Source organism: Hyla sarda, chromosome 8 (assembly GCF_029499605.1).
Source record: "Hyla sarda isolate aHylSar1 chromosome 8, aHylSar1.hap1, whole genome shotgun sequence".
Taxonomy (NCBI): domain Eukaryota; kingdom Metazoa; phylum Chordata; class Amphibia; order Anura; family Hylidae; genus Hyla; species Hyla sarda.
This window is the reverse complement of record NC_079196.1, coordinates 224650226-224711173: the sequence shown is the minus strand read 5'-3', so window position 1 is coordinate 224711173 and position 60948 is coordinate 224650226. Positions and strand designations below refer to the sequence as shown.

Genomic DNA, 60948 nt, shown 5'->3' with positions numbered 1-60948 from the left:
TGATGATCTCTATGCAAAGTAATATAAATGATGTCTGATCTAACCTACTTCTGTGACTAAGCCGGCGCCGGGAGCTCGTGACATCATAGCCCCGCACCCTCATGACATCACACACCGCCCCCTCAATGCAAGTCTATGGGAGGGGGCGTGACTGCCGTCACGCCCCCTCCCATAGACTTGCATTGAGGGGGCGGGGTGTGACGCCATGAGGGGGGGGGGGGGTGAGCTATGACGTCACGAGCTCCCGTTGCCGGCTCCAGCGCTCGGAACAGTTTGTTCCAAACGTTGAGAGCAGTGGAGTACCCCTTTAATATTATTAAATAACATACTAATACATCATTGATTGATATCTGACATTATGTCATTGATATTCTTTATATCATTTCATTCATATTACGTTTTTATTACTCTTTAATGTAATCAATTGTAACCAATAAATGCACACATCATTTTTATAATAACTGCATTATCATTTTATTATATTGCAAAGTTTACTTCTACCACTACTTTATAGAACTCATATCTGGGCCCAGATATGGTGAATTGCATTGTTTGTATATTTTTGGCAATTCATAACGATCATAATATTTTTTATATTTTTTTTAACCATAATTAATCATTCGTAATTCATAAATGAGTGATTACCCCGACAGAGGGGATGGCCGTGACATCACAAGGGGCCGTGGACGTGACGTCATGACCCCCGCCAGCCAGTTCTAGCAATGGAACTATTCCAATGGGGAATGAGTGGAGGCAAAGGGAAGAAGATTTTGGCACGACGTGAGACTGAATAGATTTGGGTCTTCATGAAAATATTATACTTTTTTTTTTACTTTTCATTGACCCCGGTAGGAGATTACATCCTATTTGTTCTTGTGTCATTTCCTCCCATTGGTTTTATTACTTTTTTGCATTTTATCTGTTGTTTTCATCTTTTGTCTTGAAGGAACCACTTGTTATCAAGTCATCAGATTTCTGCATCAGTATCCTGGAGACATCATCTTCTTCTCGTAGACTCTTTCTTGACAATTTTTTTTTACGCTTTTAATTTATTTCACCTATATCTTTTTATGCGATTTTTCCCTATGTATCCCTCCCTGTGTGTGATCTTATCACCTATATATTTTTCACATATTTTTCTAACACCATTATTCAACACATATATCATCACACAGAAGGAAGGAGCCTAAAAAATGACTTTTTGTGGAACCCATTCCAGTCATCCACTAGATTCCCCATAGAGAAGTCTAGTTTTCCTCATAGCTCAGTGCGGAAGTTTAGGCCGCTCCCCTCCATCTTCTTCTTGTATTCTTCATCAAATACAATATTTTGGGCCACCGTGAAATGGTTCTTCCAGTCACCAACTTTACCTAAATGGAAAACAGACACGATGAGGGGTTAGTCACCGGCAGTTAAAGGAACAGACCTATAAGAATGAAAACATTTCCAAAATCTGTGTGGGGTTAATATACTCATGGACCCGATTGTTTAGGATGAGCAGGAGAGGACATGGAAAACCAGTAAATGGGAATACATGAAGTCATGCTAGAAGCTCACCTTTCCTCATGTAGGGCGAGATGGACTGATCAAATACAAATGACGGCACAGTACTGAAGTTGGTCATTGGGTTCTCCTTCATGGCGTTGAATGATGTGTGGTGCTGAATGGTGTCCAGAACTTCCTCTGTCAGGTCTTTGCCCAGAAATTTTGATATTTTTCTTATTTCTCTCCTTGGGTCCTGAGGACAGAATTCAGAGGATAATAGGTTAAGCTAAGCTGAGCTGAGCTAAGTGTAAGTGAATGTTATATGTAAATCACTGTCCTCACCTCGATCATGTCCTCGTAGAAGACATAGAGAATCTGGTGTTTGTCTTTTTCATTCCACCATCCGATGACATTGTCAAACCAGCTCCCCCAAGGAGCTAAAAGAAGGGAATATTATTAGGAACAGGGGAATAGGGAACATGATGGAGAAAAAGCAAGGGACATGGTGAGGAAATGCTGAGGAACCTGGGGAGGAAATGCTGAGGGACATGGGGAGGAAATGCTGAGGAACATGGGGAGGAAAAGGCTGAGGAACATAAAGAAGAAATGCTGGTGGACATCAAGCAAAACAACAATAAACGTGGTGAGGAAACGCTGAGGGACACAATGAGAACACAAATGAACATGGCGAGGAACTGCTAAGGAACATGGTAAAAAATGTTGAGGAACGTGGAAAAGCAATGAAAAATGTGGAGAGGAGAAAATACTTAATAATACTTAATACTTAATACTTTCCTTGGTGAGGAAATACTGAGAAAGATGGTGAGGAATCAGTGGGGAAAACGAAGAAACATGGAGGAACATGAGGAAATGCTAAAAAAAAACCATGGTGAGGACATACTGAGGAACATGGTGAGAAAAGGCTGAGGAACATGGTGAGGAACATGGTGAGGACAATACTGGGGAACATGGTGAGGAACATGGTGAGGAACATGGTGAGGAACATGGTGAGGAACATGGTGAGGACAATACTGGGGAACATGATGAGGACATACTGAGGAACATGGTGAGGAACATGGTGAGGACATACTGAGGAACATGGTGAGGACATACTGAGGAACATGGTGAGGTTATACTGAGGAACATGATGAGGACATACTGAGGAACATGGTGAGGACAATACTGGGGAACATGGTGAGGACATACTGAGGAACATGGTGAGGACATACTGAGGAACATGATGAGGACGTACTGAGGAACATGATGAGGACATACTGAGGAACATGATGAGAACACAAATAAACATGTTGAGGAAATACTAAGGGACATGGTAAGAAATGCTGAGGAACACGGAAAAAAATGAAAAATGTGGGGAGGAGAAAATACTTAAGGAACTTGATGAGGAAATACTGAGAAAGATGGTGAGGAATCAGTGGGGAAAACGATGAAGAAACATAGAGGAACATGATGAGGAAATGGTAAGGAACTTGATGAGGAATCAGTGGGGAAAATGATGAAGAAACATGGAGGAACATAGTGAGGAAATGGTGAGGGACTCTTTGAGGAAACAAGAGGAATATGGTAAAGAAATAGTAAGGAACACAATAACGATGCAGTAAAGCACATTGGGAGGAAAGACAGCTTCTTCTCACTTTTTCCATCCAAGAATGTAGAGAAGTATTCATTCCAGGTCCCAGGATCCGGCAGAGTCTTATTTATCTTCTGGAAGTAGAAGTAGGAGACCATGCAGTCTTTGGCATTCCGGGCAACATAAACGACCTGTAGAAAGGAAGGAAAAAACAGAAGGTTAAGACCCGAATAAATAAATTGTCCAGACAAGACATCTTCAGGTCTATCCTAAGAGCTTCATCCTAGAGCTAAAAGATGGGTAATCTGAACCCTGGGCCTCCACAACCGCCATCATTAGCAGTGAAGGCATCTACAGTAGGTTTCTACAAATCCGGATCTAAAGATTTCCTCCTGTTCCAGGATAAAATCCTCGGAGACCCTGTTAGATGTGTAGAAAGTTACTGTAAACTCCCTCCCCACCATTCCTGCTGTTAGATGGTGACGATGGCTCAGGGCACCACAGACTACATGGACAAGGAAGAAATAGGATTTATACACTTTATCGGGGGTCTCAAACTTTGGCCCTCCAAGCCAACGGTTGTCTGGGCATGCTGGGAGTTGAAGTTTTGCAGCATCTAGCGGCAGGGCCAGTTCTGCCTATAGGCAGAATAGGTAGCTGCCAAGAGTGCCCTCTTGATGGGGGCGCCACTCTGCCCGCTGCAAGAAAGTGAGTGGCCAGCATCCAAAGCACCCACGACTCATCCGAAGCACCCACCAAGCCAGCACCACCGTCACAAACTCCCCCCGGTACCATAATAATCTGCATTCTTCAGCCTGCTTGAGGAGTGAAGTGCCATCTCCAAGGCCAGACAGACAGGTCCTGACATCGCGCGCGCCTCCATACATCCACCCCATGAGGAGGAGGTTTGCTACAGTGTGTCACCCCAGTAGTGAGGTGGGGCGTGTCAAAGGGCGGGGTCAAGGGGCGGCAAAATTAGCTTTTGCCTAGGGTGGCATGAATCCTTGCACCAGCCCTGCCTGGAGGGCCACAGTTTGAGACCACTACTCTACATGGTGGGGCCTCTAACCAGATTTATCCTCTTGTTCTGACTGCATTGGCCTACATGGGCCATGTATGACATTAACAAGGGCCTTAGCTCTTTAACTTCAACCCAGGTGACCATCATACATATATTGTAGGAGTACCCCTTTAAGAGCTCTTCCTGTTATATCATCACACATGAGAGATAGAACCTGAGGAGTTCTGCTTTATGTCTTAATTCTCATTGTTTTCCTCAGTTCTTCATGTTCACCTTGACGTTCTTCTCCCAAAAAGATGGCGGCATCAGCTGTATGGGAAGATGAGTTTTCAGGATGCGGGGTGACTCCATGGCGTCCGCGGCCTCCACTCCTGTATGAAGATCAGAGAACAGTCATGTCTTTGTTCTAGTGTCATGTGGTGTTCACAGCTTCTTATAGTCCTAGACCTGATGTGGTGTCCCAGCACAAATAGCTGTCCTGTGGCTTCGGGCAGTATTGGAGCACAAGTGTTGGGCCCACTGGACGACTTCTTATTATATTAGTTATGTTTGCACTTTGTTGGGAGATTAATATATTTTTATAAATTATTTTGTTATTATTATACTGATGTATGATAAATCTGTACCCTTAAGAGTATTGCTGTGTAAACCCTATGTGACCCTGCCTGCCAATGGGAACCCCATAATTCTTCCTCTTATAGTGTAGTGGGTGAGGAGTGGCCCCAGTGTAAGCGGATCCACAGTGCGGTAAAGATGTGTTGTGTGTGGAAGCCTCAAGGGAAGGCCCAGATGAAATGTATTCTATCCGGTCATTCTGTTACCCGCACGGTGGAAGTTCAGGCCCCGGCAGAGAAGACTACAATACCTTGACAGAACCCAACCTATCCGGATTCATCTGCCCGTCTTACAAGTCAGAATCAATCCATTTGGTGAAAGCACCACAAGTCCCAGCAAGGTAACAGGGCTCCCAAAGGGTTACGCTGCTTCCTCTCACTCTGCATCAGACTGTCCATGTAATACCATCTGCACCCCGCTCAGTGAAGACAATTATCTGTAACCTGACGTCGCTGTGTTCCTGTGTCTGGCCCAGGAGAAGTTGTCTCCAACCTCGGACCGTGTGTAGGATAACAGTGCCCTGGCGTCACGAAGTGATAAGGAATTTCCCTACACCACCCATGATACCACACTGATGTCTCTGTTACCTGACGGCATGGGCTTTGGATGTAGGTCTATGAAGGGCACCTTGATGAAGCACGGGGCCCGCATGCTCCTCTTCACGTCCCCGTTTAGCATGATCAGGTCCACGATCTCCTGCACCCATGTGGTTCCTGCAATACAGACAAATTATGCGATGAGGATCACAGGAGGAACCTTCCCATCCTACTGTAAATTGTCTATTAGGGTGCGTTCACACGCTATTTGTTCTTGCAGGTTTTCTGCTGCGTATTTGAAAGGGGCGGGCTCTTCTCGGCTGTCCATAGCTCATTTTCCGCAGCGTAATTTATGCTGTGGAAAATCCGCCACAGTCCCTACTAACTTCAATGGGGCTTGCGGAGGATTTTCCGCTGCGTAAATTCCTCCGTGGAAAATCAGCTGCGGATAGCCGAGAAGAGCCCGCCCCTTTCAAATATACAGCGGAAAACCCGCAAAAACAAAGAGCGTGTGAACGCACCCTTAAAGTGCATTTCCCCTTAAATTCTTAAAGGGACCTGCAGCTATAATTCCCCAATATTTAGCCATGTTAGATATCATGTGGTCTCTACTTGGCCATTAAATTGTCAACTAGTTATATTATGTTTATATACTGTACAGTGATCCCTCAACTTACAATGGCCTCAGGTTACTATTTTGGGTGGTCTTTTCTGGACAATTGTAACTTGACACCATATAATATACACAACATACAGCATACATTACACAACATACAGCATACATTACACAACATACACAACATACAGCATACATTACACAACTTACAGCATACATTACACAACATACACAACATACAGCATACATTGCACAACATACATAATATACAACTTACACAATATACACTACACAACATACAGTATACATTACACAATATACACTACACAACATGTAATATACACAACATACTATATACAATGCTATGAACAGTCCGGATCTGCGAAAAGTGCACTGACTGGTGTCTGGTAGCGCCCCCTACAGTACAGGGAGGTATTACATGTTCTGTACTCTTTACCTGTATCACTGAAGCGTATGCACTGACTGGTGTCTGGTAGCGCACCCTACAGTACAGGGGGGTATTACATGTTCTGTACTCTTTACCTGTATTACTGAAGTGTATGCACTGACTGGTGTCTGGTAGCGCCCCCTACAGTACAGGGAGGTATTACATGTTCTGTATTACTCTTTACCTGTATTACTGAAGTGTATGCACTGACTGGTGTCTGGTAGCGCCCCCTACAGTACAGGGAAGTATTACATGTTCTGTACTCTTTACCTGTATTACTGAAGTGTATGCACTGACTGGTGTCTGGTAGCGCCCCCTACAGTACAGGGAGGTATTACATGTTCTGTACTCTTTACCTGTATTACTGAAGTGTATGCACTGACTGGTGTCTGGTAGCGCCCCCTACAGTACAGGGAGGTATTACATGTTCTGTACTCTTTACCTGTATTACTGAAGTGTATGCACTGACTGGTGTCTGGTAGCGCCCCCTACAGTACAGGGAGGTATTACATGTTCTGTACTCTTTACCTGTATTACTGAAGTGTATGCACTGACTGGTGTCTGGTAGCGCCCCCTACAGTACAGGGAGGTATTACATGTTCTGTACTCTTTACCTGTATTACTGAAGTGTATGCACTGACTGGTGTCTGATAGTGCCCCCTACAGTACAGGGAGGTATTACATGTTCTGTACTCTTTACCTGTATTACTGAAGTATATGCACTGACTGGTGTTTGGTAGCGCCCCCTACAGTACAGGGAGGTATTACATGTTCTATACTCTTTACCTGTATTATTGAAGTGCATGTACTGACCGGTGTCTGGTAGCGCCCCCTACAGTACAGGGAGGTATTACATGATCTGTACTCTTTCCCTGTATTACTGAAGTGTATGCACTGACTGGTGTCTGGTAGCGCCCCCTACAGTACAGGGAGGTATTACATGTTCTGTACTCTTGTACCCTGTCCTCTATACAATGATTTGCAGCTTCCATGGTAGCACGTTCAGGTCACACCGGCTGCTCATGGTAGCTCGAGCACCATGTGGCCTGACATTATCGTGTGGAAAAAATAGTTCCTGATTTCTGAGACACTTTGCAGAAATGTTCGCACCGCTGGTTCTTTGGCCAAATCGATGTAATACGGAGCTGTTAGTGCACCTGGAATGAAGAGTAGAGGGGTCCGGCTACAGTACATTATGCCCCCCGCACCATAATCCCAGGAGTAGGACCGGAGGGATGTTCTCTCATAAAGACCTCTTCATGGTGTTGCCCAAGTCTCCAGACTGATCTCCGGCTATCATTGTGTTCGACACAAAAGTGTGACTCCTCCCTTAAAGGGGTACTCCGGTGAAAAACTTTTTAAATCAACTGGTGCCAGAAAGTTAAACAGATTTACAAATTACTTCTATTAAAAAATCTTAATCCTTCCTGTACTTATTAGCTGCTGAATACTACAGCGGAAATTCTTTTCTTTTTGGAACACAGTGCTCTCTGCTGACCTCTCTGTCCATTTTAAGAACTGTCCAGAACAGCATATGTTTGCTATGGGGATTTCCTTTTACCCTGGACAGTTCCTAAAAATGGACAGAGATGTCAGCAGAGAGCACTGTGCTCGTGATGTCACTAGAGAGCTCTGTGTTTCAAACGGAAAAGAATTTCCTCTGTAGTATTCAGCAGCTAATAAGTACAGGAAGGATTAAGATTTTTTAATAGAAGTAATTTACAAATCTGTTTAACTTTCTGGCACCAGTTGATTTAAATAAAAAAAAAAAAAAAGTTTTTCACCGGAGTACCCCTTTAATCATTTGCAGATCTTTGGCCGGTACAGCAGCATTTCCCTAGCAGGTGCCTTCAGCTGCCTGGGCATGCTGGGAATTGTAGTTTTGCAACAGCTGGAGGCTCCCTGCTTGGGAAACATTGCCTTACAGGATACCGTTTGGTTCTTTAACCCCCTATATATCTGTTACCTCTACCATACGGTAACATTCACAGCTCTGCTACATCTGACACAAACTCCACGCCAAATTACAGCCATAAATCTGACTGCTAGGGTCGCCACATTTCCTGCAAAAAAACATACCGGCCATGCTAATTTGCATAATTAGTTATATATATATATACACACATACACACACAGTGACCCCCCCCGACATACGATCATTTCAGCATACGATCACTCTCAGAGACCATCACATGTTGAAGGCAGCATCCCCATACGATGCTTTTGTATGTCGGCGCCATCGCATAAACGGATATCCTGCAGCGCACACTGCTTCAGCTGCCACCGGATAGCCGTTTACGGTGCCCCGTGTGCTCCGGTGACGATCACTTACCTGTCCTCGGGGCTCCGGCGCGTCCTCTTCGGGATCCCCTGCATCGTCGGCGCTCTTCATCGTCGTCATCAGGTCGCTGCGCACGCCGTCCCGTCATCCAATAGGAGCGGCGTGTGTAGTGACGTGATGGCGGCGACGGAGAGCGCGGATGCCGGGGGAAGCAGAGGCCTTACCGGAGTGTCGGGGACACCTCGGGGACGCGGCGACAGCGATGGAAGGCGACATCCAGGGCAGCGGTGACGAGCGGTGACGGTCCGGAGCGGCGGGGACAGGTGAGTACAACTTCCTCTAACAGTGGTCTTCAACCTGCGGACCTCCAGATGTTGCAAAACTACAACACCCAGCATGCCCGGACAGCCAACGGCTGTCCGGGCATGCTGGGTGTTGTAGTTTTGCAACATCTGGAGGTCCGCGGGTTGTAGACCACTGTCCTATACTTTACATTGCACGGATCCCTCAACATACGATGGTTTCAACAAACGATGGTCCATTTGGAACGGATTACCATCATATGTTGAGGGACCACTGTACATAGTTATATGCGTGTGTGGTGTCCCGGTACAGGACATGTCCTGTCCCTTTAGTCTGGAGTCCCCTCAGCCAGAGTCCCTCCATGATAATGGACTCTCCTGAAGGGCTAACCCCTAGTCGCCTCTTACTATGATGATATCTAATGTATATATTTATATATTTAATTAATCTAGGAATACCTCTGTATAGGACCTTCGAGGTCACGTGCCTTTAATTTATGTTATGCTATGGTTTAAGGACCTTTGGGTCATGTGATATACCCAGAGTTCCAGAGATCAGGACTGACAGGTTCTGCTGACCAATGAGCTTTTTACCCGCCCTCTTGATATACAGTATAAGAGGCTGCTGCCACTAGGCGCTCTTGGTCCCTGGCACTTCAAAGCAAGCACATCAATCTATATCTCTACATCAATTCAAGCTAGGCCTGAAGCCTTTTCTTCCGCAGCCACTAAACCGTGAGTTATCCAGCTCAAAACTACTAAAATCCTGTGTGACTACTGCAACTAAATTATATTCAAATCAGTAGCACAGTGGCTACCAAACCAAAGCTCATTACACTCAGAAGTCCCAGCAAAACCTGTGAGGAACCTGAACTACGGTCCTCTATACAAAGACTGTTCTGTTACCTGCAGTTGCATAAAATATGCAGTAAAGTTTATTCCGATTTCATCAAATATCTCCTGTGGACATTCAATTATTTCTCGCTACCATTTCTGGGACGGTTGGCGGTAGGACCATTTGTTTAAGGAAACCTTATCCTGGCGTCACGACAATTAAGGGTTAAATACCAACATACCCTACACTATTACCTGCACCACCTACTGTAGTCATCACACGTGACATCACAGGATACACATATGCGGGGGGGGGGGGGAAATTTTGTCCTATTCTGACCCCTATAACTTTTTTATTTCTCCTTATACGGGGCCTGTATGAGGGTCAGTTTTTTGCGCCCCGATCTGTAGTTTTTAACAGAACCATTTTTGTTTTGATGGGACTTTTTGATGCCTTTTTTTAATTAAAGGAAAACTGTCAGCTTGCTCCCCCCCCCCCACACTAACCAGCAGTACCGGGGGACGCTGATCAGTTTGATACCTACTGTGCTCCGATCCGCCCTGGCACTCTGACGTCACCGCCGCCGGACGCAGCCCCGCCCAGCTAATCAATATTCCTCCCCTCCCTCCGCCTCTCCCTCTTCTCCCCACTCTGTAATGAAGAGGGAGGGGAGGAATATTGATGAGCTGGGCGGGGCTGCGGCGGTGATGCAGAGTGCCAGAAACCCCGCCTGTGCCAGTTAGCACCTAATTAGCATATAGGGAAAAACGAAGATATCAGGCGAACGGCGCGGCAGATCCGGCAGAGTAGGTATCAAACCATCAGCGTTCCCCGCACCATCAGCCAGTACCGCTGGTTAGTGCGGGGGGGGGGGGGGGGGGGGGGGGGAGAAAGCTGACAGTTTTCTTTTAAATTCAGGAGTTGCAGTTAAAGGGGTACTCCCGTGAATTTTATTTTTATGTTTTTAAATCAACTTGTGCCAGAAAGTTAAACAGATTTGTAAATTACTTCTATTAAAAAAAAAAAAAAAAAAAAAAAAAAAAAAAAAACATCTTAATCCTTCCAGTACTTTAGTGTTGGTATTAGTGGCTGTATACTACAAAGGAAATGCTTTTCTTTTTGGAAGTTCTCTTCTGTCATGACCACAGTGCTCTCTGCTGACCTCTGTTGTCCATTTTAGGAACTGTCCAGAGTAGGAGAAAATCCCCATAGCAAACATATGCTGCTCTGGACAGTTCCTAAAATGGACAGCAGAGGACAGCAGAGAGCACTGTGCTCGTGACAGAAGAGAAATCCAAAAAGAAAAGCATTTCCTCTGTAGTATATAGCTGCTAATATGTACTAGAAGGATTAAAATTTTTTAAATAGAAGTCATTTACAAATTTTTTTACATTTCTGGTACCAGATGATAAAAAAAAAAAAAAAAAAAAAGTTTTCCATGGGAGTACCCCTTTAAGTTACTAACTACAACTCCCAGCATGCCCTGATACAGCCTGTGGTTCAGCAGCTGCTCCAAATGAAAACTACAACTCCCAGCATGCTGGACTATATAGTAGTATATAGTATAGGTCAGTGTTTCCCAACTTGGAGAGCCTCCAGCTGTTGCAAAACTACAACTCCCTGCATGCCCGGACAGCCAACGGCTGTCCGGGCATGCTGGGAGTTGTAGTTTTGCAACAGTTGGAGATGCTCTGGTTGGGAAACACTGGTCTAGTACTGTATATAGTGCAACATTTCGGGAGTTGGAGGATTGGTTGGATAAATAGCGGCCCGGTGGCAACCCTACTGACTACCGCGAAATCCTATAAGAAAAACCATACAGGCAGGTCGACAAGTGCGCCCTCCCCCTCACCCTGTTCTTTTGCTCTACGAATAGGTCTAAGCCTGTTTTGAAGGCCTCAGCTGTTCCTGCCGTGACTGTTCCGTAGATTTACAGTTCTTACGGTAGATTAAAGGGGTTCTCCGGAGGAAATTAAAAAAAAAAGGAAGTTCTACAGATCTGTAAAGGACTTCTATATAAAAATCTTAACCCTTCCAGTACTTATCAGCTGCTGTATGCTCCACAGGAAGTTGTGCAGTTCTTTCCAGTCTGATCACAGTTAGAGATGAGCGAACTTACAGTAAATTCGATTCGTCACGAACTTCTCGGCTCGGCGGTTGCTGACTTTTCCTGCATAAATTAATTCAGCTTTCCGGTGCTCCGGTGGGCTGGAAAAGGTAGATACAGTCCTAGGAAAGAGTCTCCTAGGACTGTATCCACCTTTTCCAGCCCACGGGAACTAATTTATGCAGGAAAAGGCATCAACTGCCGAGCCGAGAAGTTCGTGACGAATCGGATTTACTGTAAGTTCGCTCATCTCTAAATCACAGTGCTCTCTGCTGACACCTCTGTCCAGAGCAGGAGCAAATCCCCATAGCAAACCTCTCCTGCTCTGGACAGTTCCTAAAATGGACTTAGGTGTCAGCAGAGCGCACTGTGGTCAGACTGGAAAGAACTACACAACTTCCTGGGGAGCATACAGCAGCTGATAAGTACTGGAAGGGTTAAGATTTTTATATAGAAGTAATTTACAGATCTGTAGAACTTTCTAGCAACAGGTGATTTGGAAACATTTATTTTAACCTTTAACCACTAAAGGAAAAAGGGGGAGAATTATCAAAACATGTCCAGAGGAAAAGTTGCTGAGTTGCCCATAGCAACCAATCAGATCACTACTTTCATTTAAAAAAAAGGCCTGTATAAAATGAAAGAAGCGATCTGATTGGTTGCTATGGGCAACACAGCAACGTTTCCTCTGGACGGGTTTTGATAAATCTCCCCCAAAGGGCGTACCTGTACTCCCCTGGTCTCGCTACCCTTTTAATATAACAATTTTAAATGTACTAATTTCTGTGCAAAAAGTTATAATTTTTTAAAAGAAGTAAATCAAACCTATATAAGTCTGGTATTGTTTTAGTCATCTGGACCTACAGAATAAAGATAAGGTGTCATTTATACCGAAAAATGTACTGTGTAGAAATGGAGGCCCCCAAAGGTTACAAATGGCACTTTTTTTTTTTGTTTCGCCGTAGATTTTGTGGTGAATTGATTGATGTCATTACAAAATAAAACTGGTGGCGCGAAAAACATGAAAATGAAAAAAAAATGTCCTGAAGGGGTTAAAACTTTTTTCTTCAGACAAAGAGAGCGCCCCTTATCTTTTCCCCAGGAGGGAGGGAGCGCCCCTTATCTTTTCCCCAGGAGGGAGGGAGCGCCCCCTTATCTTTTCCCCAGGAGGGAGGGAGCGCCCCCTTATCTTTTCCCCAGGAGGGAGGGAGCGCCCCTTATCTTTTCCCCAGGAGGGAGGGAGCGCCCCTTATCTTTTCCCCAGGAGGGAGGGAGCGCCCCTTATCTTTTCCCCAGGAGGAGGGAGCGCCCCCTTATCTTTTCCCCAGGTGGAGGGAGGGAGCGCCCCTTATCTTTTCCCCAGGAGGAGGGAGCGCCCCCTTATCTTTTCCCCAGGAGGAGGGAGCGCCCCTTATCTTTTCCCCAGGAGGAGGGAGCGCCCCTTATCTTTTCCCCAGGTGGAGGGAGCGCCCCTTATCTTTTCCCCAGGAGGGAGGGAGCGCCCCTTATCTTTTCCCCAGGAGGAGGGAGCGCCCCTTATCTTTTCCCCAGGAGGAGGGAGCGCCCCTTATCTTTTCCCCAGGAGGAGGGAGCGCCCCTTATCTTTTCCCCAGGAGGGAGGGAGCGCCCCTTATCTTTTCCCCAGGAGGGAGGGAGCGCCCCTTATCTTTTCCCCAGGAGGGAGGGAGCGCCCCTTATCTTTTCCCCAGGAGGGAGGGAGCGCCCCTTATCTTTTCCCCAGGAGGAGGGAGCGCCCCTTATCTTTTCCCCAGGAGGAGGGAGCGCCCCTTATCTTTTCCCCAGGTGGAGGGAGCGCCCCTTATCTTTTCCCCAGGAGGGAGGGAGCGCCCCCTTATCTTTTCCCCAGGAGGAGGGAGCGCCCCTTATCTTTTCCCCAGGTGGAGGGAGCGCCCCTTATCTTTTCCCCAGGAGGGAGGGAGCGCCCCTTATCTTTTCCCCAGGAGGGAGGGAGCGCCCCTTATCTTTTCCCCAGGAGGGAGGGAGCGCCCCTTATCTTTTCCCCAGGAGGAGGGAGCGCCCCTTATCTTTTCCCCAGGAGGGAGGGAGCGCCCCTTATCTTTTACCCAGGAGGGAGGGAGCGCCCCTTATCTTTTCCCCAGGAGGAGGGAGCGCCCCTTATCTTTTCCCCAGGAGGGAGGGAGCGCCCCTTATCTTTTCCCCAGGTGGAGGGAGCGCCCCCTTATCTTTTCCCCAGGAGGAGGGAGCGCCCCCTTATCTTTTCCCCAGGTGGAGGGAGCGCCCCCTTATCTTTTCCCCAGGAGGAGGGAGCGCCCCTTATCTTTTCCCCAGGAGGAGGGAGCGCCCCCTTATCTTTTCCCCAGGAGGAGGGAGCGCCCCTTATCTTTTCCCCAGGAGGAGGGAGCGCCCCTTATCTTTTCCCCAGGTGGAGGGAGCGCCCCCTTATCTTTTCCCCAGGTGGAGGGAGCGCCCCTTATCTTTTCCCCAGGTGGAGGGAGCGCCCCTTATCTTTTCCCCAGGTGGAGGGAGCGCCCCTTATCTTTTCCCCAGGAGGAGGGAGCGCCCCTTATCTTTTCCCCAGGTGGAGGGAGCGCCCCCTTGCTGCATTGGTTGCCATTATCTTTGATATAATCTGTTGGGCTGCGGTTTCTAAGCTTACTGTGTGTGATACTGTCTGCTAAGGCCATGTATCCAAGCCTATCATGTGATACTGTCTGCTGAGCCTCTGTATCTAATCCTGTCATACTTGAGACTGTCTGCTGTATCTAAGCCTATCATTTGTGATATGGTTTGCTGAGCTGCTGTATCTAAACCTATTATGTATGATACAGTCTGCTGAGCTGTTGTATCTAAACCCATTATGTATGATACTGTCTGCTGAGCTGCTGTATCTAAACCCATTATGTATGATACTGTCTGCTGAGCTGCTGTATCTAAACCCATTATGTATGATACTGAGCTGCTGTATCTAAGCCCATTGTGTGATTTGTCTGCTGTATCTAAGCCCATCGTGTGATATTTGTCTGCTGAGCCTCTGCATCTAATACTTTCATGTTTCATATTGTCTGCTGAGCAGCTGTATCTAAGCCCATCACGTGTGATACTGTCTACTAAGCCTTTGTATCTAATCCTGACATGCATGATATTTGTCTGCTGAGCAGCTGTATCTAAGCCCATCATGGATGATACTGTCTACTGAGCTGTTGTTTGTAAACCTACTACTTGGCAACCTGCCTGTTAACCCCATGTACCTAAGCTCATGTGTGATACTGTCTGCTGAGCCACTGTATCTAAACCTATCGTTTGATACTGTCTGCATAGCGGTGTATCTAAGCCCATCATCTGTGATACTGCCTGCTAAGCTCATGAGTGATACTGTCTGCTGAGCCTCTGTATCTAATCCTGTCATACTTGAGACTGTCTGCTGTATCTAAGCCCATTATGTATGATACTGTCTGCTGACCCACTGTATCTAAGCTTATTCTATGTAATGATCACCACTAGGGGGAGCTCCTTGTATACAGATTTACATTCAGTATAAATCCCCATGTTATGAAATCCTTATACAGATACATTATTTATCTGGACCTAACAGTGGAGTGGCAGACATTGGCGCAGTAGGCGGGGCTATCACTTGGGGGCAGGGGCAGGGACATCACTTACCGGCTTTAGGGAACGTAGAGACCAAGATATCGTCTTCTCGCGCCTGGAAGTTGTAGATCTTGTCCCAGATTTCGCAGGTGGTATCAGGGAGGGGGACGCCCTGGATCTCCCCCATTTTGATGATCATGTTCTCCATCTCCTTCGCTAAATTCTTCATTAGTTCTGGATCCATCCTGGAATCATAACATCTGGTTAAAGTCATAGAAAGTTTTTTTTTTTTTTTTTTACTTTTGAAGTCATTTTCCTTAATAAATAAAACGTTTCTTAAAGGGCCGGAGACGCCTTATATCTTATATATAGCCTTATATCTCACCTGACGTTGTCCGGTGTCACCTTCGTCCAGATGATTCTTCTACCTCGTTCTTCTTTCTCCTCCCCACAGGCCTCTTAGATTCAGCCTTCCTGCTGTGGCTCCGCCCACATCCCAGTAACCCACTCTTAACCCCGCCCCTTTCCAGTGCTGTATATGTCAAGGGCCTGAAAGTGAGACCTATGGTTGAGGGCGGTATTCATAAATTACTACAAGACCACTAGGGTGTTCCAAAAAGACCCTTGGGTTCCCAACCAACAATTTTTGAATTATATTGTGATAATAAATTATATAAAGGACTTTATTCGTTTGGTCCATAAACTAACTCAAATAGTGAAAAGAAATCACAGTTGTTAAAAGCACTGCTTACACTCAGCCGGGGATGATTAATGAAGAACAGGGCTAATCTATGTCCTGTCCTGAAGAAAAGTTGCTGTGTTGCCCATAGCAACCAATCAGATCGCTTCTTTCATTTTTGAAAAGGCCTGTGCAAAATGAAAGAAGCAATCTGGTTGCTATGGGCAACTCAGCAGCTTTTTGTCTGGACAGGTTTCTATAAATCTCCCCCAATACTACTATCACTGGCCGAGGTGTGCAGCTGTTTGAAACCAAATAACACTGGCCCCCTCAACGTTTCACCACCTCAGTGGCTTTGTCAAGAGGCATGTGGGCAATGGCAGCTAAAAACGCCGACCTCAAGCTTTATAACCTTCTTTTATGATGTCACAACTTACTTCTGCCAATCAAAATTGCTTCTCTTTAATTGCCTGCTGTATTAACCAATCATGTTCTCAGATGTAGTGATTAACGTATGATAGCTCCACACAGAATCCGTGCCTACCCCACCTGTCAGGGAATGCCAGGTGTAATAGCCTGACAGGTAGGTAATGTCATGCCAATAAGCCCCAAATATGAATCACTATTTTTAATATAACAAGGCAATGTATCCACCATTTTGTATGAATTTTCAGAAGGCCTAAGTGGAGCCTTTGAGAGACCAAAATATCTCTCTAGAAATGTGTAAAAGGAGTCATCCCTTCAAAGAGACATGTAAAGAAGTCAAAGCAATGGTTTATTGATAAGTACTGTACCAAACAATGACAGAAGTCTTGGGAGAAGCCAATAATGAAAGTCTTCACATCTTAACAGCGTTAGTTGAGATTTGAAGACAAAGGGGGAGATTTATCAAAACCTGTGCAGAGGAAAAGTAGCCCAGTTGCCCATAGCAACCAATCAAATTGCTTCTTTAATTTTGCAGAGGCCTTGTTAAAAATGAAAGAAGCGATCTGATTGGTTGCTATGGGCAACTGGGCAACTTTTCCTCTGTACCACATTAGGCGCAGGCAGTGTTCCCCCACACATTAGGCGCAGGCAGTGTTCCCCACACATTAGGTGCAGGCAGTGTTCCCCCACACATTAGGCGCAGGCAGTGTTCCCCCACACATTAGGCGCAGGCAGTGTTCCCCCACACATTAGGCGCAGGCAGTGTTCCCCCACACATTAGGCACAGGCAGTGTTCCCCCACATTAGGCAGGCAGTGTTCCCCCACACATTAGGCGCAGGCAGTGTTCCCCCACACATTAGGCAGGCAGTGTTCCCCCACATTAGGCAGGCAGTGTTCCCCCACATTAGGCGCAGGCAGTGTTCCTCCACACATTAGGCACAGGCAGTGTCCCCCCCCCCACATTAGGCGCAGGCAGTGTCCCCCCACATTAGGCGCAGGCAGTGTCCCCCCACATTAGGCGCAGGCAGTGTCCCCCCACATTAGGCGCAGGCAGTGTTCCCCCACACATTAGGCGCAGGCAGTGTTCCCCCACACATTAGGCACAGGCAGTGTTCCCCCACATTAGGCAGGCAGTGTTCCCCCACATTAGGCAGGCAGTGTTGTTCCCCCACATATACAGTGTGTGGCTGGAGGCTGTATGCCTTTCTACTGCCCACTTCAGTGCTCCGACCACCGCTCCGGCTACAGCAGTAGGTCCCGGGACCGGTGGTCGGAGCACCGAAGATGACGTGCCACTGGTCACTTACCAAGCTGGCCAGCGCGCGTCTTCCTCCTTCTCTATCCTCCGGTCCTCAGCGCCTTTGTTTTTATGGGCGCACGCAAGGGACATCAGTGACGTCCCAGTGTGCGCCATCTCCTGGCGGTCCCTGTGTTTTTAAACTTAACACGGGGCCGCAGGGAGTTAATAGTGATGAGGGGAATTGCCCCGTCGCTACAGGACGGGCAAACACCGGCTCTGCTCGGGGCCCCAAGCAATTGCTTGGTTTTCCTGTCCTGTAGCGACGGGCCTGGAGTCGGGTGTGTGCCTTTGACCTCCGCCGAACCCGCGAGACTGACTCACCGAACCCCTGGAGTTCAATCAAACCCATGTTAAAAACCACTGTTGTAGAGGATACCAGAAAGGGGCGGAGCCATGAAGAGCCAGGGAGAAATATTTTAGACCATAAGCCCATTCTTCCCTGCTAAATCGGTTATGAATACAGGCGTTCCCATGGACTCCAGGCAGCCATCTTTTTTTTATCCAGAAGTAAGATACACAGGTTTCTTATTTGATTAAGTTACCTCATTTTAATCTGGACAGTTATGTCATGTTTATGAGCAGACCGGCTTATTATATATATATTCTCAATTGTGAGATGGTAACAATAGTTTATAAGCCACACCCCCTTCTACTGCAGATGAACAGAGTGCGCCTTATGGGGATCAATGCAATGATCATATTGAATATATAGTATACAGTAACCCCCCGACATGCGATGGCTCCGACATATGATCAAATCGACATACGATGCTTTTATATGTCGGGGCCATCGCATTAACTGCTATCCGACAGCGCAAAATGCTTAGGCTGCTGTGGGATAGCAGTTTAAGCATCCCAGACAGGTTCACTTACCTATCCCCGCTGCTCCGGGTCCACTTCGCGATCCTCCAACGTTTTCTGCATCTTCTCCGGGGTCCAGGCCTTGCTATCCGGCATCGTTATTATGTCGTGCGCACGCCGTCCCGGCGCACCATCGTAATAAAGTCACCAGAAAGTGAGGCCCGGACACTGAAGAAGATGCCGAAAAAGCCGGAGGATCCCGAAGAAGACGCCGGAGCAGCGAGACAGCATTGGGAGCCCGTGGGACAGCATCGGGAGCGGTGAGGACGCGGTCCGGAGCGGCGGGGACAGGTGAGTATAACTTCCTATACTTTACATTGCACGAATCCCTCAACATACGATGGATTCGACAAACGATGGGTCGTTTGGAACTAATTACCATCGTATCTTGAGGGACCAGTGTAGTCTGTTGGGATCATATTCTGCTTGTACACATGACATAATAATTGCCACGAGGAAACTTTATTTACGTTTTCTTAATAAATAGTATATTTATACTGTATCTTACCAGGGAAAGTTGTGGTTAGGACTGGGCGGGGTTTATTCCCATTTTAGGTATCTAGAGATTATATGCCCACAGGACATAGGATGATCTCTACACAAAGTAATCTACTGATATCTGAACTAACCCACTTCTGTGATTAAGTTTAATTACAGTGACCCCCCAACCTACGATGGCCCCGACATACCATATATATACAGTGACCCCCAACCTACGATGGCCCCGACATACCATATATATACAGTGACCCCCGACCTACGATGGCCCCGACATACCATATAAATACAGTGACCCCCCCGACCTACGATGGCCCCGACATACCATATATATACAGTGACCCCCCGACCTACAATGGCCCCGACATACCATATATATACAGTGACCCCCGACCTACGATGGCCCCGACATACCATATATATACAGTGACCCCCGACCTACGATGGCCCCGACATACCATATAAATACAGTGACCCCCCCGACCTACGATGGCCCCGACATACCATATATACACAGTGACCCCCGACCTACGATGGCCCCGACATACGATCATTTCAGCATACGATCACTCTCAGAGTCCATCACATGGTGAAGGCAGCGTCAACATCCGATGCTTTTGTATGTCGGGGCCATCGCATAAACGGCTATCCTGCAGCGCAGACTGCTTCAGCTGCCACCGGATAGCCGTTTACGGTGCCCCGTGTGCTCCGCTGACGATCACTTACCTGTCCTCGGGGCTCCGGCGCGTCCTCTTCGGGATCCTCTGCATCGTCGGCGCTCTCCATTGTCGTCATCACGTCGCTGCGCACGCCGTCCCGTCATCCAATAGAAGCGGCGTGTGTAGTGACGTGATGGCGGCGATGGAGAGCGAGGATGCCGGGGGAAGCAGAGGCCTTGCCGGAGCGTCGGGGACACCTCGGGGACGCGGCAACAGCGATGGAAGGCGACATCCAGGGCAGCGGTGACGAGTGGTGATGGTCCGGAGCGGCGGGGACAGGTGAGTATAACCTCCAATACCAGCGGTCTACAACCTGCGGACCCCCAGATGTTGCAAAACTACAATAGTGTTGCTCCCGACGATTCGCAATTCGAATTGCGAATATAGCAACATATATTCCTAATTACAATTATTAATTTTTTTCCGCATATGCAAAAATGTATGCACATATGCGCATATTCGCGAATATTGAGTCCTCCCTTATTTAACCCCTTAAGGACCCATGACGTACGCGTACGTCATGAGTCCCGGTCCTGCGATATAACGCGGGGTCACACGGCGACCCTGCATCATATCGCGGCGGGCCCGGCGTCATAGTGAAGCCGGGACCCGCCGCTAATAGCCGATAGCCGCTAAAAACTAAAGTGAAAGTGCCCGGCTAGCTCAGGGAGCTGTTCGGGATCGCCGCGGTATAATCGCGGCCTCCCGAACAGCTGTAGCACAGGAGGAGGTCTTCTTACCTTCTCCTGTGCTGTCCGATCGCCGAATGAATGCTTCAAGCCTGAGATCCAGGCTTGAGCAATCAATCGCCGAAAACACTGATTGATCCATTCCTATGGAGATGGATCAATCAGTGTAAAACATCAGTACATGCAATGTTATAGCCCCCCCTATAGGAGCTATAATATTGCATAAGAAAAGTGTAAAAAAATCATTAACCCTTTCAATTATCCCTTCCCCTAATAAAAGTTTGAATCACCCGGCATTTCCAAGAATAAAAAAAAAACTGTGTAAATAAAAATAAACATATGTGGTATCGCCGCGTGCGGAAGTTTCAGAATTATAAAAATATACCGCTTTTTAAACCGCACGTTCAATGACGTACGCGCAAAAAAATTCAAAAGTCCAAAATAGCGCATTTTTGATTACTTTTTATACCACAAAAAAGTGAATAAAAAGTGATCAAAAAGTCTGATCAGAACAAAAATTATACCGCTAAAAACTCCAGATCACGGCGCAAAAAATGAGCCCTGATAGCGCCCTGAGCACAGAAAAAGAAAAAAGTTATAGGGGTCAGAAGATGACAATTTTAAGCTTATACATTTTCCTCCATGTATTCATGATTTTTTCTGAAGTAATACAAAATCAAACCTATATAAATAGGGGATCATATTAACCGTATGGACCTACAGAATAAAGATCAGGAATCATTTTTGCCGAAAAATGTACTGCGTAAAAACGGAAGCCCCCAAAACTTACAAAATAGTGTTTTTTCATCAATTTTGTCGCACATTGATTTTTTTCCCGTTTCACCGTAGATTTTTGGGTAAAATGACTGACGTCATTACAAAGTAGAATTAGTGATGCAAAAAATAAGCCATCATATAGAATTTTAGGTGAAAATTTTAAAGATTTATGATTTTTTAAAGTTAAGGAGGAAAAATTGAAAATGAAAAAACAGAAAAAGCTCCGGTCCTTAAGGGGGTAATGGGGGTAATATAGGGAACTATGACTAGTGCATTAACTCTGTGATGTTTTGCCCATTGTGGTCTATGGGGATCTCACGGTATGTAAAACAGTAAGATAAGCAGGACTGTCTCGGCAGCACAATGGATGGGAGACCACCACTGGTTTGAGTCCTGGGGTGGGACAGAGTGTTACACTGTTGGGGTTAAACTTTACTTTCCTGGAAAAGTTTCTGAGTTGCCCATAGCAACCAGATTGCTTCCTTCATTTTTCACAGGCCTTTTCAAAAATGAAAGAAGCAATCTGATTGGTTGCTATGGGCAACTGCAAAACTTTTCCTCTACACTGCTTTTGAAGAATCTCCCTCATAGAGGGAGATTTATCAAAACCTGTCCAGAGGAAAAGTTTCTGAGTTGCCCATAGCAACCAATCAGATTGCTTCCTTCATTTTGCAGAGGCCTTGTGAAAAATGAAAGAAGCGATCTGATTGGTTGCTATGGGCAACTCAGCTGCTTTTCCAGTAAAGTAAAACCACAACACCAGTGGTGGTCTCCCATCCATTGTGCTGCCTAGACAGTCCTGCTTATCTTACTGTTTTACATGCCATGAGATCCCCATAGAGCACAATGGGCCTATTGGTTTCAATGGGCAAAACATCACAGAGTTAATGCACTAGTCATAGTTTCCTATACCATTAAAGGGGTACTCCGGTGAAAACCTTTTTTCTTTTAAATCAACTGGTGGCAGAAAGTTAAACATATTTGTAAATTACTTCTTTTAAAAAATCTTAATCCTTCCAGTACTTATTAGCTGCTGAATGCTACAGAGGAAATTCCTTTCTTTTTGGAACACTGATGACATCACAAGCACAGTGCTCTCTGCTGACATCTCTGTCCATTTTAGAAACCATGCATAGCAGATGTATGCTAAGGGCAGCATGGTGGCTCAGTGGTCAGCACTGCTGCCTTGCAGCGCTGGGGACTTGGGTTCAAATCCCATTAAGGACAACAATAAATAAAGTGTTATTATTATTATAATAACGTCAGCAGAGAGAACTGTGCTCGTGATGTCATCAGAGAGCATTCCAAAAAGAAAAGAAATTCCTCTCTAGTATTCAGCAGCTAATAAGTACAGGAAGGATTAAGATTTTTTAATAGAAGTAATTTACAAAATATGTTTAACTTTCTGCCACCAGTTGATTTAAAAGAAAAAAGGTTTTTACCGGAGTACCCCTTTAAAGAAGGGAGTGGGCAATATTCGCGAATATGTGCATATGCGCAAAAAAAATGAATATAACTAATATGCGAATTTGGCGAATATATGACGAAATATAGCGAATTTGAATATGGCCTATGCCGCTCATCAATAAACTACAACTCCCAGCATGCTGGGTGTTGTAGTTTTGCAACATCTGGAGGCCCGCAGGTTGTAGACCACTGTCCTATACTTTACATTGCACTGATCCCTCAACATACGATGGTTTCAACAAACGATGGTCCATTTGGAACGGATTACCATCGTATGTTGAGGGACCACTGTATTAAAATAATATATTAATACATCATAGTTTAAATTTGACATTATGTCATGGATATTTGTTATGTAACTTCTTTTATATTATCATGGTCTGTTTGTATTACTCTCCTTAATGTTAATAAACTGTAACAAATAAATGTACAGATCATTTTTATAATAACTGCGTTCAGTGGCGTTGCGACCCGGGTGCGGGGGGTGCGGCCCGCACCGGGTGACACCAACCTAATGGGGTGACACCAAGACGCTCCGCAGCACCCACACCCCCTCCCCAGCTACACTGACACCCCCCTATGTGCCCGACCGGCCTCCCATCCGTCAGCACACACCCCCTGTGCTGTGTGTGCGGAGCGCCCGTCCGTTAGCAACCCCCCCCCCCCCCCCCTTTCAGTGCGCCCGTCCGTCATCACGCCCCCCCCTCACCTTCACCAGTACTGTGCCCGGCCTCCGCTCCCACGTCTGCGCCGGCCTGACGTCACACCGCATGGCCGCGCAGGGGGACGTCAGTTACGTCACTCGCATTGCGCCCGGTGAGAAGGAGCGCTGCGCTGGATGGGTGAGTGTGTGTGTGTGTCTGTCTCTATCTATGTTTGTGTGTGTGACTCTGTGTGTGTTTGTGTGACTCTGTGTGTGACTGTGTGTTTGTGTGAGACTCTGTGTGTGACTCTGTGTGTGTGTGTGTGTGTGTGAGACTCTGTGTGTGACTCTGTGTGTGGCTGTGTGACTGTGTGACTCTGTGTGTCTGTCTGTGAGTGTGTGTCTCTCTGACTGTGTGTGTTTGTGTGTGTGTCTCTCTGTGTTGTATGTGGTTTTTTTTTTTTGTGTGTGTGGGGAGACTTTGAAGCATTGTGGGGAACCTGCGGCCTAATGTGGGGAGTCTATGCTACCTAATGTGGGGAGTCTATGCTACCTAATGTGGGGAGTCTATGCTACCTAATGTGCGGAGTATATGCTACCTAATGTGCGGAGTCTATGATACCTAATGTGCGGAGTCTATGCTACCTAATGTGGGGAGTCTATGCTAGCTAATGTGGGGAATCTGTGCTACCGAATGTGGGGAAACTGCTACCTAATGTGGGGAATCTGTGCTACCTAATATGGGGAAATTGCTACCTAATGTGGGGTAACTGATACCTACCTAATGTGGGGAAACTGGTACCAAATGTGGGGAATCTATGCTGCCTAATGTGGGGAAAAGATGCTACCTAATGTGGGGAAACTGCTACCTACCTAATGTGGGGGAACTGCTGCCTACCTAATGCTCCCCCCCCTGGCAGTAGCACCCTCATCATCCGCCAGCAACTACCCCCCCCCCCCCCCTCCCAGCAGCACCTCCATCAGCAGATCCTGATGGTGGATGATGGCGGTGCTCCTGCCAGGAGGATGATCCTGCCGATGGATGATGGGGGTGATACTGCCAGGGGGGATGGCTAGTAGCACCCTCATCATCCTTCAGCAACACCCCCCCCCCCCCCAGTAGTAGCACCCCGATCATCCACTAGCAACACCACCAATACCCCCCTCCCGTGGTAATAGCATCAGCTAACGGATGTTGAGGGGTGTTACTGCGGTTGTGGTATTATATTCAGAGGGTGCACTGTGTGGCAACGTTATATTCAGAGGGCGCAGTTTGTGGTAGTGTTATATTCAGAGGGCACAGTGGGTGGTAGTATTATATTCAGAGGGCGCAGTTTGTGGTAGTATTATTAGAGATGAGCGAACTTACAGTAAATTTGATTTGTCACAAACTTGTCGGCTCAGCAGTTGATGACTTATCCTGCGTAAATTAGTTCAGCTTTCAGGTGCTCCGGTGGGCTGGAAAAGGTGGATACATTCCTAGGAAAGATTCTCCTAGGACAATATCCACCTTTTCCAGCCCACGGGAGCACCTGAAAGCTGAACTAATTTATGCAGGAAAAGCCATCAACTGCCGAGCCGAGAAGTTTGTGACGAGTTGAATTTACTGTAGTTTGCTCATCTCTAAGTATTATATTCAGAGGGCGCAGTGGGTGGTAGTAATATATTCAGAGTGTACAGTATGTGGTAGTAATATATTCAGAGTGTACAGTATGTGGTAGTATTATATTCAGGGGTACAGTATGTGGTAGTATTATATTCAGGGGTACAGTATGTGATAGTATTATATTCAGGTGTACAGTATGTGGCAGATTTATATTCAGAGGGTACAGTATATGGTAGTATTATATTCAGAATGTACAGTGTGTGGTAGTATTATATTCAGTGGGTATGATGTATGGAAGGTTTATAATCAAAGAGTATAGTGTATAGTAGTATTATATTTAGAGGATACAGTGTCTGGCAGGTTTATAATAATACTTGTTTTCATATAGAGGATGAGAATGCGCTGACATAGTGAGGAGACGTCTGGGCGTCACATTCTACAGACAGAAGATTTAGCTGGACCAGGCGGTATGTACCATCTGAATTAGATAAGGAAAGACTATAGAGAAGACGTCACCTGTAATCACTGATATCATTGTGTATTCTCCTCACTATAGAGAAGACATCACCTGTAATCACTGATAAAATTGTGTATTCTCCTCACTATAGATAAGACGTCACCTGTAGTCACTGATATCATTGTACATTCTCCTCACTATAGAGAAGACGTCACCTATAGTCACTGATATCATTGTACATTCTCCTCACTATAGAGAAGACGTCACCTGTAGTCACTGATATTATTGTGTATTCTCCTCACTATAGAGAAGACGTCACCTGTAGTCACTGATATCATTGTGTATTCTCCTCACTATAGAGAAGACGTCACCTGTAGTCACTGATATTATCATTGTGTATTCTCCTCACTATAGAGAAGATGTCACTGATATCATTGTGTATTCTCCTCACTATAGAGAAGATGTCACCTGTAGTCACTGATATCATTGTACATTTTCCTCTCTATGTCCTATCAGAGCTGTAGTCGCTTGTCAGTTCTACAGTTATGGTCAGTGAAACTACAACTCCCAGCATAACCTCACCACTGCATAAAGGGGTACTCTACTGGAAAACATTTTTTTTTATCAACTGGTGCTACAAAGTTAAACAGATTTGTAAATTACTTCTATTTAAAAATCTTAATCCTTCCAGTACTTATTAGCTGCTGTATAAGTGATTCACAGGAAGTTATTTTCTTTTTTAAACTATTTTCTGTCTGACCACAGTGCTCTGTGCTGACACCTTTGTCCATGTCAAGAACTGTCCATAGTAGGAGCAAATCCCCATAGCAAACCTATCCTGCTCTGGACAGTTCCTGACATGAACAGAGGTGTCAGCAAATAGCACTGTGGTCAGATTGGAAAGAACTACGCAACTTCCTGTGGAGCATACACCAGCTTATAAGTACTGTAAGTATTAAGATTTTAAATAGAAGTAATTTAAAAATCTGTTTAACTTTCTGGCACCAGTTGATATAAAAGTAAATGTTTTCCAGTGGAGTACCCCTTTAAGTAATTCTGGGAGCTGTATATTTAAATGGTGAAATCTTCTTTAACACTTTCCCATTCTGTGGCAACTGGTATATCTGATTATTATACTGGAATTTCTCACAATGCGCTACAACAGTGATGTCTGTCACAACAGGCTAAAAACTTACTGGGGGGAGGGGGTAGGTATGGGGGTGACACCATTTTCTACCGCACCGGGTGACACCAACCCTAGCAACGCCACTGACTGCGTTATTATTTTATTATATTGCAAAAGTTACTCTACCACTACTAAAGAACTCATATCTGGCAAAATAGTCGGGCCCAGATATGGTGAATTGTATTGTTTGTATATTTTTGGTAATTCATAACGGTCATAATATTTTTCCTATTTTTTGCTGACCATAATTCATAATTCATAAATGAGTTATTAACCCCCAACAGTAAGCCGGATAGGGTACGGCCACATTCTGCGCAGATAGCACTGCGCAGGTTGTTGTAGGCAGCGCATGCATGTGACGTGGCATATAAACAAAACCACGTGATGCCGCGCTGCGTGCTGACGATGTCCCGGACGGCGTCATAGTGTTGCGCATGCGCAGTCCCATGATGCGCACATTCAGCTGCGCAAATACTTAATCTATTTCTGCATATATGTCCCGTTCCTTTTACTTGTATTGTAATTATAATTCTATTGTAAACAGAATACCAGTGATAGTTCTTTTAATTATTGTTGCATTAGAATGGACAGAGAACGTAAATCCCTCGTTCAGCCCATCAGGGATCAAACTATGTAGTTTATAGATCCATTTCGCCTCAATACGAAGTAACTTATTGTCCAGGTCTCCTCTCCTTGGACCTAATTTGCATTTTATAAAACCCCAAAACTGTAACTGGTAGAACTCTCCATTGGGGATGTCCCACATGTGTTTCGCCAAAGGGCTTCACCCTTATTTTCATCATACTGATGTGGTTAGATATTCGCCTATGAAATTGTTGGATGGTTTTACCCACAAACAATTTCGGGCAACCGCATTCCGCAATATGGATAATTCCTGATGTCTGACAGTTGATGGAGTCTCGTATGTCATATTGATGTCCATCCACAGGATTAGTAAAGATTTTTTTCTTTGGTATATATCTACAGAAAGTACATCTTCCGCAGGGGAAGGAGCCAACCACTGCTGATGTTAACCATGTTCTGGGAGCTTCCTCAGAATAGTGACTCTTTACCAGATGTTCCCGCAAATTCCGCCCCCTCCGCTAAGTAACCGCGGGATATTCTGGAATAACTTCCCTAATTTCTGGATCAGCCAGAAGAATCGGCCAATATTTCTGTAGTATAGTTTTCACTTGTCTGTTATTAGAATCAAAAGTTCCTATACATCTTATTACTTTCTGAGTCGTTTTTATGTTACTATTTCTCAAAAGATCGGTCCTGTCTGTCGCCCTGGCGTAGGCTCTATGTAATGTTTTTGTCCAGATACCCCCGCTCTGTGAATCTCTGCAATAGTATATCACTTTCCTTTTTAAAAGATTCTGTGGAACAATTCCTACAGGCCCTCAAGTACTGGCCCGTAGTTATCCCTCTTTTCAGTGGAGTGGGATGGAAACTTGTCCACTCCAAAAAACTGTTAGTGGAGGTGGGCTTTCTATAGACTTCAGTTTTGACACTGCCACCAAACTCCAAAGAAATTTTTAAATCCAGAAAATTGATAGTGGTGCTGTGATTTTCGGAAGTAAATTTCATGCCAATAGTGTTTACATTTAGTGTGGTGACAAAATCGTGAAATAGTGATTCAGTGGCATCCCCAAAAAATAAAATGTCATCTATATAACGACCCCCAAAGGAAATGTGCTGTGTAAATCTCAAAAGGTGATCAGAAAAAACAATAGTGTCCTCCCACCACCCTAAGAATAACTTTGCTTAATTTGGTGCTCAAACGTGCCCATCGCTGTGCCTTTGTTCTGAATATAAAAGTGCCCATCAAATAAAAAATAATTGGGAGTGAGCAAAAAGGATAATAGTGATAAAACAAAATTGTTGTGTTCAATGTACTGTGTACCTTTAGTGCAAAGGAAATGGTCCACTGCTGTCATTCCTAAATCATGTTGGTATAAAGTGATCCCACATCTAAACTGGCTACAAGAGTGCCTGGTGGAAAGGTAATTTCCTGGAGTTTGGAGACAGTGTCCTTGGTCTCTCGGAGGAAAAATGGCAGAATATTCACAAAAAGAGGATAAAAACTGGTCAATATATTGACTGATTCCTTCAGTCAGATTATTGTTCCCTGAAACAATAGGGCAGCCAGGGACAGGGCGACAGGACTTGTGGATTTTAGGTAAAGCATATAGTGTTGCTACGGTGGGTTTTCATTGTATAGGATACGGAATTCATCATCAGAGATAAGATTTTGACTCTTAGCTTCTTGTAATAATTGGAATAATTCGGCTGAAAATCTTTCTGGTTACTTTCCAGTCTAGTATATGTCTCATGATCATGAAGAAGGCGAAGCCCCATAGCTTTGTAATCACATGTATTCATTATCACAATATTGCCCCCCTTATCTGAGGGCTTAATTGTGATTGTATCATTTGTCTCTAGCTCACGTAGAGCTTGCATTTCTCTAGATGTCAAATTGGTATTCTTTCTGTGTTTTGTTGGTTTTAGATGTGACAGATCATTAGTGACCATATGGACAGATGTCTCAATATTATTATACTGGGAAAAATTTGGTGTGAATTTAGATTTGGATCTCATTGTAGAGAATGGTGCATTCATAGGGCCTGCCCCAACTTCATTTTCTAGCAGCAGGGATTGAAGATCCCTGAGAACTTGAGTGTCCCATCGAGATTGGACAGTTGGGTTTTGATCGCGATGTAGGTGAAATTTATGTAAGGCTAGCTTCCTAGCCAGTACTTGAGGGCCCGTAGGAATTGTTCCCCAGAAGAATCTTTTAAAAAGGAAAGTGATATACTATTGCAGAGATTCACAGAGCGGGGGTATCCGGAAAAAAACATTACATAGAGCCTACGCCAGGGCGACAGACAGGACCGATCTTTTGAGAAATAGTAACATCAAAACGGCTCAGAAAGCAATAAGATGTTTAGGAACTTTTGATTCTAATAACAGACAAGTGAAAACTATACTACAGAAATATTGGCCGATTCTTCTGGCTGATCCAGAAATTAGGGAAGTTATTCCAGAATATCCCGCGGTTACTTAGCGGAGGGGGCGGAATTTGCGGGAACATCTGGTAAAGAGTCACTATTCTGAGGAAGCTCCCAGAACATGGTTAACATCAGCAGTGGTTGGCTCCTTCCCCTGCCGAAGATGTACTTTCTGTAGATATATACCAAAGAAAAAAATCTTTACTAATCCTGTGGATGGACATCAATATGACATACGAGACTCCATCAACTGTCAGACATCAGGAATTATCCATATTGCCGAATGCAATGCAATACAGTTTTGGGGTTTAATTAAATGCAAATTAGGTCCAAGGAGAGGAGACCTGGACAATAAGTTACTGCGTATTGAGGCGAAATGGATCTATAAACTACATAGTTTGATCCCTGATGGGCTGAACGAGGGATTTACCTTCTCTGTCCATTCTAATACAACAATAATTAAAAGAACTATCACTGGTATTCTGTTTACAATAGAATTATAATTACAATACAAGTAAAAGTAATCGCACAGCCGACCCTTATATATAAATATCAGATATACAGATGATTAAAGTAAAGATTAATGGATAAATGGTACCTGTCAACAAATTCTAACATCCAAGTGTCACAATGTACTATTTTTGTGAGATAAAAGACGGACTTCTGTAATAAGTAAGCCATCTTAGTCTGGCTATTAAATGGGCACTGTCACCAACTTTATTTTTTGATATGTTGTAGTACTTATGTACTACAACATATCTCTAATATACTTTTATTATTATTTTTTTTTCATTAAAAAGGTTTAATTTACATTTAAAAACCGGCCACTGAAAAAGGACTGATTTTGGAGTTGCAATCAGTCCTTTTTCAGTTAGGCTGCACTCACTCCCTGCCTGTCAATCAGACAGGCGGGAGCGAGCGCATTGGCTCCCCGGCCACTGGCTGGGAGGCCACTCCTCCCGCACATCGCCGCCGCCTCGTTGCCGCCGCTGTCCCTGCACGCCCGCTGCCGGACTCTGCAGTAACTGCAAGTGTAATGAGGGAACGGGGTATGCGGGGCGGGGGGGGGGGGGAGGGAGGAGGGAACATGCTAGTGCCGTAGCGGGGGGGGAACGGGCTAGCAAAAAAAAAAATAGGATGGTGGGAGCTACCCTTTAAGTTTAATGTATATAGTACCCTTTCATCCTTCTTGCATTATTATAAAACTAACAACCTGAATATGTCAACATTTCTCCAAAAGTCCTTATCTTCTAAGTTTTACAATGCACAGCCGAAGTCTTCGCGCATTTTGTACTGCGCATCACTATACAGAGGATCGGTACATATATGCAGAAATAGACGAAGTATTTGCTCAGCTGAATGTGCGCATCATGGGACTGCGTATACCCAACACTATGACGCCGTCCGGGACATCGGCAGCGCGGCATCACGTGGCTTTGTTTATATGCCACGTCACATGCATGCGCCGCCTACAACAACCTGTGCAGTGCTATCTGCGCAGAAGGCAGCCGTGCCCTATCCGGCTTACCTACCTGTCAGGCTATTACACACTGCATTCCCTGACAGGTGGGGTAGGCACGGATTCTGTGTGGAGCTATCATATGTTCATCACTAAATCTGAGAACATGATTGGTCAATACAGCAGACAATTAAAGAGAAGCAATTTTGATTGGCAGAAGTAAGTTGTGACATCATAAAAGAAGGTTATAAAGCTTGAGGTCGGCGTTTTTAGCTGCCATTGCCCACATGCCTCTTGACAAAGCCACTGAGGTGGTGAAACGTTGAGTGGGCCAGTGTTATTTGGTTTTAAATAGCTGCACACCTCGGCCAGTGATAGTAGGAAGGGACATTATCTGCAGAAATGCCCCCTACAATCAGACCAATACAGTGATCCCTCGACTTATGATGGCCCCAACATATGATCATTTCAACATATGATGGCCTCTCAGAGCCCATCGTATGTTGAAGGCAGCCTCGACATATGATGCTGCTGTGTGTCGGGGCCATCGTACAAACAGCTATCTGACAGCGCTGACAACTTCAGCAAATGACAGATAGTTGTATAATGTCCCCGTTCTGCCTCCTGTTACTCACATGCTTTCCTGCTAACTCACGCAGGCTTCCACTGTGAGCTCTGTGTAAGCCCCGCCCCCCCAGAGCAGCCATAGCCAATAGCCTGCAGCATCTTGCTGCAGGTATCCAATGAGCTGCTCCCCTTCCTTTCCTATAGAGCTGTAGTCGGCAGGATGGTAATGGAGGACATTCTGTCCCCCTGAAGGTATTTAAAGAACTGTACAGTACTGTATGCGATGTCACACATCACATACAATACATATACACACTATACACCCATAGGCGTGCGCACGGGGTGTGCCGGGTGTGCCCAGGCACACCCTAATCAAGCCCAGGGAGGCATCCGAGGCCACCATGAGCAGCCCGCAGAGGACCCCCCCGTCACATTCGGGACATCCCTGTGTCCCGAAAGATCTTTTCGGGACACAAGGATGTCCCGGTTACCTTTCTACAGTGGCCCCCGTGTTAACTTTCAAAACACAGGGGCCGCCGGGAAGTAGCGCACGCAGGGACGTCATTGGCGTCCCGTGCGTGCGCCCATAGCAACAGAGGAGCGGAGATTCAAGGAAGAGGATGCGCGCGCCGGCCGGAATGGTAAGTGACCAACACGAGCTGGTGTGGGGGAAACTATGTGGGGGAAACTATACTGCACCTAATGTGGGGAAAACTATACTGCACCTAATGTGGGGAAAACTATACTGCACCTAATGTGGGGGAACTATACTGCACCTAATGTGGGGGAAAGTATACTGCACCTAATGTGGGGGAAAGTATACTGCACCTAATGTGGGGGAAAGTATACTGCACCTAATGTGGGGGAACTATACTGCACCTAATGTGGGGGAACTATACTGCACCTAATGTGGGGAGAACTATACTGCACCTAATGTGGGGAAAACTATACTGCACCTAATGTGGGGGAAAGTATACTGCACCTAATGTGGGGGAAAGTATACTGCACCTAATGTGGGGGAAACTATACTGCACCTAATGTGGGGGAACTATACTGCACCTAATGTGGGGAGAACTATACTGCACCTAATGTGGGGGAACTATACTGCACCTAATGTGGGGGAACTATACTGCCAGCCTAATGTGGGGGAACTATACTGCCAGCCTAATGTGGGGGAACTATACTGCACCTAATGTGGGGGAACTATACTGCACCTAATGTGGGGGAACTATACTGCACCTAATGTAGGGGAACTATACTGCCAGCCTAATGTGGGGGAACTATACTGCCAGCCTAATATGGGGGAACTATACTGCACCTAATGTGGGGAACTATACTGCACCTAATGTGGGGAAACTATACTGCACCTAATGTGGGGGAACTATACTGCACCTAATGTGGGGGAAAGTATACTGCACCTAATGTGGGGGAAAGTATACTGCACCTAATGTGGGGGAACTATACTGCACCTAATGTGGGGGAACTATACTGCACCTAATGTGGGGGAACTATACTGCACCTAATGTGGGGAGAACTATACTGCACCTAATGTGGGGAAAACTATACTGCACCTAATGTGGGGGAAAGTATACTGCACCTAATGTGGGGGAAAGTATACTGCACCTAATGTGGGGGAACTATACTGCACCTAATGTGGGGGAACTATACTGCACCTAATGTGGGGAGAACTATACTGCACCTAATGTGGGGAGAACTATACTGCACCTAATGTGGGGAAAACTATACTGCACCTAATGTGGGGGAAAGTATACTGCACCTAATGTGGGGGAAACTATACTGCACCTAATGTGGGGGAACTATACTGCACCTAATGTGGGGAGAACTATACTGCACCTAATGTGGGGGAACTATACTGCCAGCCTAATGTGGGGGAACTATACTGCCAGCCTAATGTGGGGGAACTATACTGCACCTAATGTGGGGGAACTATACTGCCAGCCTAATGTGGGGGAACTATACTGCACCTAATGTAGGGGGAACTATACTGCACCTAATGTGGGGGAACTATACTGCACCTAATGTGGGGGAACTATACTGCACCTAATGTGGGGGAACTATACTGCACCTAATGTGGGGGAAACTATACTGCACCTAATGTGGGGGAAACTTTACTGCACCTAATGTGGGGGAAACTATACTGCACCTAATGTGGGGGAAACTATACTGCACCTAATGTGGGGAGCTATACTGCACCTAATGTGGGGAGCTATACTGCACCTAATGTGGGGGAACTATACTGCACCAAATGTGGGGGAACTATACTGCACCTAATGTGGGGGAACTATACTGCACCTAATGTGGGGGAAACTATACTGCACCTAATGTGGGGGAAACTATACTGCACCTAATGTGGGGGAAACTATACTGCACCTAATGTGGGGGAAACTATACTGCACCTAATGTGGGGGAACTATACTGCACCTAATGTGGGGAGCTATACTGCACCTAATGTGGGGGAACTATACTGCACCAAATGTGGGGGAACTATACTGCACCTAATGTGGGGGAACTATACTGCACCTAATGTGGGGAAACTGTACTGCACCTAATGTGGAAAGATATACTGCACCTAATGTGGGGAACTATACTGCACCTAATGTGGGGGATCTATACTGCACCTAATGTGGGGGAACTGTTCAGCACCTAATGTGGAAAGATATACTGCACCTAATGTGGGGAACTATACTGCACCTAATGTGGGGAGCTATACTGCACCTAATGTGGAGGAACTATACTGCACTTAATGTGGGGGAACTATACTGCACTTAATGTGGGGGAACTATACTGCACCTAATGTGGGGGAACTATACTGCACCTAATGTGGGGGAACTATACTGCACCTAATGTGGGGGAACTATACTGCACCTAATGTAGGGGAACTATACTGCACCTAATGTGGGGGAACTGTACTGCACCTAATGTGGGGGAACTGTACTGCACCTAATGTGGGGGGACTGTACTGCACCTAATGTGGGGAAACTATACTGCACCTAATGTGGGGAAACTATACTGCACCTAATGTGGGGGAACTATACTGCACCTAATGTAGGGGAACTGTACTGCACCTAATGTAGGGGAACTGTACTGCACATAATGTGGGGAACTGTACTACACCTAATGTGGGGGAACTGTACTGCACTTAACGTAGGGGAACTGTACTGGTGCAGTACAGTTCCCCCGCATTAGGTGCAGTACAGTTCCCCCGCATTAGGTGCAGTACAGTTCCCCCGCATTAGGTGCAGTACAGTTCCCCTTCATTAGGTGTAGTACAGTTCCCCCACATTAGGTGCAGTACAGTTCCCCCACATTAGGTGCAGTACAGTTCCCCCACATTAGGTGGCACCTAATGTGGGGGAACTGAACTGCACCTAATGTGGGGGAACTGTACTGCCAACCTAATGTGGGGGAACTGTACTGCCAACCTAATGTGGGGGAACTGTACTGCACCTAATGCGGGGGAACTGTACTGCACCTAATGTGGGGGAACTGTACTGCCAACCTAATGTGGGGGAACTGTACTGCCAACCTAATGTGGGGGAACTGTACTGCACCTAATGCGGGGGAACTGTACTGCACCTAATGTGGGGGAACTGTACTGCCAATCTAATGTGGGGGAACTGTACTGCCAACCTAATGTGGGTGAACTGTACTGCTAACCTAATGTGGGGGAACTGTACTGCCAACCTAATGTGGGGGAACTGTACTGCCAACCCAATGTGCGGGGACTTATACTGCCAACCTAATGTGGGGGAACTATACTGCACCTAATGTGGCGGGACTTATACTGCACCTAATGTGGGGGGGACTATACTGCACCTAATGTGGGGGAACTATACTAACTGTGTGTATGTGTGCGTATATATACATATATGCACGCGCGCGGCGTGAGTTTGTGCTTTAGGCTGCGCACGCCTATGTATACACCCCATACATCAATGTTTCCCTATCAGTGTGCCTCCAGCTGTTGCAAAACTATAACTCCCAGCATGCCCAGACAGTCAATGGCTGTACATGCATGCTGGGAGTTGTAGTTGTGCAACAGCTGGAGGCACCCTGGTTTGTTAAACACTCCCCATACACTCCACATACAATGGCCATCCCAGAACCAATTGGCAGTTTCCCACAGAGATATGTATTCAACATACAATGGTTCCGAGGCCCCAGAACCAATTACTATTTTTACATAGACATATGTACTCGACATATGATGGTTTCAACATACGATGGTTCTCCTGGAACCAATTAATATCATATGTTGAGGGACCACTGTACTAAAGGAGCTAGATTAGCCTTGTTCTTCATTAATCATCCCCGGCTGAGTGTAAGCAGTGCTTTTAACAACTGTGATTTCTTTTCACTATTTGAGTTAGTTTATGGACCAAACTAATAAAGTCCTTTATATAATTTATTATCACAATATAATTCAAAAATTGTTGGTTGGGAACCCAAGGGTCTTTTTGGACCACCCTAGTGGTCTTGTAGTAGTATATGTCAAGGGGACTCGTTCACGTCTTGGAGATTTCTTCAGCTTTCTTTCTATTAACCCAACGTTTCCCAACCAGGTTGCGTTGAGATGTTGCAAAACTACAACTCCCAGCATGCTGGGAATTGTGGTTTTGCAACAGCTCGACGCACCCTAGTTGGGAAACATCTATTGGTTGAGCTGATGTCAGGATCCGGAGTGGTATGCGGGGAGGACACGGGTGGTGGATCCTCTGTGTCAGTGAGGTGATGACGTGGGCCGTACCAGGGGAACGGAATCTAAGGGGTTACTGGTTTTCACCAGAGCCTGCCGCAAAGCGGGATGGACTTGCCTCGGCAGGTAACCCCCAGGTCGTTCCACCCGATAGCGACTCAACCTCACTGACAGCTGAGACAGGCGCGGTACAGAAGGACAAGGCAAGAGCAAGGTCGGACGTAGCAGAAGGTCTGGGCAGGCAGCAACGGTTCGTAGTCAGGGGCAACAGCAAGGGTCTGGATACACAGGCAATGGAACACACAGAAACACTTTCTCAGGGCACAAGGCAACAAGATCCGGCAAGGACAGGAAGGGGAAGTGGGTTTAAATAGTGTAGGGAGGGCTTGGAACTAATTGGGCCAGGCACCAATTAATGGTGCACTGGCCCTTTAAATCTGAGAGACCCGGCGCACGCGCGCCCTAGAGAGCGGGGCCGCGCGCCGGGACTGAGCAGAGGGACAGGGCCGGTGAGTGATACGGAATGCGATCCGCGGGCTGGCACGTCCCGCCACGGGGATCGCATCCCCGCCGAGGGACACAGAGCAGCGCTCCCGGTCAGCGAGTCTGACCGGGACGCTGCAGGCAAGAGAGTGACGCCGCGAGCGCTCCGGAGGGGAAGCGGGACCCGGAGCGCTCGGCGTTACAGCTGCTAGTCCCATCATCCTTTTACAAAATGTAGGTACACATTCCTGTATTACCTGTAGGCCCTGTCAGGTTGAGTCCCTCAGTGACCTGGGGGCTCCCCTGCAGGGACTTCCCTTGTTCTCTTGTTAATTCATTAAATGTGGTATGTGTATCTTTAAAGGGGTACTCCGGTGGAAAACTTTATTTTTTTAAATCAACTGGTGCCAGAAAGTTAAACAGATTTGTAAATTACTTCTATTAAAAAAAATCTTAATCCTTCCAGTACTTATTAGCTGCTGAATACTACAGAGGAAATTATTTTCTTTTTGGAACACAGAGCTCTCTGCTGACATCACGAACACAGTGCTCTCTGCTGACATCTCTGTCCATTTTAGGAACTGTCCAGAGCAGCATATGTTTTCTATGGGGATTTTTTTCCTACTCTGGACAGTTCTTAAAATGGACACAGATGTCAGCAGAGAGCACTGTGGTCATGATGTCAGCAGAGAGCTCTGTGTTCCAAAAAGTAAAGAATTTCCTCTGTAGTATTCAGCAGCTAATTAGTACTGGAAGGATTAAGAATTTTTTAATAAAAGTAATTTACAAATCTGTTTAACTTTCTGGCACCAGTTGATTTAAAAAAAATAAATAAATAAACGTTTTACACTGGAGTACCCCTTTAATGACTCAGCCCTTTTTTGCACATCTGACCACTCCCACTTTATGCATTAATAACTCTGAGAGGCTTTCACCTTTTCTTCTGATTCCGAGAATGTTTTTTCGTGACATATTCTACTTTAATATACTGGTAAATGTTTGTCGTTACCTGCATCCTTTCTTGGTGAAAAATCCCCAAAATTGATGAAAATTTTGGAAATTTAACATTTTTCTAACCTAGAAACTTTCTGCTTGTAAGGAAAATAGATATTCCAAATAAATTATATATTAATTCACATATACAATATGTCTCCTTTATGTTTGCATCATAAAGTTTAGATGTTTTTACATTTTGAAGACATCAGAGGCTTCAAAGTTCAGCAGCAATTTTCAAAATTTTCACGAAAAATTCTAAATCAGAATTTTTCAGGGACCAGTTAAGTTTGAAGTGGAATTGAGGAGCTTTTCTGTGAGAAAAAGTCATAAATGACCCCATAATAGAAACTGCACCCCTCAAAGCTTTCAAAATGACATTTTAGGTGTTTCACAGGAATAGCAGCAAAGTGAAGGAGAAAATTCTAAATCTTCATTTTTTACACTCGCATGTTCTTGTTGAGCCATTTTTTTTTTATTTTTACAAGGGGTAAAAGGAGAAAAATTCCCCCAAAATGTGTAACCCAATTTCTCTCCAGTAAGGAAATATCTCATATACCTATGTAAAGTGTTCGGCGGGCGCAGTAGAGGGCTCATAAGGGAAGGAGCGACAATGGGATTTTGGAGAGTGAGTTTTTCTGAAATGGTTTTTGGGGGGCATGTCCCATTTAGGAAGCCCCTATGGTGCCAGAACAGCAAAAAAAAAAAACACATGACATACTATTTTAGAAACTGCACCCCTCAAGGCACGTACCAAGGGGTCCAGTTAGGGTTGCCACCCTGCCGGTATTTTACCGGCACAGCCGGTATTTTCATCTACATTCCGGGCTGTGCCGGTAAATTTGGATGAAAAATACCGGCCATGCAATGGCCGGTATTTTTTATTCACTGACAGGGGCGGACGGAGCAGCATCCCCAGAACAGCACTGCTTTCATGACCGGCCGTACAATACCCAGGTCTGACACCACCAGTCTGTGACAGGGAGAGCTCCGTGCGATGACAGGAAGAGATTGTACAGTGCTGGGGAGGGGGCGTGACCTCCTGTCTCCTCTCTCCCCCTCCTTCTCTCTGCCCCGTGCAGTCTTACAACCCTCCACAGGCAGAGCAGGGAGAGGAGAGGAGAGGCCGTGTATCCTGTCTCCTCTGCTGCACAGGGCGGGTGAGTGTCTGTGTTTATATGTGTCTGTGCATGTGTCTCTGTGTATATATATATATATATATATATGTGTATGTGTGTGTGTGTGTGTGGGGGGTAAACTGCCTAATCTGGGGTACAACTATGCTCCTAATCTGGGGGACAACTATGCTCCTAATCTGGGGGACAACTATGCTGCCTAATCTGGGGGACAACTGTGCTCCTAATCTGGGGGACAACTGTGCTCCTAATCTGGGGGACAATATGCTGCCTAATCTGGGTTACATCTATGCTGCCTAATCTGGGGGACAACTATGCTCCTAATCTGGGAGACATCTATGCTGCCCAATCTGGGTTACATCTATGCTGCCTAATCTGGGGGACAACTATGCTCCTAATCTGGGGGACATCTATGCTGCCCAATCTGGGTTACATCTATGCTGCCTAATCTGGGTTACATCTATGCTGCCTAATCTGGGGGACAACTATGCTCCTAACCTGGGGGACAACTATGCTCCTAACCTGGGGGACAACTATGCTGCCTAATCTGGGGGACAACTATGCTCCTAATCTGGGGGACAACTATGCTCCTAACCTGGGGGACAACTATGCTGCCTAATCTGGGGGACAACTATGCTCCTAATCTGGGGGACAACTATGCTGCTTTATCTGGGGGACAATTATGCTGCCTAATCTGGGGGACAACTATGCTCCTAATTTGGGGGACAACTATGCTGCCTGATCTGGGGGACAACTATGCTGCCTGATCTGGGGGACAACTATGCTGCCTGATCTGGGGGACAACTATGCTGCCTGATCTGGGGGACATCTGTGCTCCTAATCTGGGGGACAACTATGCTGCCTGATCTGGGGGACAACTATGCTGCCTGATCTGGGGGACATCTGTGCTCCTAATCTGGGGGACAACTATGCTGCCTGATCTGGGGGACAACTATGCTCCTAATCTGGGGGACAACTACCCGACCCTCCACAATATTTTTAGTTTCTCATGTGGCCCCATGGGATAAATAATTGCCCCCCCCCATTCCTCCTCCACCCTGGACATTACTTAACCTGGAGCCGCCCGGGGAAAGGAGAAAGTGAAGACAAGAGACTGGTGAGACCTCTCTGCAAAATTGTGTATTTAATGCTGTGTTTCCCAACCAAGGTGCCTCCAGCTGTTGCAAAACTATTACTCCCAGCATGCCCAGACAGCCTTTGGCTGTCCGGGCATGCTGGGAGTTGTAGTTTTGCAATAGCTGGAGGCACCCTGGTTGGGAAACACTGATTTAATGTTTTAATGTGTGAAACTATCTGCTCCGCTCTGTATCTAATCCTGTCATGTGCGATACTGTCTGCTGAGCCTGTGTATCTAATCCTGTCATGTGTGATACTGTGAGCTGAGCCTGTGTAGCTAATCCTGTCATGTGGGATACTGTCTGCTGAGCCTGTGTATCTAATCCTGTCATGTGTGATACTGTGAGCTGAGCCTGTGTAGCTAATCCTGTCATGTGTGATACTGTCTGCTGAGCCTGTATATCCAAATCTGTCATGTGGGATACTATCTGCTGAGCCTGTGTATCTAATCCTGTCATGTGTGATACTGTGAGCTGAGCCTGTGTATCTAATCCTGTCATGTGGGATACTGTCTGCTGAGCCTGTGTTTCTAATCCTGTCATGTGTGATACTGTGAGCTGAGCCTGTGTATCTAATCCTGTCATGTGGGATACTGTCTGCTGAGCCTGTGTATCTAATCCTGTCATGTGTGATACTGTCTGCTGAGCCTGTGTAGCTAATCCTGTCATGTGTGATACTGTCTGCTGAGCCTGTGCATCTAATCCTGTCATGTGTGATACTGTCTGCTGAGCCTGTATATCCAAATCTGTCATGTGGGATACTATCTGCTGAGCCTGTGCATCTAAATCTGTCATGTGTGATACTGTCTGCTGAGCCTGTGTATCTAATCCTGTCATGTGCGATACTGTCTGCTGAGCCTGTGTATCTAATCCTGTCATGTGCGATACTGTCTGCTGAGCCTGTGTATCTAATCCTGTCATGTGTGATACTGTCTGCTGAGCCTGTGTATCTAATCCTGTCATGTGTGATACTGTCTGATTAGCCTGTTTATCTGACGTTGCGCAGGGGGACGTCACTCGTCATCACAGAGAGCCAGCGTTGCTGTCGCGCACCACCACTACCGCCGCCGCTGGCATAAATAGGGTTTTGGTAGGTATTCTCTAAATGTAAATTTTTTGTGCGATATAGGAAAATTCCCCCCGCATATATATTGTATCCCTCCAATCCCCTATGCCATTTCTTAAACCCCCCTCCCATCCCCCATGCCATTTCTTAAACCCCCCTCCCATCCCCCGTGCCGTTTCTTAAACCCCTGATCCCTCAGCCCCTGTGCAATCTGGCCCCTCCCCTTTTGTAGCTCCACCCCCACATAGCCACACCCATGACCGGTATTTTTCTGAGGGAAAGGTGGCAACCCTAGGTCCAGTGAACCTTAACAACCCACAGGTGTTTGACGACTTTTCATTAAAGTCAGATGTGTAAATGAAAAACAAAAAAAATGGTTTCACTAAAATGCATTTTCTTTAACTTTTGAAGTCATTTTCCCTTTAAATAAAAGGTTTCTTAAAGGGCCGGAGACGCCTTATATCTTATATATAGCCTTATATCTCACCTGACGTTCTCCGATGTCTCCTCCACCTTCGTCTGGATGATTCTTCTACCTCGTTCTTCTTTCTCCCCCCCACAGGCCCCTTAGATTCAGCCTTCCAGCTGTGGCTCCGCCCACATCCCAGTAACCCACTCTTAACCCCGCCCCTTTCCAGTGCTGTATATGTCAAGGGGACTCGTCCACGCCCTGCTACTTCTAGTCTTGGAGATTTCTTCAGCTTTCTTTCTATTAACCCAACGTTTCCCAACCAGGGTGCGTCGAGATGTTGCAAAACTACAACTCCCAGCATGCTCGACTCACCCTAGTTGGGAAACATTGTATTAACTATTCGTTGAGCTGCTAGTCCTATCATCCTTTCACAAAATGTAAGAAACATAGCTTACCTGGTGGAGTTTTACTGTAATTCATTTGTTTTATTTTTTTTACTGTCATTTTGTGTTTAGTTAAATTTTTTTCTTCATTAATTTGTTTATTTTTATTATAAATTGATTTGTTTATTTATTTATATCATAAATTCATTTCTTTGTTTAGTTTTTTTCTTTCTTTCTCAATAATGGATTGATTTACCTATTTACTTTTCCTTATGAATTTATAGATTTATCTGATTATTTATTTATTCATTTTTATGAATTTATTCATTTTTATTAATTAGTCCATTTTTTTTTCCTTTTTATGAATTTATTATTATTATTTTTTTCTTTAAATGGGCACTGTCAGATACAAAAACTTTTGATATGTTGTAAAGCGTGTATAACCAATAGGTTTTGCAACTGGTTTCATTAAAAAATTTTCAGTATTTCGCACTGAAAAATCCAGTCAAACAACTGCCCCCCGCCCCTCCCCCCGGCGGCTTGGACACATACTTGTCCTGTTGTGTCCATGAGTAATGTCCCAGGACAGGTACACGTTCCTGTATTACCTGTAGCCCCTGTCAGGTTCAGTCCCTCAGTGGCCTGGGGGCTCCCCTGCAGGGACTTCCCTTGTTCTCTTGTTAATTCATTAAATGGGGTATGTGTACCTTTAACCCCTTGGGGACCGAGCCCATTTTGACCCCGAGGACCAGAGCATTTTTTTTTCCAATTCTGACCACTGTCACTTTAAGCATTAATAACTCTGGGATGCTTGAACTTATGAATTTGATTCAGAGATTGTTTTTTCGTGACATATTCTACTTTATGTTAGTGGTAAATTTACGCCTATACTTGCATCATTTCTTGGTGAAAAATTCCAAAATTTCAGAAGGGAAGGAGCAACAATGGGATTTTGGAGAGTGAATTTTGCTGAAATGGTTTTTGGGGGGCATGTCACATTTAGGAAGCCCCTATGGTGCCAGAACAGCAAAAAATACCCCACATGGCATACCATTTTGGAAACTAGACCCCTCAAGGCACGTAACAAGGGGTACAGGAAGCCTTAACACCCCATAGGTTTTTGACGACTTTTAGTTAAAGTCGGATGTGTAAATAAAAATAAAAACATTTTCACAAAAATGCTTTTTCCCCCCCAAATTTTACATTTTTACAAGGGGTAATAGGAGAAAATGTCCCCCAAAATTTGTAATCCCATCTCTTCTGAGTACGGAAATACCCCATGTGTGGACGTCGAGTGCTCTGCTGGCGAACTACAATGCTCAGAAGAGAAGGAGTCACATTTGGCTTTTGGAAAGCAAATTTTGCTGAAATGGTTTTTGGGGGGCATGTTGCATTTTGGAAGCCCCTATGGTGCCAGGACAGAAAAAAAAACACATGGCATACTATTTTGGCGCACTACAATGCTCAGAAGAGGAGGAGCGCCATTGAGCTTTTGGAAAGGGAATTTGTTTGGAATGGAAGTCAGCGGCCATGTGCATTTACAAAGCCCCCCGTGGTGCCAGAACAGTGGACCCCCCCACATGTGACCCCATTTTGGAAACTACACTCCTCACAGAATTTAATAAGGGGTGCAGTGAGCATTTACACCCCACTGGCGTTTGACAGATCTTTGGAACAGTGGGCTGAGCAAATGAAAAATTTAATTGTTCCAAAAATCGGTCAGACACCTGTGGGGCGTAAATGCTCACTGCACCCCTTATTACATTACGTGACGGGTGTAGTTTCCAAAATGGGGTCACATGTTGGGGGGTCCATTGTTCTGGCACTATAGGGGCTTTGTAAACACACGTGGCCTTCAATTCCGGACAAATTTTCTCTCCAAAAGCCCAATGGCGCTCCTTCTCTTCTGAGCATTGTAGTTTGCCCGCAGAGCACTTTACATCCACATATGGGGTATGTTCCCTATTTTCCCTTGTGAAAATGAAAAATTTAGGGTAACACCAGCATTTTAGTGAAATTTTGATTTTATTTTTTTTCCATCCAACTTTAACAATTGTCAAACACCTGTGGGGTGTTAAGGCTCACTATATCCCTTGCTACATTCCTTGAGGGGTTTAGTTTCCAAAATGGGGTCACATGTGGCTATTTATTTTTGTGTTTATGTCAGAACCGCTGTAAAATCAGCCACCCCTGTGCAAATCACCAATTTAGGCTTCAAATGTACATAGTGCGCTCTCACTTCTGAGTCCTGTCGTGCTCCCGCAGAGCATTTTACGCTCACATATGGGGTATTTCCGTACTCAGGAGACATTTCGTTACAAATTTGGGGGGTCTTTTTTTCCTTTTACGTCTTGTGAAAGTATGTTCACAGTTGTTTAACCCCTTAAGGACGCAGGACGTAAATGTACGTCCTGGTGCGGTGGTACTTAACGCACCAGGACGTACATTTACGTCCTAAGCATAACCGCGGGCATCGGAGCGATGCCCGTGTCATGCGCGGCTGATCCCGGCTGCTGATCGCAGCCAGGGACCCGCCGGCAATGGCCGACGCCCGCGATCTCGCGGGCGTCCGCCATTAACCCCTTAGGCACCGGGATCAATACAGATCCCGGCATCTGCGGCAGTGCGCAATTTGAATGAATGATCGGATCGCCCGCAGCGCTGCTGCGGGGATCCGATCATTCATAACGCCGCACGGAGGTCCCCTCTCCTGCCTCCATCCGGCTCCCAGTGTCTCCTGCTCTGGTCTGTGATCGAGCAGACGATCGCCGATAACACTGATCTGTTCTATGTCCTATACATAGAACAGATCAGTATTAGCAATCATGGTATTGCTATGAATAGTCCCCTATGGGGACTATTCAAGTGTAAAAATAATGTAAAAAAATGTAAAAGTAAAAGTTAAAAAAAGTGAAAAATCCCCTCCCCCAATAAAAAAGTAAAACGTCCGTTTTGTCCTATTTTACCCCCAAAAAGCGTAATTTTTTTTTTATAGACATATTTGGTATCGCCGCGTGCATAAATGTCCGAACTATTAAAATAAAATGTTAATGATCCTGTACGGTGAACGGCGTGAACGAAAAAAAAAAAAAAAAGTCAAAAATTCCTACTTTTTTTATACATTTTATTAAAAAAAAATTATAAAAAATGTATTAAAAGTTTTTTATATGCAAATGTGGTATCAAAAAAAAGTACAGATCATGGCGCAAAAAATGAGCCCCCATACCGCCGCTTATACGGAAAAATAAAAAAGTTATAGGTCTAGGTACTAATTTGGTTAAAAAGTTTGTGATTTTTTTTAAGCGCAACAATAATAGAAAAGTGGGTAATAATGGGTATCATTTTAATCGTATTTTAAATTGTACGGCGTGAAAACGAAACCTTCCAAAATTAGCAAAATTGCGTTTTTCGTTTTAATTTCCCCACAAAAATAGTGTTTTTTGGTTGCGCCATACATTTTATGATATAATGAGTGATGTCATTACATAGGACAACTGGTCGCGCAAAAAAAAAGCCCTCATACTAGTCTGTGGATGAAAATATAAAAGAGTTATGATTTTTAGAAGGCGAGGAGGAAAAAATGAAAACGTTAAAATTTAATTGTCTGAGTCCTTAAGGCCAAAATGGGCTGAGTCCTTAAGGGGTTAAGTATGGGGCAACACCAGCATGTTAGAGTAAAAAAAAATTTTTTAAAAATTTACAATAACATGCAAGTGTAGACCCCAACTTTACCTTTTCATAAGGGGGCAAAAGGAGAAAAAGCCCCCAAAATTTGTTAGGCAATTTCTCCCAAGTACAAAAATACCCATATGTGGCACTAAATCGTTGCCTTGAAATACGACAGGGCTCCGAATTGAGAGAGCGCTATGCCCATTTGAGGCCTACATTAGGGATTTGCATGGGGACGGACCCGGATGCAAGAATTACACTTGCATCCAAATTTCCCGTTGGGAGTTTGAGCTGCAGCAGAAGATTTGCTGCATCTTAAACTTGTGGCGAGAAACTCACTGTAAACCTCCGCCAGTGTGAATTGTGGTGTCCCTGTACAGGACATGGTCCTGTACCTTCCTAAGTCCCCTCAGGAAGAGTCCCTGCAGTCCATAGGGCTCTCCCTTGGTCATCAGTTACTGCTTCATATAAATGCATTGTATATATTATGTGCATATTGTTCAGTATGTATTAAGGTTGCACAAATGTATAAAATGTATAGGACCTTCCTGGGTCATGTAATCTACTGTCATGTGATGTACCCAGAGTTCCCTGGGTACAGGCCCTCCAGGCTTTGCAACCAATGAGCTTTAGTCCAGCCCCCCTAGTATATAAAGGGGCTGTAGTCTCTCAGCTCTCTTCCTCTCTTCTCTCCTGGATTTCAGTCAAGCACAATACCTGTACTATCTCAATTCATCTCATCTAGGCCAAAGCCTAAAGAACCTGCAGCCACTTCAAAACGTGATTTATCAAGCTCTATCTACAATTTCTAGTGACTACTACTCAACTCAAGAATACAATTAGTAGCACAGTGGCCTGCATAAATCTCAATACTACAAGTCCCAGCAATCCTGTGAGGTATCCTGCATCCTGGTTGCCTCTAGAGAAACCGCATAACTGTAAAGACTGTTCCATAAGAAGTTTAAGTAAAAGTTCCAGTTATTTTCACAATTCCTGCTGTGGACATTCCTTTATTGCCTGCCGTTTTTGGGTTGGTTATCGGCAGGGCCTTATACAGAAAACAACCACATCCTGGCTTCACGACTAATCAGGGGTTAATAACACCTTGTCCCACAGGGTTAATACCACCTGACCCTGCTACACCATTGCAATACCCCAGACACCACAAGTCTTTTGGCGTCCTATGAACAGGATACGGGTGTGTGCCTTTAATAACTCAGCTACTCTGTTCACCCGCAACGAAAAATGGGTGTACACCGTTATTACAAGTGCCATAGTCCTCCCCATATGCAGGAATGTGTATAGAATACTGTCCAGGATTTCCGCAAGTAGCAATTGAAATCGCGCCCAAAAGTGTACATGACATTGTTGCTGAAATTGTGCTTTGCGGGGGTGCAAGAAAAAGTAAGGGGGGAGGTGAAGAATATTGTATTGTGGGGTTAAAAAAGAACCAGAGAAGCGCGCCAAAATGTCCCGCGCTGGTCTGAGATGGCAGCAAGGTATACGGAGATGGCGGAGCCCATTTGAGGAGAGCAGCAATATGGCGCCGGGGCAGCGGAAAGTTGCAGTGGCCGCAGCGCAACTTTTCCAAGAACTTGCTGATGGCTTGCAGCAGTTGTCCCTTGGGGCTGAGGAGGCCTGCAACGTGCAGAGGACAACGAGTGGCCAGCCACCCCAAGAGAGGAATCAATGCAGACTTCAGAACCTGCATCGCCGGTGAGATTGTCCCCTCACCACAGATCCTGGGGATCCCTGGCGGAGATCGCAACCAAGGAGTCGGATGTAAGTATACCGGCTGAAGCTGCTTTTTCTACCCCTTCATCCTCCTCCAGCCCCGACCGGGAACCCCTAGTACAGAAGTTTGCCCCCGTTAGCGCATGCCCGCGGTCACCCCCCTTCCACAGTGGGTGTTCGGCGACGAGCCTGCGCTCATACAGTACATGTGGGACCCACGTCCTTCCCCAGCCAGGGAAGTCCCATCCACCGGTCCCCACAACCGAGGCAGAAAGGGCCCACAGAGAGGCCGAAATAGCCGGCATCATAGAAAAATGTTATGTGCCCAGGCCTACTCCCCCTGAGGAGGTGAGGCCTAACCACCGGGCACCAACATATGGGCCTAGGCTCACTCTGGAGCTGGAGGTGTGGCCTAACCAGCAGGCACCAACTGATGTGCCGCCGCCTACTTCACCTAAGGAGGTGAGGCCGAACCAACCGGCACCAACTGTAGTACCAGTGGCCTCAGCCGCTGCCATTAATGTTGTTGTGAGCATAAACCCATCAGTGGCACAGTCCCGGCTCACAAATGTTTCTTGGGACAATATTGTAAACCCCATGTGGGAAGCTCAACCTCGTGCCCCTCGCTATATGTCGCAAAGTAGGAAGCACGCTGATAGTCGAGATTGGGAGGACAGAAGATCCAACTTCTGAAATTGTTTTTCATTCACTAACTGTGTGGTACACTAGTATTCTCTTGTTGTTACAGGTTTTCTTCAGTTCTGCAACAAGTTCAAGATAAAGTGCCTGGCAGGACTATGCCAAGAAATTCTCCTCTTTGCAACGTAACCACCTTCATAAGTTTGTGCCCGGCCCCTGGCCGAGAGACTCCTTGCCTGAGGAGATCCTAGTAAGTTTGTGCCCGGCATAGCCATGTTTTCATTCAGGACTCCATAATGTAGGTGAACTGTAGAGCCTTACATGACCGTTAATGTAAATGTTATAATAGTAATACATTTTTGTGCACAAAATTTTGCACTCAAACAGCAGGTAAATGTAACCTGGATATCTCATGTTTTGTGCTGCTGATATGTAACCTTTGTGCTGCCAAGCAAATAAGATTTATGGTTACATAAAATGTTAAAAATGTAAATGGTTTACTGTACAGAAGTATAACATTCCTGTACATAAGTATAAAATCCCTGTACAGAAGTACATAATTCCTGTTTGGAAGTAAAAAAAAAAAAAATATTTCTTATAGGTGTTATAGTGTTTTCTTAAAGGTGCTCTCCCAGCTCCTCTGGGAGTAACAAGAAACACCACCCTGTACTAGCGCCTAACCCATCAGATATCAAGACTGACTTCACATATATTCATAAAATCCAGTGTGCACATAACTCAGTACATACCAATCCAAATAGTGTACATTCATAAAGTCTAGTACACATAACTCACTAAAATTCCAAATACCTATCTCACAAACAAAAAAAGAAATGAGTCTTAGGTACTCTAACCTGTCTATTACCAGTCCATACCACTGTTATGCAAAAATGTTATGTACTAATATGTTCTTTTTTTTATCTCTACGTGTTCAGGATGCTTTTGTGGCCAGAAGGTATTCCTGTAGCTAACCAAAAAAATACACATATTGAGAAAGGTAACAGTAAGTGTAATTGTTATCTACATCCAGAGTTCTAGGGGTAAGTGTGTAGTGCCGATAGACCCTAGTAGCAAAGGCATTGGGCAGAAAGCCTCAGGCAACCCAATCCGCAACCAGTATATAACAAGGTAAATAATATGTGGTATTATATCAAATGTATATGAATAAAAAGGTAATAGTGAGATAATGTCAGTATGTAGAAGCATCACAGTCATTATACATACTTCAGGTCAAGTGTCAGTCAGAGATTTCATAGTCAAATATCTACATGTCAGTCAAATGTCAGACATAAATCAAATATCAATGTCATGTGTTGATAAAGTTTTTATCTATACACGGATGTTATAGCTAGGATATAACTAATTATATTTCATGCATAGTCATTAGAGATGCATAATCTAATAAATAGTGTTGAGCGGCATAGGCCATATTCGAATTCGCAATATTTCGCGAATATATGGACGAATATTCGTCATATATTCGCTAAATTTGCATATTCGGAATATTCGCAGTATATTTTCGCATATGCAAAAATTCGCATATGGGAAAATTAGCATATAAAAAAATTAGCATATGCAAAAATTCGCTTGCCAGTCTTACACAGTAGTATTAGAGCCTTCTTTACACCACACAAGCTGGAAGCAGAGAGGGATGATCACTGTGATGTGTACTGGGAAAAAAAAATTCATAAAAAAACAAAAAAAAAAAATAACAATATTCGTAATTGCGAATATATAGTGCTATATTCGTGAATATTTGCGAATTCGCTAATATGCGATATTCACTAATAAAATTCACATTGCGAATATTCGCGAGCAACACTACTAATAAAGCAGAATGGAGATACCAAAGGTATGAGAATGTGATATAACACAATTGTCATGTTATTGGTGTCATTGCTAGCATTCTTAGTAAATTCTAAAAAGAAAAAAGAAAATATTACTTATCCCATCCTGTTCGTAAATAAGTTCCAGAGCACGTATGGACACTCTTTAAATGCACAGAGACTCTATATATTTCTTTCATCATTTTTGTTGTCATCAGCCTGAACTGGGACATTTGGGACATAATGCTTCAGGACTGCATCCGACCCTATGGCCATTTCGTTCCTCTCCCTAAGTGGACATACGTCGGGGACGACTTTTGTTAAGTAAGGGGGTTTGTGGTGTCCTGAACATGTCCTGTACCCTTCCTAAGTCCCCTCATAGGGCTCTCCAGCAGGGCTTCACCCCTTGCTCATCAGTTACTGCTTCATATGCATTGTATATATTCTGTGTATATTGTTCAGTATGTATAAAGGTTGTACAAATGTATAAAATGTATAGGACCTTCCTGGGTCATGTGATCTACTGCCATGTGATGTACCCAGAGTTCCCTGGGTACAGGCCCTCCAGGCTTTGCAACCAATGGGCTTTAGTCCAGCCCCCTAGTATATAAAGGGGCTGTAGTCTCTCAGCTCTCTTCCTCTCTTCTCTCCTGGATTTCAGTCAAGCACAATACCTGTACTATCTCAATTCATCTCATCTAGGCCAAAGCCTAAAGAACCTGCAGCCATTTCAAAACGTGAGTTACCAAACTCTATCTACAATTCTAGTGACTACTACTCAACTCAAGAATACAATTAGTAGCACAGTGGCCTGCATAAATCTCAATACTACAAGTCCCAGCAATCCTGTGAGGTATCCTGCAACCCGGTTGCCGCTAAAGGAGAGAAACTGCATAATTGCAAAGACTGTTCCATAAGAAGTTTAAGTAAAAGTTCCAGTTATTTGCACAATTCCTGCTGTGGACATTCCTTTATTTCCTGCCGTTTTTGGGTTGGTTGTCAGCAGGGCCTTATACAGAAAACAACCACATCCTGGCGTCACGACAAATCAGGGGTTAATAACACCTTACCCCACAGGGTTAATACCACCAGACCCTGCTACACTATTGCAACACCCCAGACACCGCAAACCTCCAGCTGTTGCAAAACTACAACTCCCAGCATGCCCTTTGGCTGTCGTGCATGCTGGGGGTTGTAGTTATGCAACAGCTCGAGGCACACTGGTTGCAAAACACTGAGAGTTTGTTACTCAACGCAGTGTTTTGAAACCAGTGTGCCTCCAACTCTTGCAAAACTACAACTCCCAGCATGTATGGTCTATCAGCACATGTTCAGAGTTGTAGTTTGCAACAGCAGGAGGCACACTGGTTCTGAAACGCTGAGTTAGGTAACAAACTCAGTGTTTTACAACCAGTGTGCCTACAGCTGTTGCAAAACTACAACTCTCAGCATGCACTTACACCTGAAGGGCATGCTGGGACTTCTAGTTATGCAACAGCTGGAGGCACACTACTGCAACTCCCAGCATGCCCTTTGGTAATTTGTGCATGCTGGGAGTTGGGCATGCTGGGAGTTGTTGTTATGCAACAGCAGAAGGCACAACTACAACTCCCAGCATGCCCTATGGTAATTTGTGCATGCTGGGGGTGCACACAAAAAGGGCCCCCAGCTGTTGCATAACTACAACCCCCAGCATGCACAAATTACCATAGGGCATGCTGGGAGTTGTAGTTGTGCCTTCTGCTGTTGCATAACAACAACTCCCAGCATGCCCTTGTGTGCATGCTGGGAGCTGTTGCTTAGCAATAGCAGGAGGCCAGCCTTACCTCCTGCTGCTGCGCAGTGAATATCCGTCTGCCCCCGCCTCCGCTGCTGGGGCCCCCATCTCTCTGCCGATGCCGAGGATCGGGGGCCCCAGCCTCAGGTGAGGGCTCCTGGCTCTTGCCCTCCAGAACAGAGGCGGAGCGGCTGCCATTAGGGACACCCCCACTGCAGGCATCCCGATTCGTCGGCCGATAATGGTACAGCATACTGAGGGAGGGGCGGAGACCTGCACAGTGAGGCCACGCCCCTTCCCTTTGAGAGGAATTCAGACTAGTGAGCTAAATTAAAGGTGTAATAAAAAATAAATAAAGGCGCTAGACACATAAAAATTATATGTACATGGTCAGGATTAGGTACTGAGGGATATATAAAAAAAATGTTTTTGTTGGATCTGACGGGTTCGCTTTAAGCATTAGTTTATGTATTTGTTTTTATTATTAATAATTGATTTGTTTGTTTATATATACATTTTTTTATGAACTTAATTTTTTTTTATTTTTTTCATTAATACATCCATTTGTTTATTTATTAATTTTTCTTATGAATTCATTTATTTATTTTTTATTAATACATTTATTAATTCATTTTTATTTATGAATGTAATTGCTTACTTATTTTTGTATTTATTTTATTAATACATTCATTTATTTGTTTATTTTTTTTATTAAGAGATTAATTTATTTGTTTAATAATTAAATAATGTTTATTTATGTATTTGCTTTGCATTTGTTTTGTATTTGTTATGTGTTTGTTTATTTATTTATTTATTTTTTAATAATTTATTTTACTTTTCTTTATGAATGTATTTGCTATTTATTATTTTTTTTCTTTATGAATTCATTTGTTTTTTTAATAAATTAAGTTATTTTTATTATTATTTCTTTATGAAATGTATTTATTTATTTTATTTTTCTTTATGAAATGTATTTATTTTTTCCCCAAAAAGAATTTCTGGGCTTGAGAAGCAGTAAATTATATTGAGGTTATAAAAACAGAGACATAGGACGTGTTCACACTAAGGAACTGACGTGAAATTTACTTATGTAATTCCGCGTCTGTATTCCGCTCCAATTCTGCCTTTAATGGTCTTTTCTTGGCTCTAGGCCAGTGCCTTGTGGGCCTATTTGTATTTACACCACTGATTGGGTCCCAGGGAAGTTTATAAAATGTATCATTGATAAAACTATCCTTCATTTTCCATATCTCTGCTTGCTGAACAAACACGACGTTGTAGTATACACGAACCACAGTCATATAGACGTCTGTATAAGCAATCCCAAGAACACATTCTATTGCTTATCTACGGGTAACGCACACAAAGGACTAACGCGTTTTGGACAGTTTGATGGTGCAGGATTTCTTTCAGAAACAGCGCCACCCCTGTCTTCAGGTTGTGTGTGGTATTGCAGCTCAGTTCCATATGGAGCCAAGTTGTAATACCGCACACAGCCTGAAGACTGGGGTGGCGCTGTTTTTGGTAGAAATCATCTATGTTTTTCTAATCCCGGATAACCCATTTAGGTCCACATCTATCCCTACCACGTGGTATACGTCTCGCTCTATATAATGACAACAGGGTGCCTCCAGCTGTTGCAAAACTACAACTCCCAGCATGCCCGGACAGCCAACGGCTGTCCGGGCATGCTGGGAGTTGTAGTTTTGCAACAGCTAGAAGCGCCCTGGTTGGGAATCATTCATACTGTGACGGTCTGCAATTTTCTGTCTGCAGAGCATCTCAGCACAATATTGCACCATATGTTGCGCTGCAGAGCATCGCAGCTGGATATTTACAGTCGTGTGTTTTCATTTGTTTTATTGTTTGCAGTGTTGCATGTGCATTCTGTATTTTTCACCAATGTTTGTACACAAGGGGGCGCTCCTTACCACACAGAACTGACTTATTATGATTTCTTAATATTATTTTACACATTGTCGTCTATATCTCTGGCTGATTATTCTTGGTGTATTATATGAACCTTTTATTTACCACTTGTCTGCGTCCTTATCCTATGTTCACACTCATCTGTTTCTATGTGTTATCTATCATTGTCAGGGATGAGATCGCTGGTCTATGTGGTTTTCACGTAACTATGTAATCTCACACGTGTCATCTTTCTATAGCTATTTGACCATTTGCTGTGTGTATGTGTATGTATATATATATATACCGCGGTGGGACGGTCCACACTATTTGGCGCCAAATTTGCAAGCTAAGTACCTCATATTTTCATAGTTTCATATCTTCATTTATTGCATTACAGCTGTATAGCTTTTCATGTTCTATCTATATACTCATGTTTTATCTATATACTCATGTTTCATCTATATCTTTGTGCTGGCAGTGTGCTGCTGTATTCTCCTGTTGCTGTATATATATATATATAGATAGAGAGAGAGAGAGAGAGAGAGAGAGAGAGAGAGAGAGATGTAAAAATACATACATATATATGTATATATATATATATATATATAAATAAAAAAAATATGTATATAATAATATATAAATAATATTTATTTATATATAAATTCATTTTTATATTTTTCCTTATATATATTTATTTATGGATTAATTAATTTATTTTCAATTTTTTGTATATATTGCACTAGGTCATTTTCTGATAGATTTAGATTTAAGTACTTCTTTTCATTACTTTACCCACAGATTTATCCTACCTATGAAATTAAAGGAGTACTCCCGGAACTGAAAACGTATCCCCTATCCTTAGGATGCCGTACGGGCCCCCGGCAATCCGCACAAAGGACGTGTGTCGACCAGCGCACGAAGCCGCATCCGACGCGCCGCTTTAATACAACTCTATGGGAGAGGCTGGATCGCTGCTTTCGTCAATCTCCGGCTCTGCCATAGCGCTGCATTGAGGGGGCGCGCCGGCCTCTGCTCCGACACACACCCTTTGGGGGAGATTTATCAAAACTTGTGCAGAGGAAAAGTTGCCCAGTTGCCCATAGCGACCAATCAGATTTCATGTAGCAGATGTCTTGTTAAAAAGGAAAGAAGCGATCTGATTGGTTGCTATGGGCAACTTTTCCTCTGCACAGGTCTTGATAAATCTCCCCTTTGAGCGGACTGCCAGGGCCCCTTAAGGGAGATCGCAGGGGGGGGGGCCCAGGATAGGGGATAAGTCTTCAGATCCTGGAGTACTCCTTTAATGTGTCTTCTTTTTTACGTTTTATTAGGTGTTTTTGTGGCGAGCCCCGGGGGTGCGATGTGAGGTGTAGGGGCAGATGGTGTTGCCCAGGGGTAGATGATGTTAACCCCTAAGCGTTCGTGACGCCAGTGTGTAGTTTGCCTATGTAACCACCCGAAGGTAATCCCATTACAGTCGTTACTCCTAGGTTAGGCAGGGGTATATAATAGTCCAAGGCCAGGTTAAGGTTAACGGTAGCTTTACTGAAGTTGAATAAGTTTAACAGTCTTTACATTGTAGTGAGGTTCCAGAGAGGTGACCAGTAACACGAGGGACCTAGCAGCTTGCTGGGACTTGTAGTGACTTTGACAGACTTTAGCACAGCCACGCTGACTATAATAGACTTGACTTGACTGAAGATGGTGACAGCAGACAGAGATGACGACTTACTGACTTGTGGCTGTAATTTAGGCTTGAGGCCTCCAGATGTGCTGGACACTGACCCTGAGACGTCTGGACTGGACTTGACCTACATGAGCAGAAAGTGTGGTGGAAGAAAGTGATTGTAGAACCTCCCCCTCTTATAAAGGGGGGGGGGGCTGAGCAAGGAGCCCATAGGCTAGCTGTGGGTCAATTGGTTACCTGGTGCTCTCTGGGTAACAAACATATGACTTTAACATATGACAACCATTACCATGTGACTAATAACCATGTGACCATATCAAAGGTCCTTTACACTTTATGTACAACCTATACACTTTATGGGGGAACACTTCAGGTTAGCCCTGAGGACGTACAGCGACTCAAGCTGATAGGACTGTAGGATGATATCCTGTACTGGGACATCACAAACCCTGGAACTCCACATCGTATCCAATCCGACATGGCCCAATAGTTTCCATTGACTTGAATGGGACAGGCTGTGTTGCCGGGGCAGGTACTTTATTGTGACAGCCCTATGCAGGTGACCCACTACATTGCGAAGTGATTGGCCAACACATGTGGGCGCATGCGTCTATCACAATTTGGTAACTGCTTCAGTGACATGGGCAGCCCCCTTCCCCTAGACATCTTATCTCCCATCCAAAGGATAATGGATAAGATGTCTGATCGCGTGATCTGCTTGTTGCACCCGGCGTTCATTAGAGCGTCGGGTGCAGCGTTGGAGGCATGTGATGTTGCAGCTGCGCCCCACTCGTGATGTCACGGCCACGCCCCCTCAATGCAAGTCTATGGGAGGGGGCATGACTGCCGTCACGCCCCCTCCCATAGACTTGCATTGAGGGGGCGTGGCCGTGATGTCACGAGTGGGGTGCGGCCCCGACGTCACAAGCCTCCGCCCCGCATCGCTAGTCATCCAGCAGGGAGCGAAGTTCGCTCCGTGCACCGGATGTCTGGGGTGCCGCAGCCGAGATCGCGGGGGACCCCAGTGGCAGGACCCCTGCGATCAGACATCTTATCGCAATAAGATGTTTAGGGGTGGAGTACCCCTTTAAGGAACACAATGAGGAAATGCTGAAAAATAGAGTAAGGAAAGGCTGTGGAATGTAGTAAAGAAATGCTGAGGTATAAGGTGAGGAAAGACTAAGGAACATGATAAGTAATGAGGAGCATTGTATGAAAACAGCTTTTTCTCACTATTTCCAGCCAAGAATGTAGAGAAGTATTTATTCCAAGTCCCAGGTTCTGGCAAACCCAAACTTATCTTCTGGAAGTAGAAGTAGGAGACCATGGAGTCTTTGGCATTCCGGGCAACATAAATTACCTGTGATAAGGAATGAGAAAATAAACTGTAATGTCTGCTTTTGTGTTTTTGTATTTTCCGTTTTAGGCACTGTTCAGACTTTGTTTGTATGCATTATCAGTTTTCTGTGCTATACCCCCTGGATAGGGAATAGTTAATGCTCTGAGCCTATGGGAACTCGGGTAGGGCTTTGTAAACCTGAGCTTTCCTGAACTGTGTGCTGGTTATTTGTGCATAGTTCTTACTCTGACCATGACTGTTTTATTATGCACCTTGTCTGTCTTAGTATTTATCTGAGTTTTAACCATGGTTTATTCCTGTTTGATATACTGTACATTTTAGTCTGCTTGGTTTTTAGTACTTCTGTCGGTTTTTAGGATATGTATGTCCGTTCTGCTTAGTCTGTGTTCACACTGTTAGTCTTGCTTGTTTACCCGTACTCAGTATGTTTTAATTCCTGTTTTAAGTCTGTTCAGGCTCATCCATTTTCAGTCTAGTGGAGTGTGCCCACTGGCTAGAAGTCTATTTGGCTTTATTATTAATGTCCCTCCATGTTGGAGTGGGGAGTCTAGTTTGTTTTGTGTCCAGTGTGAACAGTGTCCAATGTTTCCTGACCTTTGTAGTGTTTTACATTCAGTTCATTAGCTCATCCCCTTCATCTCCTGGTTTCTGCTGTTTACTTATTCCATTCCTAGTCTTGTTCATTTATACATGTCTGGATTTTGAACTGTATGTTTTACGCTGTATCCTGCCCAGTTGGTATTTGTATCCTGCCTGGTATGTCTGTTCTGGTATTTGTATTCTTGTTCTGTTTCTGGCCTGTGGTTGACTATGTTTACTATATTTGTGTACCTTTACGCCCAATGCACTTTAGCGCAGGTAGGGACCAACACCGTGGTTGTCGATCCGCCGTTTAGAGCGGATGGGAAAGTAGACAGGGAGAGTTTCCTAGGGACAGCTTAGGGCTCACTCTCCCTGTCCACCCCCTGTCATGACACATACATTAGAGAGCTGGACCAAATCTTGTCCAAAGAAGATATCTTCAGGTCACTCCTAGGAATGCTTCACACTAGAGATAGAAAGAATAGTCATATAGGGCGAATAGTCAGATAGGAAGAATAGTCAGAATTTGAAGAGTTCCCCTTTGAATGTCAGTTCTCATCGTCTTTATCAATTCTTTATGTTCACCTTGACATTCTTCTCCCAAAAAGATGGCGGCACAAGCTGTATTGGAAGATGGGTTTTTAGGAGACGTGGTGACTCCATTGTGTTATCGGGGTCTACACCTAAAACATAGTAAGGTCAGAACTCCGTCACGTTTTTGTTGCATTATTGCTTCATGTTTATAGATATTTATAATCATAGACCTGAGGTCTCCGTTACCTGACATCAAGGGCTGCGCATTGATGTCTATGAAGGGCACCTTGATGAGGCACGGGGCCCGCATGCTCCTCTCCACGTCCCCGTTTAGCATGATCAGGCCCACGATCTCCTGCATCCATGTGGTTCCTGCAATAACACATACATATCGGCTGACCGGAATCCCAATACAAACTATAATAACCCAAGCAAATGTTTCTATTAATGTGGATTTCCGTATGGATTTCCAGTCATTTATATCACAACACGGTTTACTACCAGTTAAAGGGGTTCTCCGCCCCTAGACATCGTATCCCGTATTCCTTGAATTGTCAGACAAATTATAAACGCGCATATCTTGGGATCGGAAAGACGTGTCAAGATACTGTAAGAAGGTGTGTGATCGGGGACCCTAAGAAATGTAATGATAGTAACATCTCATTTTTGGGGGTTAGCCACAGGTCCTCTTGAAAAGTGGTGCTCTACACTGATGTAGGGCAGCCCTCTGGACAGTTCAAGAACCAGTGAGGCAGTCCCAGAATCCGGATACTGTCCTGCTGTTTCGGGATATCCCATTAATGGGGTTCCTGGCCCCTTTAAATATTCCAATGCGCCCCCTACGCGGCTCTTACTGTGTCCCTCTTTCCATTCTCTTAACATTGGGAGGTCTAATCTGGACCTAACAGTGTAACAATATTCACTAACTTTCATACTGTAGGCGGAGCTATCCCTATGGGGGGCGGGGTCACTCACCGGCTTTAGGAAAAGTTGCCACCAAGATATCGTCTTCCCGCGCCTGGAAGTTGTAGATCTGGTCCCAGACTTCGCAGGTGGTCTCAGGGAGCGGGATGCCCTGGATCTCCCCCATTTTAATGGTCATGTTCTTCATCTTCTCAGCAAATTGTTCTATTAATTCTGGATCCATCCTGGAATGATCTATATTATATTCTCTTTTTGTCTGTTTTCACTCCCCGGGGTGCTCTGTGGAGTCTCTACACTCTTTTACACCTTTCCGGTGTCTCTTTCACCTTTTGTGCTATTGATTCTCCTCTTTGTGTCACTTATTCTGGTTTCTCATCCCCTCCGGCCTCCTCGTTTTGACCTTTACCACCGTATGCCCGCCTCTTAGCCCCCCCCCCCCACACCCCTTTACTGAGCTGTAAAGATAATATACTCTATGCCCAGCCTTATAGCTTCTAGTCTCGGAAGTGTCTTCAGCTTTATTTTATTTACCATGCCTTATAAATGTACAGGATTCTCTAGTTACAGCCAAAGTTGTTCCCCTAATTCTTGTTCTTTCAGGCTGTAAACCTTTATCTCTCACTGCTGCCCCCTCTTGGAACAATTGTATACCAAAAAATTAAGTCACCACCCACCAAAATACCATACTAAAATCAATATTTTCATTGAATCATGAATAAAAGCACTGTATATATTAATAACCACACCTATGGATCAAACTTGCCGCACAGCAGCTATATATGCCAATTTAATGGGTCCCTGTAAGACCATTAAAAATAGTTGAAAAGACACAAATAAAACTTAATTGGCAGCAGCACGCAGGTAGAGACGCCGCCGGCCGGGGCAGATCTCCCTGCTACTGCACGGACCTTCGCATATACCCGGATTATTTACAAAGAACTACCTATACCAGAGGAACAAGACCGGTGTAACGGAGCTGGGTGTGGATCCTCTACCTGTGTGGCTGTCTGGCTGATGACTCGGACTGTATCAGGGAGCGGTTTGTAAGGTGCCACTGGTTTTCACAAAAGCCCCCGCAAGGCAGGATGGGTTTGCTGCGGCAGGCGACACCCAGGTCGCTACCCCCGACACGGCTCGACCACACAGGTAGCCGGGCAAGGTGGGGTACCGAAGGAAAAGGCAGTAGCGTAGTCAAATGTAGCAGAAGGTCAAGGCAGGCGGCAAAGGTTCGGAGTCTAATAACGTAGCAGAAGGTCTGGATACATGAGTAAGGCAAACAGGCTATAGGGGTCGCTTAATCTCAGGCTAGGGGCACTGAAGATCCGGCAGGGAAGTGTGGGAGGTGCATGGACTTTATAAGATGGTGTCAGGTGCAAACAGTAATTATGGGCGTACTGGCCTTTTAAATTTCAGAGCACCAGTGCACGCGCGCCCTAGGATACGGGGACGCGCGCACCGGAGCTCAGACACAGGAGAGGAGGCGGCAGCTGTACATGGTGAGTGACAGGCTGGGACTCGCATGCGGGCACGTCCCGCAATGCGAATCCCGGCTCCGCCGGCAGATGGGGATACAGAGATTCTGTGCTCACTCTGTGCAGAGCGTCACAACCGGAACATGAACACGGACTTCTGAAAGGTAATACACTTCTGGTTAACATTAAAACACGCTCCGTAATTGTGGGACAAATAGCGCTTTGTGATACTGTGGAAAAGGCGCGCATGTAATATTCGCGTCCCCACATCTACACACATATATGGAAACCTACATTCAGAAAATCCAGTAAGTCCTCAATAGCGCTGCTGCCAATTAAGTTTTATTCATGAATAAAAGGAAAATAAAACAGCAGCATATCACCGTATATATAAAGAAAGTATCTATGCTCAATGGCCCAGATTGATCAAACTGAGAAAAAGTGGAGAGATTTTCCCATAGCAACCAATCACAGCTCAGCTTTCACTTTACCTCAGCTCGTTATCTGAGCTGTGATTGGTCGCTTTATTTCTCTCACACAGTTTGATAAATCTGGGCCAATGTCCCTGACGTGGGGACTTCCCCGGATACACACAGAGCCGACCTGAGAAAATCTGGACTTTACAACATCTCGACAGCCGGATCTATGCAGATTACCATATTGTAATCTGGTCTTGTTAATATGTAATGACCTTTGTTTATTATTTTACATACTTACATTTTCTTTACTGTCAAATATCTGTTTTAAAGAAAAATTC

The 60948-nt window shown here is 45.0% G+C and overlaps 1 protein-coding gene across 11 annotated transcripts; it reads right to left on the bottom strand.

Moving 5' to 3' along the window:
* Positions 1-460: 460 nt before the first annotated feature.
* LOC130283797 (sulfotransferase 1C2-like) lies at positions 461-58878 on the bottom strand. 11 transcript variants are annotated; one of them, XM_056533288.1, is made up of 10 exons: positions 58042-58090; positions 57661-57944; positions 56553-56679; positions 15477-15649; positions 5297-5422; positions 4368-4465; positions 3138-3264; positions 1828-1922; positions 1558-1738; positions 461-1370 (listed from the first exon to the last, which is right to left on the bottom strand). In XM_056533288.1, the coding sequence occupies exons 4-10, from the start codon at positions 15646-15648 to the stop codon at positions 1258-1260; spliced, it is 912 nt and encodes a 303-aa protein (XP_056389263.1). In that variant the 5' UTR covers position 15649; positions 56553-56679; positions 57661-57944; positions 58042-58090; the 3' UTR covers positions 461-1257. The 11 variants fall into 11 exon arrangements, with proteins under 11 accessions (XP_056389263.1, XP_056389265.1, XP_056389258.1 ...); XM_056533290.1 differs by lacking the exon at positions 58042-58090 and having other exon boundaries at positions 57661-57727; positions 57847-57883; XM_056533283.1 differs by lacking the exons at positions 56553-56679; positions 57661-57944 and adding an exon at positions 58771-58878 and having other exon boundaries at positions 58042-58167.
* Between the last annotated feature and the right edge of the window lie 2070 nt (positions 58879-60948).

What these genes read in the sequence shown, in the direction of transcription:
- LOC130283797 (XM_056533282.1), bottom strand. Translation starts at nt 58,181, where the DNA reads ATGTGTTATTGCAGGAACCACATGGATGCAGGAGATCGTGGGCCTGAT. An exon ending in TTTGGGAGAAGAACGTCAAG is followed by an intron (nt 3,265 to 4,367) that starts GTGAACATGAAG and finishes TCCTTTCTACAG; the next exon opens with GTCGTTTATGTTGCCCGGAA. An exon ending in TCTACGAGGACATGATCGAG is followed by an intron (nt 1,739 to 1,827) that starts GTGAGGACAGTG and finishes TTCTGTCCTCAG; the next exon opens with GACCCAAGGAGAGAAATAAG.